The 53,811-nt window shown below is 36.3% G+C and overlaps 1 pseudogene; it reads right to left on the bottom strand.

Annotated features, from left to right (window-relative positions):
- Positions 1 to 5,450: 5,450 nt before the first annotated feature.
- Positions 5,451 to 43,944, bottom strand: LOC113079677 (contactin-3-like; annotated as a pseudogene).
- Between the last annotated feature and the right edge of the window lie 9,867 nt (positions 43,945 to 53,811).

Genomic DNA, 53,811 nt, shown 5'->3' with positions numbered 1-53,811 from the left:
CACTGAAATCTATTAGTCTCGTAACAGGCCTAAACAGCCCATGCATTATTTCGAACTGGTTTAAACAGTGTAATGATAGGGCAAAGGACAAATTTGCAGAAAGGCAGCTGTGGTGCAAGGCCCGAGTTATCATAATTCAGCATTTGTGACAGGTATTTCAATATTAAGCACAGTTAAATAGCTTGTGTAAAACGATTGCATAAAACAAATTATTGAAAGCATATGTTATTTTGACATTTGCAATGTAATTTAGGGTGAAACCCTGCAAATCGGACACTATAGATGAGCTAATGAGGTTACAGTTTTTCTGTGGCTTTTCTGCGGGCCTTTGGACCAAGGTATTTATTTTGATTTTGAAGGCAGTATGATCACATTAGGCACTGGGCAACTTGGTAAAGCTTTATGTGGAGCAAACATACTTGTAGTGGTTCCCTTTATAAGGGTGCAGTGATATAAAAAAGTATATGTATAAAAAATAAAACAATAATAGATGTAAGTAATAATAAATGTAAGTGCTGGGTTCATCATGAAATTATGCTGTTGAAAGTAGTATATTATATATATATATATATATATATATATACATATATATACACACTAGAACAAAAGGACTTGGCACAATGACATTATGGAGGTAAATCTCCAATAAGTTGTTTTATTAAATTTCCTTTACAAAATGTACACACATTAAACAATCAACATGCACTTCTTTACTATACACAGTTCAGTTCTTTTCAATATGAAAACAGTATTTATCGCGGGTATGTCATCTCACAGAGATGTTTTCAATAAACAATGTATTAATATAGAAATATCAAAACGTTAGGTCAAGTGTTGTTACACATATTCATATAGAAGGTGGATCTATTTGAATCTAACACACGGAAACTCAAGTTAATCTTGATCTCGTCGACATTTCAACCAAAGAGGACCAAAATCTTGCATTTCACTACATAATCTTTCCACGAATCAGTCTGTGACAGCCATAATCAATTTACTTTACTTTTAAAGGACAACACTTGACCTTTAACAAAAAGCCATTACAAGTTTGATGTCATAAAACTGAAACAACATAACAATACTTACAAAATACAAAACACTTTTTTTTTTTTTACCCTTTTCAGAAGCAATCACATAAAACAATGATTTTTTTTTTTTTGTTTTTGTTTTTTTCTCATTTATAAAAAGCACTTAAGGATCTCAGATGAAGTACTCTGAAGCAACTCCGGAGTAAATCTGAATAATATTCACAAAATGGGCTGACAATCCAGAACTAAATACACAAGTCCCAACAGGCACCTAAATGTCAGCAGCCATTATCAAAGGTTAAATCAAAATCATGCAGCAGCCTTCATCCCGGACACAAAAACATTCAAGAGCTTTGACGTGACATCTATATCGTACGGCAAGTCTGTAGGGACAATGCGACTTTTCATTTACTCTCGCTTCGGACTGCTTCCTATTTGACCTTACGAAACGAAGGCTGAGTGTGCGGGCGGCCTCGAACAACACCCTGGAGTCTCCTCAAATGTGCAGATGTGAGAGTCACACAGAGGCCCTTTGAGTGCGGTCATCCTGCAATGACACAGAAAGGTGGCCACGTCCCTTTCGTGAGGAGAAACAAAAGAACGTAAAGTACAGCTGCTCCAGTCTGGACAGTCCTGATACAGCTCATCATGCTGCTCATCTCACATCCATCTTGTCTTCGGCTCTCCTAATAATCATTATTCCCTTGTAGATTTGGTCAAAAGCCCCTGCAGAGTGCACTGTAATTTATTAGCGTGGTTTAATGGCTTCTACATTACGGTAAGGATCAGTCAAATCATGTGCTTTCAGATCATCACTCTCAATTTCTCATCGTTCTTGTGTTTATATCTTTCAGCAGCAACGTTTTAGGCCACGTGTGTTTTGGTATGAGCATGATAATTAAAGGAATTATTTTATTTGCTGAAAATGTACTCACCATCAGGTCACCCTTGTTTCTTCATCAAATTTAGTATTACACCAGTGAAACGGGTGCCGTCAGAATAAAAGAGTTCAAGCATCTGAGGAAAACATCATAATAATCTACAAGTAATAAGAATTATGGATTGGTATTTTGGCCAAGTTAAAATGCCTTATTGATGGATTCATTTCTTGCATGCATCTTTTCCCTCCACAATACATTAACTGATGTACTGGAGAGTGGATTATTGTGATGTTTCATTAGCTTTTTGGACTCTCATTCTGCCGGCACCCATTCACCGCAGAGGATCAATTGATGAACAACTGATTTGATGCTGTTTTCTCTGAATCTGTTCTGATGAAGAAACAAACTCATCTACGTCTTAGATGGCCTGAGGGTGAGTAAATTTCACCAACAGCTATTTTTTTTTATTTTGGGTTAACTATTCCTTTAATCACCAGGACTGAAAGAGTCCAAAGCAATTTGAGCGCTACTGTGTAAGCAAGTTTTCCCCCCAAACTTTCCAAAATACATCTGATTCAGCTGATAAAGGCCCTGAGGAGCATCTGGTGAGTGGCCTAGAATCTGCACCGCAGTCCAGCACAGTGAGAAAGTGACAAATAAAACACTAACTATTTATCTGAGGTCTGCTAAACAAGCTTAGAATACATAAAGTACCAGAACTTTTAGCAGTCACACAAGAACAAGTCACAATCTACAGTATATGGCCAGAAGAATAGCAACCATTCAACATATCTGGTTTAAGATGCAACAGATGTGTGAAGTATCTAGTGCTGCCACACTTTCAAAATGAAATAATAACTATGGATGAGCTGATATCTGTACTATCTGTACTAAAAGCAATGGCTGTTTGCGTACTCTGCTGTGTGAAGACACAACGGCAGCAGACTGAATATGCTATAAGATATAACAGTGTGCAGATAAGCCGAGGGCAAAGAAAGTAGCAAAAGCTGATTCTAATTTGTTGTTATATATAAAAACAACTTAAATCTTGAGTGTATGCTGTAGTGCTTAATAGATTGTTAATACATTAAACCTGTCCTATCAGCCTCACTCATTTTCACTTGTTTTCCAAAACAGAAATCTCAAAATATATTAAAAGAAAAAATTGACAAGATAAAAAAGTATAATACTTGAGCTATCCCTTGTGTAAAAGAGGTACACTTAAGTATCCTTTTAAAAAGGTGACTTGCCATGGAAATAATATACTTTAATGTAAATTTTATAATCACTTGTATTGTCTTATAAAATATGGTTGAAGTGTATTGATGAATGTACTGATATGTATTCATGGTAAACACGAAAATGCTATAATGTCAGTTTTACTGTAAGGTGTTTGTTGTGTATTTAATTGTATGCAATTACACATTTGGCAATGCTGCAATCGCTATAAATCTATTAACTTTAAATGTACTTTACATGTGCATATATGTCAACCCATCAAGATAAGTGTACTTCTTTAAAGAATGACAAAATATTATTAAAACAATGATTCAAAATGTAATTTATAGTTAACCCTCTGGAGTCTAAGGGTATTTTTGGGGCCTGGAGAAGTTTTGTCATGCCCTGATATTTGTGCTTTTTTTCAGTTTCTTATACACATCTAAATGGCTTAAAGTCTAATCTCACTGTAATCAGCACAAACTGGGCTATAATAATATGTGAGCAGCATGTATGTACATGATTGTGTTTTTGAGAAAAATAAAATATTATGCGTGGTTAGTGAAAAACTAAAAATATGAATTTGGCATTATTACAGACTGTGAAGTCATAAGAGACAGTCATGAAAATGAAAATTTAATTTTACAAATACACTAAAGTGGCCTTTTTCATTAATATATTATCTGCAAGTACTTTTTAAAAAATACACTTTTAAGTGGCACTACACTACAAATAAATACAAATAAATAGTGCACATGTAATCCAACTACGCACATTTCTTTTTCACAAGGGATAATAAAGGGATATTTATAAAAAAAAAAGGGTAATTAAAAATTTGGCTTTAGCGCTCCAGAATTTTGTTAGTGAGGAAAGAAAATCTAAAACATATTGCAATACTGTAATAAGTGGTTGCTCATCTCAAAATTACATTTTCACCCACCTATCACTATTTTTGATCGCCAAAAATGACACTTCTTTTTTAAACCAAATTATTATGACTGCATTAAAGGTCTTAAATGCAAATTTTGAGCTAAGAACATCTCTAGCATATCCATAAAAGTCTAAAGAGCTCCCTTATGTTACTATCATATGATATCATTACTTTATCGTTGTAACTGTAGACAAATTTACCCATAACCTCACCTAGTCTCGTTGTCTCAAAACCTGTGAATGTAGCACTTCGACAATCATGAATACTAGATGAATGTAGCTGCAACATGGTGCATGGAGCAAACAAATGCAAGCCTTGCGTGTGCTAAAACATAGATAAGGCACAGAGACAACTCTTGAACCAATAACTGAACTAATAAGCAAAGGCTAAATGTTAATTAATGATGGGATCTCAAAACAATCACAAGTATAGCAAAAAGCAGCTTAAAGGGATCATTCACACTCAAAATTGCTTTCTTTCTTTCATTATTTACTCCCCCTCATGTTGTTCCAAATGCCTCTCTTTTTTCCCTGGAACAAATAAATGTTAAGTTTTGAAGAATACGAATCATCCACAACTCAGTTTGGACTCAGTTCAGTCACAGTTCCACGGAGGAGAAGATTATTAGTGAATAACTTAAAATTCAGCTTGCTTCTCACACAAAATTCTCAGATGAATTTGTAAGAGTTGACATAGAATACAAGTTGTATGCACCACTTTTATGACATTTTTATGGTGCTTTCATGGCCTCAATAAAGCTTAAAGGAATAGTAAAAATGTCATTTGCTGAACATGTACTCACCGTCAGGCCATCCAAGATGTGGACGATTTTGTTTCTTCGTCCGAACAGATTTAGATAAATTTAGCAGTACATCACTTGCTCACCAATGGATCCTCTGCAGTAAATGGGTGCCGTCAGAGGTAATCCACACTACTCCAGTCCATCAATGTCATGTGAATAGAAAATATGAGTATTTGTAACAAACAAATCCATCTGCAAGATTTTATTTTTACTTTAATGCTTCCAGGTCCTCTAATATTATTTACTGCAGTGAGAATGTATTCTAGTCTGAATCAGGAGAGAAATATGCACCATTTAAAAGCTAAAAACAGTTCTAAATAAATATTTTAGTGGAGTTTGATGTTAGAGGACAACAGGGGATGGACTTTTTCACTGTAGGAAACAGTTTTATGGATTATAGACTCATATTTTGGCCAGAAGCCATACTGAAAAAGTTAAAATGCTTTAATGATGGATTTGTTTCTTACAAACAAGTGTTTTTTCACTTTTCAAGATGGAGTGGATTACTTGTGGATTATTGTGATGTTTTTATCAGCTGTTTGGACTCTCATTCTGACGGCACCCATTCACTGCAGATCATCCACTGATGAGTAAGGGATGTAAATGTTACATTTCTCCAAATCTGTTCTGATGAAGAAACAAACTCATCTGTATCCTATGACCTGAGGATAAGTACATTTTCACTAAATTTTTTGATTGAACTATTACTTTTACTATTACCTCTGTCTCCATTCACTGTAATTGCATGGGAACATTCTTTAAAATTGCTTCTTTGTGTCCCACAGAAAAATGAAAGTCACATGACAACTACATGAGGGTGTGTAAATGATTTTTGGGTGAACTTATCCTTCAATTAATGATGTGATAATTACAAAACAATCACAAGTTTGACAAACAGTAGCTTAGAAGCCAATGATGTTAAACTACTTTGGCATTTACATGGAAGTAAGGCATTTGTTCTGAGGGATGAATGAGAAGATGAAATCTTAGTGCAGCAACATGACTCATCCCTCCTCGTACACTGGTACGCTTCAAAAACCCTCGGTTGAAACCTTGTTAGGGTCTCGGATCACTGGCAAGGACACAATGATACACAGTACATAACACATGGACACAAAATCCAACCATTGTGATGCTGACGTTTTCCCGTTATGCTTCGAGAGATAGGTCGAAAATCTCTCTTCAAAAGTGTTTCAGTGCATATCTCCAGCGATTCCACAGCGAGGAAGACTGTGGGCAATCAAACCGTTCAGAGGACGTTCGATCCTTCAGACTGTTAACACAAAGCCAGTCGCAGTGTGGATAACGCAATGATAGAAAGCAAGGAGACGGAGATGGGGTTGGGTCGCCAGGCTCTGGACCCTCGTACACTCATACCTGAAACATGGAAAACGGGACTTAAAGGTACTGAAGATTATTAACTTGTAATTGATGAATATAGACTAAGGTTGATGATACATGGTGCAACTTTTTAAGCAACTTTGCCTGACAACTTTGAGCAATGTTGTTTGGGGCGCTTTCCCATTGAGGATGAGTAACACATTTCTATCTGGATACTTTAGATCAGTTGTGTGCCCTGTGTCTCACCTGATTGCCTGTTGATAGCAACATTGCCTAAAATTGCCCTGTGTATCATCAGCCTGAGATTACATCTCTATCTTACCAGTGGATCCTCTGCAGTGAATGGGTGCCGTCAGAATGAGAGTCCAAACAACTGATAAAACATCACAATAATCCAGACTCCAGTCCACCCATTAACATCTTGTGAAAAGAAAAATTGTGTTTATAATAAACAAATCTATCATCAATTAGTATTTCAATTTCGAACCTTTGTTTCCCGCTAAAATGTGATTCCTTTATCCATTTTCCTGCTTTCTCCAGTAAGAAAAAGGAGTCTGAATCAGGAGTGAAATATGCACATATCAAACACTTTTTACAAGCAAAAACAGTCCAAGACTGTTAGTTGTGGCTTACTTGGGAATTATTATGTTGTTTTAATCAGCTGTTTGGACACTCATTCTGACGGCACCCATTCATTGCAAAGGATCCATTAGTGAACAAGTAATATAATGCAAACTTTTCTCCAAATCTGTTGCAATAAGAAACAAACTCATCTACATCTTGGATGTCCTGAGTGTCAGTACAATTTCAGCAAATTTTCATTTTGGGGCGAACTATAGTAACAGAATGGAACTGAAACATTAATGTACACAGTTGTTCAAAAGCTTAATTTACATTTCCATCATTTTTGAAATTAGATTAAAAACAGTTGCATTTTCACTGAGGTCCAGCAGATGCACACTGAGCAGACTTTCCCAGTTTAAATGACTAATTCATATTAAAGCAGGTTGGAAAACCTATTGGCACAGTTAATAATTTCCAACATTAACAGAGTCAGGGCTTTTTCTTGAAAACCAGACATTGTGGGCCATTAGATGAAAAATGTGAACAGTAAGCCACAGAGAACAGTTGTCCCGTGCAGTTGCATCAGCCTGTGACGTTGAATGCATGGGGGAGAGAAGACCAACAGGCAGAGATAGATGGCGAGAGCTTGGGCTAGTTAATAAAGATCAGACTGCTTAGCCCAGTGGAGAATAAAAGGTGTACGAGGAGGACACATGAAATCACTGAGAACTCATTTAGAGAGGCACATTAAACTCTGTGCTGCAAACTGCATCTGCGCTCTTCACTCGAGGGAACAGGAGTAGAACATTATGAGGTCAACTGTGCATTGTTTATTTTATAGAGGCCTGTGTGTTTAATATCCCTTTGACATTGAATATTTATCTTTTACATCATGGGCACTGAAAGAGGAGGGCAGTGGATGTGCTTTGCACACGCCTGCAGGTTTAACTCACATACGGAAATTTAATATTGTGTAAGGATGCAGACATTAAATAAATGAGCCGAATATAAACAACTGATAAAATCGAATTCATAAATCACTAATTTTTCTAAAGTAACACTGTCCAGCAGGGACACCGGGATGGTAGCATTTATTTTTTGGCCTCCCTTGAGCTTGTTGTATTTTCATAAAAGTCCTAAAGGGTAATCAGCAAATATAAGCAGTGACTTCACAGCAGTGTGATTGGCTCATACGCTTTTTCAGAGTCATTTTTCACAACTGGTCCACAAGAAGAGATGGATGGAATAAACATTGAGTAAACTATTCAGCAACAAAGTGATATCACCACTCTGATTTGGAAAGATCTGTGTCAGGTGAGGTGAGATTTTAGTTTTCTTACACTTTTAGGATATTTGATTAGAAAAATGTGGGGCAGGACTTAATTTGATTCAACAGGAACTGAGTGGATGGTGAAAAGAAGATGTTACATTGCAAATATTATTCAATAGCCACACAACATGAGTGACGTCAGCAGAAAGGGAAAGCTGTTGGAGCACATTGTAACATTTCCCCTATTGTTACAACTAGATTTAAGTAAGCGTTAAATGACTACAAAAGTTCTCTTAAAAAAAAAAACACCTTTTGGTAAATGTAATCTTTAGCCAATCTCAAAATGAACACCCATTTTTTTTCGTACTGTACATTTTAACGTTGTGTTGCCTTAATTCATTTTTAGCATTTTTAGAATTAGCAATCATTTTTATTTTGAAATTCTGACTTCGATCTTTTTTCAGGATTTTTTGATGAGTAAAGTTCAAACGAACAGTATTTACTTGAAATAGAATTTTAAAAATGCTATTCCTTATTCCTAAATTTAAGTATACATTATTATTATTCACCCCAAACGTTTGAAAAAAACAAACAAACAAAAAAAAACTTATTTCAGAAAGCCAATACACCCAAATTCATCAAATTAAAAAAATAGTTCTTACTAAGTTTATGTATGTTGATGGGTTCAGTTGGCATCCCTTCTCCTCCGTCACTCAGCGCTCGTATCTGAATGATGTAATCGTCATCTCCAGGTAGCGTGAGCTCCACTGAGGTCAGATTTGTTGTTATTGTGTTCATTTCTTCGTGCCGGTTCCTTCTGTAAGACACCTGGAGAGAACCAATGACAGAGGCGCTAACAACCACTTAGATTTATTCACCACAAGCTATTTTAGTCGATAAAGGAAGTCAAATCAAATTATCATATACTGTAGGGAACTGTAGTGTTTATTAGCACACCTGGTGCTTTCGCTATACTGTACAGCACATATTTTGAAGATCTGCGGTATAAATTTGTTTTATGTTTATTTTCCGTTACCACTAAGGTGGGTAACCATCAAATAAAAGAAATATACAGTATACACTGTAATGCAGTTGTTTCCTAAATGCTCACTGGAATAGAACAAGCTAATATGATTAAATGAAAATAAAGCCCTACAGTTTGGCTTTGAGGTTTACATTGCTGGGAAGCACTTACCTGATAACCAGTAACATCTGACTCCATCTCCAGAGAAATGACAGGCTCCCAATGAACAGTGAGCCTAGAGCCAATCAGATTCCACTCCACGTTCAAAGGTGGCTGCCCGGGTGCTGAGAGGAAACACCAGCATCAGTTACTGTACATGTGACCACATAATCCATTATGACATATCAACAAACAGACAGCCAGGCCAGGCACCTCTCCTGTCAATGTCATTATGTATTATACTATACTATAATATAGCGTAGAGTACTAGAACTATGAATGACTATTCTGGCATTTCAAACATGTATGACTTAATGCTGTCTTGGCAAAAAGCCAAAAAGCCCCCCCCCATAAACAACAGCAACAAATACAAATAGTCACCAAGTATAATCACCCTCAAGAAAGGACAACAAACACATAAATAAAAACAGTGCATATGATTTGTATATTATATTCCAAGTCTTTTTTGTATGCAAGTTAAGGACTACTTAGGTACTTTTGCTGGTCATTGTATTCTTTCGCTGCATCAGAAAGAGCAGCATGAACATTCATTTAAATATCTAATTTTGTTTCCCACTGACAAAACAGAAAGACATAAAGGTTTGGAACGATGACAGCTATTAAATGCTGACTTAACCTTATAACCAATAATCCTTCAAATCTTTATTTGTCTTTACATTTATTCAGCATGGACAAACTAGAAAAAAGTCACAGTAAATACATTTATAATGTTACAGTAATGTTAAAGTAGAAAAGAGTTATATTTTTGCTATGTTTTTGATAAAATAAATGAACACTTAATAATAAAAAAATGTAATAATTACAGTAAAGTATATCAAATGACAGGTTTCTTTATCCTGTTTAAACAATAAAAAGGATTTTTTTTTTTTTTTTTTTACAAAGTGCAAATATTGAAATTAGACAAAAAAGTTAATGACATGACATAACATAATATATAACTGCAGAGGCGATAAACTGTAAATAAACTGATACATTTTAAGAAGCATATACTTACGGGACTTCTTTGTGGTCACATTGATGGTGGGAGACAGAGGGCCAGTTCCCGCCGTGTTAAAAGCGCTCACTGTCAGGAAATACTGAGTGTACTCTCTCAGTCCGCTGATGTTAACCTTGTTCTGATTGGCAGACACTCTGACTTTGCCCATGGTCTCTGGTTTTGTGTCATCCTCCCAGTACACCACCTGATTTCAAGAGCAATGGAGAGAAAGCACAGACTGTGGGATCTAAAGCATCACGGATATAATGCTACAGTGCCATTATGTTCAGTGCAGGAGAATTATTATACAGTTTTTCCACTTTTTTCCACAAAGTGGGTTTGGGGTGGCATGGATAAAGAGTTTCACAGAGTAATGTGTAATGTGTTCCCTGTGCCCTCAAAAAAGATGAAGAAAAGCCATTTCGTCCATGCTGCAGAGAGGGCCTCCTATGCATACGGTAAGAACAGGGAACCCTATTCTTATTTTCAAATAGAGCGTTTCCATGGGTACAGAGGGAACTTTGAGGTGCAGCGTGGGAGATGACAGGCTCTGACAGAACCCACGGTGCATTTCAAAACCGGACAGAGAGTTATTTCCATTTAGAAGAAGGGACGCACCTCATAGCCCAACACTCTTTCTGGGGAAGCGCTGAGAATGTGCCAGCTCACTTCAATTTCAGTGGCAGAAATGCTTCTGGCCCACATGCCATCTGGAATGCCACTGGGCTCTGAGAGGGAAGAGGAAAAGAGAAAGAGATGAATGCATAAAGACAAGAAGAAAAGAGAGAAGGGAATATGAGAAAAGAAGAGCAATAAGACAATACTAGGATAGAAAAAGGGAAGAAACTGAAATGAGACAAGATTAGAAGAGAAGACACAAGATGAGACAAAAAGCATGTCAGTGCACAAATCAGAGGATGATGAAAAATGACTTATAAATGACTGATGCAAAACCCTTTGTCTCTAAAATAGTAAATTACTAGCCTTTATTTTAACAGGATAGATGAGTGGCATGAAGGAACATTATCTGTACAGGAAATCAATTAATGCAGTAGCTTCCTGACACACCACTGTCTCCTCATCACTCCACGCTGTTATAGCTCATCTCAAACTGATCCTAACTAGCTGAAAGATTCCCACACTGCTGCTTCAAATGCTGAGCATGAGTTTCCAGAGCTCCAACCACCTGACATTTACAACACAACATCACATACAGCCAGTATAGTACATGCTTTACCTTGTACTTACTATAAAAAGAAGATTGCATTATGGATTCTTGGACATTTAGCAAAACATCAAATACATTTCCAGTTAAGAAAGTGTAAAGTACTGCTAAAACTGCCAGCAACAGCGTTGGAGTGACCCATAAAATGATATAGAATTACATAATCTAGATCTATAGCCTTTTCCTCGCTTTTCCTTGACCATTTGTTATAAAATGAGCCATGTTCTTTCAGCGCTGCACGTAATAAGTGCTGGTGGTACAGGAATCAATCCTGGCCTGTTCTCTCAATTTTTTATGCACCTTTCAATGGATGAATAAATATATGGTGAAAAGAAAAATCCATTGAAAACACTGTAAATGAGTGAAACGGTAAGCTTTTGTGCGCTGCTCATAATGCGATTGACAGTCTCACCATTCTCAGCCGAGAACACAATGGTAACAGGGCTGAACGGTCCCTGGCCTTTGGTGTTGTAGGCTCCCACTTTGACGCCAAATGGAGAAAAGGGCGGGATGCTCTCGTTCCGGTACACGTAACGGGACTGGGATGGTATGGAGGTGACGGCGTGCGTCCAGTTGACCTCCCCAACGGCCGGAAAGCGATGATGTAGCCGAAACCATCTCCGTTTTGCAGGTCTTCAGGCACAGGCTGGGAGGGAAACAAGAAACTATAGTGATATTAAAACATACAGACCAGATCCAGCCTCAGGTTCACACCCAGTGCTTTTCCAAACCCCGCACAGTTTTCACAAAGTAATGCAACCTCTTGAGAGTGCAAATGAACTGCTTTCTAATATACAACCAAGTTTGAATTGAATGCTATTACGGGAGTAAAGGGCCCAGATGGAAAACAGGCTTGGCTTTGACTGAGGTAATAAACACCCTCATTCAATTCCATTTAATTAGCCAAAACTATTACCTCGCACAGAGGGAGTGATAATATAGACAGATGACTTACCTCCCATGTTATTACTAGCTCTGACTTGGAGCCACCCCCACCTCCGACATCGGAGGGGGCCGTGTCAGGAACTGCGAACAGAAAAACAAAGAAAAAACAGCTTGTTTTCAGTACAGCGGATATATACAGCCCCTACCTTCCTTATTATTTCTATTCCTTTTCTTTTACTTTTAAGCCTTACTTAATCAAGTATCTAATGCAACAAAGCTCCGGTCCCTTAGCAACTGCTTTAAAAAAAAATTCTGTGGGCAGCGTCTGAGCTAACTGCCTTTGTTTCTAGTGAATTTCACCATTTGCCAAGAGTCTCTCAACAATAACGCTCGAAGATTTCGTTCTATAACATACAAAGAGGCAATTGAGCATTGAATGCACCGAAATTGTATCGCTTCATCAAGGGACATTTGAACAATATAGACACTTGAACATTAGTGGATTTTCAACCTCAGACAGCACACCCACAGGATGCCTTCAGTCGCTTACTGACCATCTGATACCTACTGCACACAAAACTGGATTGCACTTTCTCGATCTGGCAAGCTCTGTTCTGATTGGCTGACTAATTAGATAGGCAATTTGTGTTCGGATGGTAGCTTCTGAGGATGATATTATCCCTGGATTTGACCAAGTTTGAAATGTTGTATTAAATCGGATCAGAAGTAATTATGTCTGTGAAATAGTCTGTACTTAATACTTTAGTGAAGGGTAGAAATTCTGATCTTGGAGTAATTTTGCTTCTGATAACTTCTTTGTTAACCGGGTCAAAGAAAATTGCTAATGGAATTGACAGTTATGTATAAACACCATTCAATAGTTTAGGGTCAGTAATAAATTAATACTTCAATTCAGGAAGGATCAATTAAATTGATCATAAAGGACAGTAAAGGTATTTATAATTCATATTAGAAAGATTTCTGAAAATTCAAATTGCCATTACTGGAATAAATTATATCATATACTAGTTATATCTAGTAATAAAATGTTCGTATATTGCTGATTTTACTGTATTTTTGATCAAATAAATGCAACCTTGGTAAGCATGAGAAACTTCTTTCAAAAACATTTAAAAAAAAATCTCACTGAATCACTGAAATAATATAGTTTGAATGCACACATTATCAATAGCTAGTGATTAATAGTTGATCACATGGTGTAATATTGAGGATTTTTTTTTCTGTAACAATGCACTAAAATAAGGGCAACGAATAACTAAACCATAAAAAATTCACAACATTGTAATTCCTACACTAAAATTATATTATATCAAAAATAAAATTGCCTAAAAGGAATTAATATTACATGGCAAAACTATTTAAATGAGATATTTTCTGATTTGACTTTCCGTTAAAAATGTGTGTATAAATCAAGAGCGCTGGTGACTCACCTGCATCTTCAGTTCTTGTTTTAAGAGAAGCGGGACTCGGTTCCCCCACGCCGACGCTGTTTCTCGCCAGCACTCTGAACTCAAACTCCACCCATGCGTTCAGATCCACCACCGTTGCCGTCAAGGTGTTCCCATCAATCACCTCCGGGACTGAGAGCAAACAGAAAAGCCACGGTTTAACTGAAAATACCTGGATTACAAGGTGCCACCATGAAAGTCAACAACAGGAGCACAACTTTGAGCCTATGTTTACAGTAAGCCAGAAGTGTCATAAAGCATTAAAACAAATGTTCTATTTCACATCTCTGTCTGGGTGGGATGTTGTTCGAATGAATTCAAATTCAAGCGGCAAGGCAGGAGAAAAGATTACGTCGTTTTGCCTTAGTACTTAGAGGGTACTTATATGTACTCAAAGCGAGCATAAGCTTCTTTCTTAAAAGCACATGAGACGTGCTATGGTGATTTCAGTCTCTCACTGAATTGATGCTCCGCTTGACTAGCTTTAGCTAATCCTGTATTGTTACCCGTGTTCACCGCTTGCCAGCCCACTGTGAAAGCTGTCTTGGCCTGAATGATATAGCTTGTGATGGGGCTGCCGTTATCCTGGCCGGGTCTCCAAGAAAGCTGAGCCGTGCTGTCTGTGATCTCCTCCACTGTTACACCATCTGGAGCTCCTGGGGGACCTGATTCAATCAGACAATTAGCAGTAAATTAGCAATTAGAAATGAAGTTACCTTCACTGACATCTAAACTTGCTCACCCCCTGCCAGGAAGCTCTCCGCTTATCGCCCTCAAAAACTGTGACATAAGGCCAGTCTCTAAAAGGCGTTATTTCATTTTAAGCTGTTGCTTTTGTGGGGACACTAGATCTCTTTGAGAATCACAGGAAAGCTTTTGAGAGGCTTGAGCTGTTTTCTTAACGGCTACAGCACGTCTTCCAATTAAAATGTGCAGAGAGTTGTCTTCCTTTGTCAAATTCACACTCTTTTGGGGGAATATATAACGAAATGGAGCATAATGTTTTGTGGTTTTGTCAGCGCAGGTGACTTGTAGCATCAATAGTAAGACCAGACAATGATTGCTTCTCACCAAAAAGGCACTCAAAGACAAATCATCAAGACAAACTGTAAAAAAAAAAAAAAAAAAAAAAAAACTTCATATTTGGTTTTGGTGTGAGGAGTTTACATGCAGTTTTGGTCTGACTAATATTTACATAATTCATTTTAAACCATGGCCCCCCATTGTGCATAATATTCAAAGGATAGACACTCCTAGTTTCTGTGAATTAAACTGCCGGAGGTTTTAGGAGCTGAATGTCCTTCAGGGGTCCCTCTCTTTTTACATTTCTGTTCCAGTTTCTTAATCTTAATAATCTTAATAATACTTTTTACTTACAATTTCTACCTGATACAACATTTTAGAGTTCAAAAGAACTAGTAAAATGAATATATATATATATATATATATATATATACAGTATTGTTCAAAATAATAGCAGTACAATGTGACTAACCAGAATAATCAAGGTTTTTCGTATATTTTTTTATTGCTACGTGGCAAACAAGTTACCAGTAGGTTCAGTAGATTCTCAGAAAACAAATGAGACCCAGCATTCATGATATGCACGCTCTTAAGGCTGTGCAATTGGGCAATTAGTTGAATTAGTTGAAAGGGGTGTGTTCAAAAAAATAGCAGTGTGGCATTCAATCACTGAGGTCATCAATTTTGTGAAGAAACAGGTGTGAATCAGGTGGCCCCTATTTAAGGATGAAGCCAACACTTGTTGAACATGCATTTGAAAGCTGAGGAAAATGGGTCGTTCAAGACATTGTTCAGAAGAACAGCGTACTTTGATTAAAAAGTTGATTAGAGAGGGGAAAACCTATAAAGAGGTGCAAAAAATGATAGGCTGTTCAGCTAAAATGATCTCCAATGCCTTAAAATGGAGAGCAAAACCAGAGAGACGTGGAAGAAAACGGAAGACAACCATCAAAATGGATAGAAGAATAACCAGAATGGCAAAGGCTCAGCCAATGATCACCTCCAGGATGATCAAAGACAGTCTGGAGTTACCTGTAAGTACTGTGACAGTTAGAAGACGTCTGTGTGAAGCTAATCTATTTTCAAGAATCCCCCGCAAAGTCCCTCTGTTAAAAAAAAGGCATGTGCAGAAGAGGTTACAATTTGCCAAAGAACACATCAACTGGCCTAAAGAGAAATGGAGGAACATTTTGTGGACTGATGAGAGTAAAATTGTTCTTTTTGGGTCCAAGGGCCACAGGCAGTTTGTGAGACGACCCCCAAACTCTGAATTCAAGCCACAGTACACAGTGAAGACAGTGAAGCATGGAGGTGCAAGCATCATGATATGGGCATGTTTCTCCTACTATGGTGTTGGGCCTATTTATCGCATACCAGGGATCATGGATCAGTTTGCATATGTTAAAATACTTGAAGAGGTCATGTTGCCCTATGCTGAAGAGGACATGCCCTTGAAATGGTTGTTTCAACAAGACAATGACCCAAAACACACTAGTAAACGGGCAAAGTCTTGGTTCCAAACCAACAAAATTAATGTTATGGAGTGGCCAGCCCAATCTCCAGACCTTAATCCAATTGAGAACTTGTGGGGTGATATCAAAAATGCTGTTTCTGAAGCAAAACCAAGAAATGTGAATGAATTGTGGAATGTTGTTAAAGAATCATGGAGTGGAATAACAGCTGAGAGGTGCCACAAGTTGGTTGACTCCATGCCACACAGATGTCAAGCAGTTTTAAAAAACTGTGGTCATACAACTAAATATTAGTTTAGTGATTCACAGGATTGCTAAATCCCAGAAAAAAAAATGTTTGTACAAAATAGTTTTGAGTTTGTACAGTCAAAGGTAGACACTGCTATTTTTTGAACACACCCCTTTCAACTAATTGCCCAATTGCACAGCCTTAAGAGCGTGCATATCATGAATGCTGGGTCTCATTTGTTTTCTGAGAATCTACTGAACCTACTGGTAACTTGTTTGCCACGTAGCAATAAAAAATATACTAAAAACCTTGATTATTCTGGTTAGTCACATTGTACTGCTATTATTTTGAACAATACTGTATATATATATAGAAAAATGCCTATTGAGTTTTGTGATTGTATTCATTTAAATGAGAGTGGGTGTAGAAAAGAATAAACACAATTTAAAATAATCACACTTTGCAGCCTGAAATAAAGAGGGAGAAAGTTTTTGTTTTATCTAGCTGTATTTACTCAGTGCAATTTATAACATCAAAGTGAAAGATATAACACCAACATGTCAGAAAAAAAAAAAAAAATCAGAATCAGTGAGTTAGAAAAAAGATCATCCCCACTCCTTAAAATGACTTGTAAACTCAATTAGGTGTAGTTAATCACCTTCTCAGTGGCACACAAAGCCATTTGACTTGTAACTGTGATTAGTTCAGCATGAAAAGAGCTTTTGTACAACAGGGAGAGTACAACACAGACCCTCCCTGATCGGGACGTCACTCCAAACTGGATGAAAGAGCCGGAGAAAACTGGTCAGAGAGGTGACCAAGAGGCCCATAGCAAACCTGAAGCAGTAACAGGAGTTTATGACAAAGAGTGATCATTGTGTGCCTGTGACAACAATATCACAAATTCTCCACAAATGTGGCTTGTTCAGTAGAGTTGACATGCATCACGACTGAGCTTTGCTAAAACACCTTGAAGATTCTGAAGCAGATGAGACTAAAATTGAATTATTTGGCCTCAACACCAAACTGTCTGGCAGAAATCGAATCCAGCTCACCATCCAAATAACATCATTCCTCCAGTAAAGCATGTACTGTTATGGGGTGTTTCTCTGCAGGAGGGAAAAATGGATGGGGCAAAATACCATCAAATTTTTGAGGAAAATCTGTTGCCCTCTGCCAGAAAGTTGTCAATAGAAGAAGGTTTACGTTCCAACATGACAGTGACTTAAAGCACACAACAAAACTGAGCACACAGTGGTTGAAGGAGAAAAAGGTGAATGTCCTAGCATGACCTAGTCAGAGCCCAGACTTAAACCCCACTGAAATCTTTGGAATGACTTTGCAGTCCACAAACGGTCACCACCATTTAAACTGAACTTGAGCAGTTCTGCAAAGAAGAGGGAGCAAATATTGCAAAGTCAAGAAAGTTATTAGAGACTAAAGACTGTAATGAAAGCAAAAGGTGGTTCAACAAAATACTGATACAAGGGAGTGTTCCTTTTTCTAACTCAGTGATTCTGTTTTTATTTTATTTTTTCTGACAAGTTGTGTGTGTGTGTTATATCTTTCACTTGGATGTTATAAGCTGCACTGAGTAAATACAGCTGAATAAAACAAAAACTGTGTCTGTCTTCACTTCATGCTGCAAAGCAACCAAATTTTATTAAGGGGTGTGATACTTTTTCTATATCCACTGGACATTTCTAGGATCTAGAAAACAGACATTTATCATTTAACTCGCCATCTTAAGAGCGCAGTAGCTGTGACGTCAAACCAAGAAGACAAATTCACCATGGGTTCCCTTAAGATCTTCCTATGGGATTTTATAATGGTGTTTTTCAGTTCATAAGTAAAATAAGGTCAGTGGTAAATATAACATGACACTACTTTTTTTGTTGTACAATGTAAACTTCAAACACTTACACTCCAGATGCTTTAAGTAGTTACAAACCTAACCCCCCCACAAAAAAAAACAAAAAAGCATTTGTTTTAAATTTATGCTATAAAATGTGTGTTTTCAGTATGGGTGATTGTAGATTGAAACATACAAGTATAATCAATTTATGTTTGACGCAGACATTGTTTTACTCGTAAATTGAAAAACCCTATTTTAAAAACCCATAAAAAAATATTGTTGGAGCCAACAAAATAATTTTAAGTCATCTTGAGGCCCCCTTGAAAGTTTGCTGAGGTCCCGGTCCCGGCCCCCTGTTTGAGACAGAGAAATGGCCCCACATTTAAAGAGCCTTATATAAGCCCCGCTGGTTTTATTTGCTTGCTACTGCCAGTTTGTACTTGTATTTTGTACTTGCTGAGTACATTTCGGCAAAGCAAAGAAAGCTTTTTTTTATCTTTCAATCAGGTTTTCCTTCCAAATCCAAACCCTGAATCTGAAGCTCCCCCGGTTGCCTGGCCGTCGCTCTCTTACCTTTCACGATTAAAATAGCCACAGCTGATAAACTCTCGACATCCGTGTCGACCACACAGACATATTTTCCGGCGTGTTTCAGCTGTATATTCCGTATCATCAAATCTCCAGATGTACTCTAGAGATATAAACACACACATACACATTACTATCTGCTACCAACTGGGCTTTAAAGCAACAGGAAGATGTGTGAGTTGTTTGCTATATTTGCCGACAAGTGCTTTCAGTAAGTGTAGACACCCTGCTGGGTTTGGGAATGAAAATGTGGCCCAACTCCACAGCTAACGGATGACTTTTGGCAAAGGCTGTTCACTGCCATGTTTGAAACGTCCGTCATGGAGAAACATTTCCTCTGGCCAAGCCTTAGGCTTCTTCAACACTGCACAGAATCCAGCTACCAAACTCACTTGCTAATTGGCTAATTAGAGCTTAATCACATTTAAGAGGTAGTGTGATTGGATTCAGTGTGCTGAAACCCTGTGATATGAAACCATACAAGTGATGAATACTAAATCCACACACGACAATTAAATGCCTTTGTTAATCTAATAAAGATGAAGAAAGTTGTTCATAAGAGTGGAGGTGAACTTCAAAAGCGCTCTGTCAAGGGAATAGATGAAGTACTGTGAAAACAGGTAAAGTAATAAAGATATTTCCTATTATATTCATGATGATACATGTAATTAAGAAGTAAAAAGAGCATGAGAATCCTCATACAGTATATTATAAAGTTATAATCATAATGAAGAACTTATGTACCGAAAAGTTCTTTCTGCTAAACTAACTTTTATTCTTAACATTTGAATCATATTAATTGATATACTGATTAACTGCATGCATTAACATATGCAGAGAATAGAATACAGTTTAATTCAAAGACTGAAAGCACTGAATAGAACATTTTAAAAGAACAGACAACTTTGTAAAACTAAACACTCCAGCATTTTGTTTCACTCCATTGCTTTCAATTTAAATGGTTTTTTAACAGAAGCATTTATGTATGCATTAAATTAGCATTCTATAAAGCCTTAACCCTTAAAAAATGGTACAGAGTTGTTATTGATATATCGCATTATGGGAATTAAAAGGGTAGGCCTTAAGGGAGCCAATGATGTGCTGTTTTTAAGTCACATGACAACTGAACGTCCCTCCAAAACTCCTTTTCCCACTGTCACCCTGACACAGAAGACACCTGTTGAAGTGCTCCAGAAATTGCTCGATTAAGTTAATTTGTAAACACATTTTCTCAAGGGGAATTTTTTTTGGAACATCTTTGGTAAGTAAATTAGATATTTTCATTCACAAATCAATTTCGTCTAACATAGTTTTACTGTAAATTAAGAAAATAGCAAGGTTGCCATATGGCAACTCTGTACCACAGTGGAACTGCAGTAATGTATTTCCACATTGGGATTTTTTTATAGATCGTAGCATCAATAAAATTATCTAGTTAATTATTGATTTGAAATGATAATTGTAGTAAAGTAGTATTTAAGTATAAATAACAGAATTATGTCTTCTTATCAGAAAATGAATACAGCAATATTTTATGGAAAAGGCAATAGTAAGAGAGTAGAGTTGGCCTGTCATGGGGAAGAAAGGGAAGTGCAAATACCCTGGCTGCAGGGGGATCGTCTGCATGAAGTACAGCAAATGTGACTTGCACCTTTGAATCACAAAAAGGAACTGCTTTTCACAGGATGTCATGAAATGTGACATGAGCTGGATTGAGACATGTTCACATGGATGGACTGGGAAAACACATTTTTCTTCAGGGAGCTGCCTATCGTAATACCTGTAGTTGATGTTTTCATGTTCTACATGGTATTAAGGCATGTTCCAAGCTAGCATATATTTACTTGTATAAAATACTTTCAAAAAGACTTGTTTTTGTTGTTGGAAACTTTGTGGATGTTAAAATATAAAATAAAAAATTGTCCATTTGCAAGCATTAATATAATACTTTTAAGTACAATTTTGAAGGTTAAAGGGTTAGTTCAGCCAAAAATGAGATCCGAGTATTAAAATCTATCAATATCTAAAACTAATGTCCATTTAAGTAGAAAAGAAAATCATAATCTAATAGAAAAACTACTACTTTGGCCATTTTCCATTGTGGTACACTGTTGCAATGTTACAATGTTTTCAAATTATTTTTTTTTGATTTGTATAACTGAAGCTATTTCATGTAATAACAACTTATTTTAAAAAATATTTAATGGTTGGAACATAATGTGTACCATAGAGGGTTAAAAAAAAAAAAATATATATATATATATACAAAATATATATATAATAAAATGCATCACGATTTCTTTATTTATGCAAATAAATAGTGCTATCAGTGTGTACATTTACTTCTTACTCGATTCACCAATCTGTCAAAAATCTTCAGTTCATTAAAACGGATACGTTATTGCTATTGTTTATAGACACTTACTCGCTTGGATGTTGATATTGTCTATGCAGCACTGAAGTCTTTGGCACAGACAACTTCACTAATTTAATAAAAAGCGCTTAGATTTCAAATCAATTAAATTACATGAGATAAGATGTATGCTCTTATCTGAGGGGAAGATTGTGGTTGGCAAACAAGAGGTAAATCTGCAATTTCAGCAGTAAGGGCATTAGGCTAAAAATTTTGTTTCATTATGGAAATGAATTCATCCAAGCTGTGAACTTCGTTGATAATCCTACAAGACGGGTGGCATCTGAGAATTTATAATAAGAACTGGAATATAATTACTGATAAGAATCACTCGCTTGAAGATGAGTGCGTATGTGTTCCAAATGCTCAGAGTTATCACCAAATTAACAGAATTATATAAAAGTCAAAAATAATTTTATTTTACTGTTGCTTTCCACATAAAAAATAACTCATTTAATTCTCTGAAATATGCAACCTTATTTGAAAAAGAAATCATCTTTTTGATGGCTTTGGGGGTGGTGATTAATGAATCTGTTTAAGGGGTGCTCAGTTGAATCATGCACATCCAATATTGACCAGTCAGTCCTCATTAGGGCATTCTCTCAGTCTTTAAAATCATTACTATTTCTAGAAAGGCATCATTACATCCCAGAGAAAAGCAGTCTGAGATCTGACCATTCAAAAGCCATATGAGGATATTACACTTGAGATCACTGAAGGCTAAACTTTAATGGATTGATTTCTATTATGTGAAGAGGAGGGAAAATAGCTCAAAGTGAACATATTGGGCTGCTAAGCAGTGGAAGGAACAGCTAAAAACCTCAAAAAGAGAGTGATGAATAGATCTCTGCCAAGTCTCCCACACTTTAACAGTAGGTCTGGCTCAGAGGACAATAGCATTGTACAGTAAACTACTGGATCAGCTCCCTCAGAATCTGACATTTGTTGAGTATAATGAGTATAATAAATTAATTTCATTGTAAAGCTGTATAGCATGGTACACAGTATAGTACAGAGACATTAAATTAACACCTAGGGCCTATTTTAATGATCTAAATGCAAAGTGTAAAGCACATGGCGCAGGTGCACTGAGGGCGTGTCCAAAAATAAATTAATAAATAATGGCCGTAACGTTCAATAAACCAATCAGAGTGTCATCTCCCATTCCCTTTAAGAGCGGGATGAGCTCGCGCCATGGGGCATCACTATTTACATGGCGGAATTTGTTGGCGGAAAAGCTGAACGCTTCTCAAGCAAAGAAACCGATCTGCTCGTGTGCCTGAGCAGATCATCTACAGGACAATCAGGAATCCACCAAGGCATCCACAGGTGAAGAAGGCGTGGGATGAAGTAGAATTTCATTCATCATTATAAGTAGTAATGGGCTGAATTGCTAATATGTAGCCTAATTCTAATACATGCAATGACTATCCTATTTATAAAATTTTTATATTTATGTGGCCTACACAATAATATTCTTTTACACTGTTATCCTTTTGTTTTTAATATTTGGCATGTTTGTGTGATGCGCATCCCTGTGTGTAATAAGCAAAGTCAATGCGCACTGTGGACCCGCCCAGACCCGCATTTTCTACCAACACGCTCTTTAAATAACACAAAAAATTGCGTCATTGACTTTAGACTAGGTTTGAGTTGGTCTATGGCGCAGTCTATTTTAAGCAATGCACCAGCAATGTGCCGGAACACACCTCTTTTTTAGACCAGCACGCCAATGGGCGCACAAATGGCCACACATGCATTTGCGCCGGGTGTATGATAGGGCCCTCAGTATTTTTCTACATTAGAAAGGCTTTACACAAAGAAATGAATAGTAATATTTATACATTTGTTTAAAATCATTTGCATTCACATATATTCTGATGCAGACTCCAGTCATATGATCAGCCAAATAAAAGTTATTAAATTAAATTAGTCCACAACAGCTGTCATATTTGCAATTTGAGTGCAGATTTAACCCTAACGTTGTGTTCTATTCATTTTGACATAGAGAGGATTTTCTTTGCACCAAAAATGCTAATTAATTATATCACATAGGAGTAAAACTTACTAACTTTTCTCCCACAGGGAATAACAACTCCCACCCTCATTCTGAAACTGCCCGATTGCCGACCTCGATTTGAACTTATGAACCTCAGTTTTTGACACTAACACAAATCGATGAAGCCTACAATCAATCAGTTACAAAAAGGAATACAAAACATGCTAACGGAAAGAAAACAGCAAAAAGAATGAATGCAAGATTGGTGATAATATTGCATTATGATAGGTTTACAAACAATTTTCAGAAGACCTGGTCATTTTTGACTGGGAAAACCAAATTAGGTAAAGGATAATCAGCACAGCACAAGTGTGAATAAACTTGAAGTGTGAAATGCTAGATTTTTTATGAACATCTTAACAAACGTCTATGACACATTAAACAGTATAAAGCATTATACAGACAGAAAGAATATATATATAAAAAATACGACTTACCCCACCCACATGCTCATAATGTTGGTCCAGTTTATTGAGGAGCTGCCCATTGAAGGCCCAGGAGAATGAAACATCCAGAGCGGGGTCACAGGAGATCTGGCAGGGGAGTACGATGCTCTCCCCAACAATGATCTCCATGTCTACTGGACCCTGGGTGATCTGTGTGGGATCTGCTCAAAAGCACACATAAGGTTGATTAATTTAAATGAATAATAAATGTAAATATATACGCACACTGTACAGTATATACAAATTCTAAACCATAGAATTAAATCGCAGTGTTTTTAAACAGATGACTCTTAAGATTTACAGCAAAAAAAAAAAAATGAAGTATTAGAAAATATTAATTATAATTGAGTTTATTTAAAGAAAGTGTAATTTTTTCAGTAAACCAATTTTTGTAAAAAAGGGTTTCCCCCCATACCGAAACTGTGTCATCAAATCTAAGGTATGTACACACACACACACACACACACAAAAGAGAATAAATAGGGTCAATTTGGGTTCAATTTCAGAATAATTTGTTTTAGTTTTTTAATAATTTGTTACAATAAATTATATATTTTTTTCAATTCTGAAAATTAAATAGAAGAAAAAAAGTCAATTTCAAATGATCAAGGGAAATTCGTTTTCTGTTCAACTGACATGACCCCTTTAATAACATCAATGTTTTTACAAGTGCCCAGTAGCTAAATGCAGAGGTTACTTCCATTAAGATTCATGTTCAAATCTGTTGGCGTGGAATCTGCTGTAAAAGACTAATCTCAGCAAAACCCAGAGTGCAAATGCCGCATTCTATATTTTTCTCTCTAAATTGTGTAAGCACAACCTATAACCTACACCCTCACACACTCCATTAGTGTAATCCAGGGTAATTGCAATGCCATAAGCAGAGCGTGGAAATGGGTAATTACAACAGCACACAAAAAGCCTCTGTATCCCATCCCTGTTGAGTTCAACAAAGACAAAAAAAAAAAGGAAAGAAAACAAACCTTTGTCACATTTATAACATGAAACCTCATTGGTTCTTGGATTTCATGTGACTGAACATGTCATAACAGAAATTTCATCACACAAAAAGCAGTGATGTTTGATGTTATACATGCCTTTCCATGCATAATTTAGATTGTCTTTGGAAGTAAATACCCACTTACATATTGCTCAGTTTATCGTATATGCTACCTTATGTCCTTTTTGGAGCTTGAAACTGTTGGACTCCATTGACTTCCATTGTATGGACAAAATCAGTTGAGACATTCATCAAAATATCTTTGTTAGTGTTACACAAACGAAAGAAACAAATGAAGGAAACATCATGAAGGAATTGACTTTTTATTTTTGGATGAACTATCTCTTTCAGAAACTGTCATGATTTTGATTAATTGTGCAGCTGTATCAAGAACCCAATTGCCTGAAACCTTAAAGCCCCAGAGTTTGTAAAGATATCACCACTTCCCACATAACATTTCCGCAGCTGAACGAAAATCTAAAATAACTTCTATCTGCAGAAAAAGCAAAGAGGAAGCCCAGACTGTAATACTGTTACAGTAATCCATACCTGTGACTAATAGTCTTCCTGTAGTGCTGGCCACACCAAACTGGTTTCTAGCCAAGCAAGCGTAGTTTCCCCCGTCCATCTTGGTCACATTTGTTATTCTAAGTGTTCCATCAGGGAGTAAAGTTATCCTAAAGGAGAGAAGCACAATCCCCTCAAATCAAATTTAAACTTGGTTAACTCATAATGGAGCTAGATTCCGAGTACAAATGTGTTTTACATTTCGGGAACAGTAGAAAATGTAGTAAGAAGAACATAATGTGTTTCTTTAGAATGGCACATTAATCTCTGTACATTGGACACTATCCATGACAGCCAACGAAGCTGAAGAGTGTGCATTCACACGAACAATCATTTAAACGTAAACGTGCATCGCTCAATCTACTGCCCCATCATTTGAATTAGACTTCCTTCCAAACCTTCATGACTTTTTATACAATTTTAACATACTCTTAATATACATGCTCTTAAGAAATACAACCCTTATTTTCTCATGTACATGTTAAGTGCCTAGAATCTTAAGCGATTTCAGTTTCATTTACAGTAATTGCTATTTACGTGTAACTGCAATCCATGACTTGAACCCTTTACAACTCTGTATAACAAGCCTCTCACACTGTTGCTGGTGTTTTGTCTTGGCTGTATGGATGGGGGCAATTTTAGTTCTGCAATATGTAGTTACACTAGTAATTCAAAAATTGCACGACTGGGTTAGAGGAAAAGTTTTTGGTTTATCAGCTGATTAATTTATTTTAAAAGAATGGGTTGTGACTTCTTTGATATAATTACAGTATATGTAGGTTCCAATTTGACATTTAGATATCCACTAATATTTCAAATTTTGTATTGTATTGTATTTTATGTTTTTGGGTATCACAAAACGGAATATAATACTAAAAAGTAGGTACTATCTTGCAGCGGTCTCCTTTCCCCGACAATGCATTGCATCACGTCACGTTGGGGAGAGAATTTACCAAAGCCGCCTTGAGAGCATTGAGAGTGACTAGAAAGAGACGAGTAGTAGACGAGAGTATTCAGATTATAGATAAATAGATAAATACATATATATATATATTAGTATAGTATTAGTATTTTTTGTACACAGTGCCGCGAACTGTCAATCACTTCTGTACGCGTGCATCACTGTCCTCCTCAGCTGCAGCAACTTGCGCTCTCTCTCTTCATCAAGCTTTAAAACAAAAAGGGGACAAAAAGATCATATTGTCTTTGTGCATAGGCTATAGATTAATTAGATAAATGAATATCTAAATTTGTGCCTTGCCGTCTACGGTATTTTTTTAGAACTTAGAAAAAAGATGCTGCAAGCAATGAGCAGCCAGCGGGGGCTGCAGGACGACTCAACCTCCGCAGACAGTTTTTAATGTTTATCAGACAATAAATACTCAAGATTTTGCTTTAGTATAACTCACAACGAGTTTCACACACCTTCTCCGGCCACGTTGAGTTGTTGACACTTAACAGTGGGAAAAGCGACACATGCGCTATTCACTTGTATAACTTAAGGGTGAATGGGTAATGTTTCTGCTCTGGGTGGGATGAATTAGGAAGCTTGCATTGTGAAGGGCGCTCTGAAAATCGGCAGTGCAGGTAAAAGATTAAAACCTCTATTAAAACAGATGTCCAAATGAGCGTACCGGTACGCTACAAGCACGTTCTGGGCGCACGGAGAGGTGGCGGTACGCTCAAGAGCTATATTTGGAAGTGGCGGTACTGAGTACCAGTGCATACCGGCCCACTTAAAGCACTGGCAATGACTATACTTTGGAATTTTTTTGCAGTCCACTTAGAATTCAACATGGAAATCATTTTTGTTTTTTATTGGCATTGATTGTTTTGAAATTCAAATGGTACTTACATGCCTGTGTTTTTATTTCTGTAATAAATATGGCTTTCAAGCCAACAGTTAATTTGGAGGATATTGATGGTTTATTGCAGGTATGTTGTTTACATGAGAAAATCTGTGTTACAAGTTAAACAAAAATTCCAATAAACAATCATATTTTGAATTTAAATAGTTTATTTGTCTTGAGTTTACATTAATTATTTACATTTTACATTTACATATCCAAAAAGTTTCAGTCTTTTAATTGCGATTAATCGCGATTAATCGCGATTAATTTTAAAAAATTGTGCGATTAATTAGTTAATTTTTTTTAATCGATTGACAGCACTAATATATATATATATATATATATATATATATATATATATATATATATATATATATATAGATAGATAGATAGACTACATATATAGATAGATAGACAGACAGATAGATGGAGAGATATCGACCAACAGCGACCCAAACGCACTCACTTCCCTACAGCACAAGCTTTCCAACGCAGTTTACATGGGACAGCACCCACACAAGCTCCTGTCAAACACAGCGACAGACACACGGCTACGTTTGCAACAACATTTTCACCGGAGGAAGAGATAAACGCTTAGAAACGTCCATATAGCTAGCATGATGCCTTCTATTTCTAGAAGACAAAGACAAAATTTATCAGTACTACGACACTATGACAAAGGTTACTGATACTTATCTGAACTAACGTCATGATCACTGCCACTAGATATAAAGAAAACAATGATTTGTTTTTCAATCGGTGCTACTCAATGACAGTACAAAAAAAAAAAATATATATATATATATATATATATATATATATATATATATGTGTGTGTGTGTGTGTGTGTGTGTGTGTTTGTGTGTGTCGGTACTGTGCACTGCTGCTCGTAAACTAGCTCCAGTGCTCATTGCTGCAATGCTAAATGATAGCAACTCACCGGCAGGACACTTCACCAACTCCACTCATTCTCAATTCCTCATTTGCCCTCTCACGGCTGGCTCGATCGAAAATACACTGCTGTGGGTCATCATACATGTTGGCTCTTGCCACCTCTTCCTCATCCCAGTGAGTTGCTATAGTTCTGATGCTGCGCGCGTTCCAGGCAGGTTTTTGAGCTCGTAATCACTATTTCATATCACTACTAACGACTTTGTACCGTTCCAGGCAAGTTACGCCAAACTTTCTGAGTGCAAGGAATTGTAACTAGATTATTTATTTTATTGCAACGTTGCATTGACCTAAAATAGTTTTTTCAACGTGTACCACTTGCATAAACACTGCATCAGCAGGCAGTATTATTCGTAGGGGCTGTCATCGTTGTTTCGCATGCTGTGTGACCTCGGAACTCGGAGTACATTGATCTAGTACGAGACACGAGTTCACGGGTGGGAAGTCACGGGTTTGATTGCCGTTCCAGTGCACTTTCACGGGCTTAAGCTTGTAAAAACACGGGATACGGGTTGCCTGGAAAGCGGCATCATACTAGATGGAGGCTACCTTTCCTCGACCTCTCCCCAACATGACGTTATCACAGAGTTGCGTAAAAAAACCGTTTACACCAAAAACTTAAAAAAATAGGTATTTAAGCCCATTTTTGAGACATTTTAAAAATGATATACATATCTTGAGTGATATATGTACCCATTAATCGAAAGTAGTGGTTAACCTGCAACATGGCCTTTAAGGCTGCATTTATTTGATCAAAAATACAGTAAAATAATATTGTAAAATAGAACTACAATTTAAACGAAGTGTTTTCTATTGGAATATATTCCAAAATGTAAATATGACGTAAAGCCGACTTTTCAGTCTTCAGTCTCACATGATCCTTCAAAAATCATTCTAATATGATTTAAGCCTCAGGAAACAATTCTTATTATTATCAATGTTGAAACGGTTGTGCTACTTTATATTTCGTGGAAACTGATTTTTTAAGTAAGTTCAAAAGAACAGCAATTATTTGTTGTAGAATGTTTTCCATAACAACGTAAAAGACTTTACTGTCACTTTTCAACAATTTATTGCTCAAGAAAATTAATTTCTTTATAAAAATTCTTACTGACCCCAAATTTTTCAACAGTAGTGTATATACTTATTGAGATCTAAACTAAAAAGATTTATATACATCCAAAACTACTTAGTAACGTTAATATTCTAAGGCAATTATATTATTTTTATAAAATATTTTGATATTTTTCTCTAGATTTCTAGCATATTTATTGTGTAACAACCATTCCTGTAATTGTAAGTTCTTGTATCTTGGGTTAAATTCAAAATTATTTTCAAGGCTTTCTCATTTTTAAAAGGTAATGGTAATATTTGTGATGGCATATAGATGTACAGCAGTGTTTGATTTATGGAAAAATATATATAATTGCCCCTGGGCCTCCTTATGTATCACCAGCTATTCACATGATATTATCCAGAGCAGCTGACAGCAAATGCTGGAAACCCAGTTCTGGAATGTTAATGTTGTAATGCACAATTCCCCAGCAATGCGCTTACAGTTAAATTGGACTTTGGCCGTCTCAACGAATGCTCTCAAAACAAACAACTGTGGCTTAATGCAAATCTATTGTTTTCCTACAGTAGTTCTGCACCCTTGACAGGATTCTCCTCATACTATTTAATCCAACTGCATTATAAAAAGAGCCAGGCTTGCGATCCGCTGTGCTTCCTCAAGCGGCCTCCTACCAGGAATCATTTCATACTTGACAGACTTAACCCAAAATGCCGAGCGACCTCCTGCTGGCCCGGCCTAATGGCCTGCTTCATAATTCATGAGTGTTATGGTCAGTGAGCTACCACAATTGGCAATGCGGCTTCCTTTTGATAACTGTTCAGTTGCAGGCTGTGCACAGATAGTGTGAACATAGCAGGGCTGCTGGGGTGAAGCCTTGAACGAATAGATGGTCAGAATGAATGAAAAAGAGGAATTAAGGACAAGAATACAAAGAAAAGAGAGAGAAAAAGATTGTATCCGTACCTGTCTGTGCTCTGCACTGGTTCATTTCCTTTCCTCCACGTGCTGATGGCTGTGGGAAAGGCCTGCGGCCTGCACTCCATGGTGACTGTGCTGCCCGTCTTGGCTTTAAGCAGAGCTCTGAGAGGGCTTCTGGAAAAGTCTGGGGGCGAGGCTATGGAAAAACACATGGCCAAGAGAGTCAAACTGCCGCCTCAGACTCGGATGCCCTGCATGTATTACTGTAAACGGACAGCAGCGCCGAAAGCAGCATTGTGTGTGTGTGTTTGTGTGCACTGCTGATGTAGGACCACTTTAGCATTTTCTCTTAAAGGAACAGTTCAAGGCAAATTCTGGAGGCACTTCACTTGCACACTGCCTGTTGTTTTAGCGCTTCACTAAAGGAATTATGCAAATCAGGTAAGAAAATTAGTGATGAATGCAATTTGCAGTTCCTGTGCAGTTCCCCATCATGTGGGTGGTTTTGAGCCTTGTGATTATGTGCGGGATGTAGTCTACTACCACAATCTTACCAAATCTTTATTTGGACTATCTGAGGGGAGAAAAAAAGGCAAAAATAATACTTTTGGGACATTATTTTCCATCATTTGATCCCTTTTAGGATAAAATCAAAAACCTAGTTTTGAATGAATGTGTCTTTATGAAGTGGAATTCTCCATCCATCCATCCATCTAAATGTTAACTGAAATAAAAAATATTAATAGGATTATTTCGGCTAGTTTCCAAAGCAAGATTTCTCTTTTTCGTTTAATTTACCTTAATGTTCTAAAATACAATGTTCTAATAACTTCCATAAAATGTAAATGTTCTAATAACTCAAATAAAATGAATAATATATAATAATCTAATAATCTATATAGACATATTTAAATACAACAAAAACTAATAAAAATTACAAAAACTTTAACTAAAATTAACATGAAAGCATGAAAACATAAAAATAAAAATAAAATTCAAAATGTTAACAAAAAATATAATAGTATCTCAAAGACTCTAAAATAGCACTGGTTTGATCAAATGTATGCATCCTTGGTAAATTATAAGGGATTTATAAATAAAAAAACAAAACAAAAAAAAAACATAAAAACAAAACAAAAACAAAAAAAATCTTACTGACACTAAACTTTTATAATAAAAAAATTAAATAAACAACACACTAGTGTACAGCAACCTGAACATTAAAAAATAAAAACAGAACTTTTTTTTTTTTGAGTGAACTATTCCTTAAAAAAATGTAGTGGTGTGTAAAACCCCAAACCCCAAACATCAATCCACGCTGATTTTACACAGTCAGTTGTCCAGTTTTTATAATAGCCCTTATATGAAAGACATTTTCCGATAGCGATGATGCAGTGCAACCAGCACTAATTGGGTCTAATGTATCTCCTCTGCCGAGAAGCAGCGTTTATCAATGCTACAAATCGGAAAGCTGCTTATGCACTGTCATAGCAAACACACTGTGGCCTAAAGTATTGTTAAATAGCATCTCTATTACCTAATTACCCCATGGAGGGTTGCTGGCTCCTACACAAACATCATTACAGGAGACCACTGAAGGAATTGGCTGTAGTCAGATAGCAGAGGTGTCCTTAATGACCTCTACCCTCTTTCGGCTATCTCTCTCTCACTCTTCATCTCTGTATGAGCTGATGACAAAGATCTTTCTCTGGTCTTTGTCACTGTGAACCTCTCAGTTGTGGTTTGTCATGTTGTCAACAGAGCGGCCACAGTTCCTCATCTTCCACCAGCCAATCAATAGTGGATTAACATTACTGAAAGTCACAGTGCCGTACCACCCCACTCTAAATGTTCTGATGGGAAATGTTGAAAAGAGGGCAGCTCTTTCGTTTGTGAGCCCATTTCAAGAGTTTATTTGCCTGTAAAAACCACAGAGCGCACCAGAGGATGAGAGCCGTGTCCTCATATTCATAATCAGTCATAATCAGTATTTGAACCGGTTTTATTTATTTATTTTTTTTATATTTTTTAAAGGTGCTCTAGTCTTAGTTTACTCTTAGATAGTTAACTGACACCTAAATGCTATTATAACAGTTCTCAATGTTATTTGTTAAAATCTTGCAAAGTTTTGCTTCAGCAGTGTTTACATTTATTTTTCCCACAAAAAAAAAAAAAAAAAAAAAAAAATTATACAGCTATTCAAGCAATCTCAATAACAACAGTACAATAGTGTATATATATATATATATATATATATATATATATATATATATATATATATATATTTTTTTAATAACAATTTATTTTAGGGAATTGTAAAATAAAATACATATTTTGTTATTTCAACATTTTTTTCAAAATGTTAATATTTGTAATATTTCTTCAACGGCTTTACCTACATTAAAATAACAATATTCATACAACATCACATCTGCCAGTCTTAATTCACTTACACAAGTTTTAATTAGGTACCCGACAACTAAATGCTATCATAATGTTATTTATTTATTGTAAATGAGAAATTCATAATGTGTAATAAATGTAACATAATGCTTATACAGTCATTCAAACAGTCTCTTTCATTGTTGAAACAATAGTATATATATATATATATATATATATATATATATATATATATATATATATATATATATATATATATATATATATATATAGCAGAGTCTTAAAATGTTTGGTGACTCAAGCTATATTCTCCATATGGAGTTTGAGTTGATGCCCTTGGGGAACTTGTAAGTTAAAAAGGTACAACCTTTCTCTGATTCCATTATAGATTCCATTATTGAACATTAAGTAATGAATTGTGTGTGTGCGAGGCTAAGGTTATGGGTAATGTGTAATATTTATTGTTGTGTAATGAGTGATGCATGTTGTATGATTTATCGATTGATTGACAAATTTCTCCTGAGGGAGATAATATACTGGAATACTACAAAAATATTTTCGTTTATCTACATTCATTTGTGGTTTTAGGTTCTAGAAAGATTTTAAAATGTTACAAAAGCAAAACTGCAACCAAAAAGCAATTGAATGGAATGTTGTAGAGGTGTTTTGTGTTTGCTGGGATGGTGCTTCTTAGTGAACAAAGACACAAGATGATTGGAAATGAGAAAGGTACAAGAGATTCTCTTACCTAAAACCACCAATTCGGCACCGAAATAAATGATTCCGTGTTTGTTCTCAGCAACACACTGATACATGCCAGCATCTGAAAGGTTTACGGAGCCGATTGTCAGAGCTCCATTCTCTATCTGGATCCTGTCCTGTGAAACAGATGAACAGCAATCAAAACGAATTCAAAATAGGCGTGCATTCAACTCAAACAACAACAACTAAGATTTAGGCATTATATAATCAATACAACTTTGTTTTATACATTTAACAGAGCTCCCCTGCTGAGGTTTGACCCAATGATCTTTGCACTGCCAATCCAGATCTTTTCACCACTACACCATAACTCCATGCACTGCTGGTATTTTACCTCGGCTGCCAGTAGTTCTCCATTCTTCAGCCAGCTGTATGAAGGCTTGGGCTTTCCATTGGCCTTACACTCCCAAAACAACCTCTCTTCAATTGACAAGCGCTGTCTCGCATCGTCTGAACCCACTGAGGCTTCGCTGAAGAGACAAAAGTCAATCGTTTTTATGAATTAATTTATCAGTCATTTTTGATACACAATGTTTTTTATGAATGACAAAGACATTTCTCTGGTCTTTCTTGAGATCTTTTTACGGTCTTTGTCACTGTCTACTAGAAGATTTTTCCCTCAGTCATGGTCATGTTGTCAACAGAGCAGCCACAGTTTCTCATCTCAGTATTTTTCATGTTTTATGCTTCCCAAGGCTGCATTTAATTGATCATAAATACAGTTATACAGTAATACTGTAAAATACAATTACTAGAAAATCCAAATGTTTGGCTTTGCTGGAACATGGACACTCTTTTACCCAATTAATTGGAAGCACAAAATGTCAATGAGGACTTGATCTATCCGTCTTCCTGCTGATTGAAAAGGTAACAGATTTCCATTCAGTGTACTTGACTCTGTCTAGATTAATGATTGAACCGTCAAACACAGTTCTATAATGTGACGCTCTCTTCATGTTCTGCGTTGTTGATTCCCACCAATCACTCAAGATCCATGTAAGCATGCCTATAGATGAATCATCAATCAACATTCCCGCTAACAGCGCTTGCAGGTTTTGTGGCAACTAAGCACTAAACTGACCGATGGGAGTCACGCACTGATTGACTCGTCAAGAAAACTGGTCAGCTCTGGTTTCCCAAGAACTAATTAAACCCAAACGTCTATGAAACGCATAAGCTGACCAACCTTGCAACTGTTATCGGTTTCTTCTTTTCTATGCTTTGGCCTTTTTCAAAGAGTTCGGCATACTGCATTATACAAGGACGCCTGCTCTCTGACAAGAACTGGGATGAAAAGCTTTCATGTTTTTGCATCGTTTGTGAAGGCCGGGTCTTTTCAGAAGAAGGTCAGAGTAGCAACTGCCCTTCTAACCTTCTCAGTAACCTTGAGAAAAAGCAGGACTCACATTCACAAAAAAAGCGTTTCATCTGGGAACTTAGAAGTGGTGTGTACTCAGATGTGAGTGGAAAGAAAACCTTTTAATTCGTGCTGTTACAATTTGCACTTTAGTTTTGTTTATATTGTATTTCACTAATGGGTTCCTTTTAGCAGGTATTTTTCTTTTTTGTATATTTATCCATTTATCTAAATCAATAACACCACATGTGAAAGGTTGCCATACCTAAGAGATATTGAGTAGCTGTTCGGCTAACAATTATCTTTGGAAACATTTGCTATTTTCATCTTGATATTCAATCATTTTTCAGCACACTATGGCCAGTAATTCTGTGTGTAGCTGGTGATCTCCACATCATTAGGTTGAGGCATGTTCTTCTTGTTATTGTGTCAATGGAAAATGACAGACCCAAGGAGGTAATTATTCTCACATGCTGGCTTCTAGTGCCTAATAATCCTTTGAGTCATGGCTCGCCTCCAAAGATGGGCTCAAATGTGCTTAAATTCCAGTTAGACCTGCAATTTGTCCGATATTTAACCGATATCGCTTTGGGCAAGACGTTGGTGTAAGATTTGGAACAGAAGCTTTATCTTATAAAACTAAGGTAAAATATTGACTAAAATTGGAGAGCCAAGATAATAAGATAATAAGAGCTGACCTAATTGCAGTGTCTGAATATTTAATAACGAGTAGCGTTATTAACTAAAATATAATGATAATGAAAAATACACAATGAGGTGAAATAATGAGTTCTTCTTGCACTACATATATATTTAAAGTGAAGAAAATATCAGAGCTCTCATACATACATGTACCTGAATATCTATCCTAATGAAGATAAATGTTATCCATCTATTTGTCTTTATGTCTGTCTATCTGTCTGTCAGTCTGCTGTTAGCAAAAAAACAAACCAAAAAAAAAAAAAAAAAAAAGGCTTTATAAAACAAACTTTTTGCCATTTGACACCTTTCTGGATGAACGAAAGTGTCTCAAATTAGCATTTAGCACTGCTGAGTCTTGGCACACTGCAGCATCACGATGCCAAATCCATTATGTGATCTCCGTTTATTTTGGTCTTTACTATGCAGTTATAGAAACTATAAAAAAAAAGTCAGACAGGGCAGAAAGTAATCAAAAAGCTATTCACTGCAATTGTGAAATGACCGAACTGGCAGGGCTCCTCTTGGAAAACGCTGGCAAGAATTTGAATGGTTATGACAACAATAATATCCATTAAGTGTGTTTTAAATTATTAGAAAGCTTTAATTTAAATTACAGAGAAAAAGATATGGCAAAGTCGACGGGCTTCTACAAGTCCTACTAATAGCCAGCCAATGTGTTCACAAAATAAAATCGTATAATGGATTAAACAATTATATCATGTGTATCTTCTGTAGTACAATAACACAGAGGACACAAGTTTATTTACAGTATGTTCCTGGCAACTCATTGCCATACTTTCACAGCATTTTTACGGTAATATTTGTACAATATCAAATTTAGATGAAACAATTTATATGATTATACAACAATGGAGTGGTACTGTATATTATTGCAAGCAATTAGTGTGAAATGTTGAAAAAAATTTTTTATGGCAACAATGAAGCATACCATGTAAATACTAAACATAAAATGGGTGAAATAATCATACCATGGAAAGAGAGTCGTCCTTGCACCATGTTCTTTCCCATCTTGTTCTCTGCTACACATTCATAGCCTCCGGCGTCCTCCTGCTGGAAACTGGGAATCTCCAGAACTACGTTTGAGTTCTTCATCTTCACCTTGCTGGGAAACGGCACTCCATTGGCTCTCCTCCACGTTATCTCCGGAACTGGGCTGAATATATGAAACAACTATGGTGAGTGATCTTGCGAAAGCAAAAGAGAAAAATGCAAAGCTACATAGAGAGAAAGAATGAAAGAAGGAAAGAACACAGAGTGAGAGAGAGACAGAAAAGATAAAGAATGAGAATCTTGTATAGTATCATTATACTGTAGATTACAGTATAATGTCGTTCCTCCTCATATCTCAGCTCTAACATACTAAATGAGTTACATCTCCTCATAAGAAGCCATCTCATTTATTTTTGCTAGGAATATGTATATGGCTCATCCACTAATGGAATCAATTGAGACAAGGCAAATCCCCCCCCCCCCCCCCAAAAAAAAAAACTAAGACTGTCATACGGTATTTCATGTTTAAACGGTGGCGAGAAGAGGGGGCCAAGTTGAAAAACACATTAAACTCAGTGACAGAGTTCTATTAAAAGTCAGGATAGCTGTAAAGCAAGTAATCGGCATTAGTAACTACAAAAGGGTGATGAATGACACTTACTTCCCCAAAGCAAAACACTCCAGTGTCACAACTGATCCCTTTGCGGCTGGAACCATGTCAGAGAAATGAACCTCTATTTTTGGCTCATATTCACCCATTACGCCTATAAAGGAAAAAAAAAAAGTGTTATTTTTCAATTCATAATTAATTCACTGATCTATAAAACTTGAAAATACATTATACAATAGATATGAAACAGTGTTAGTAGTTGAACAGGTTTTTGTTTTTTTGTTTTTTTCAGAGAACAGGCAGCTAAAACAAAAGCAACCAATAATTTATAACATCATCTGGAGTCTGACACAACGTGTCGAGGTGTGTGGTTTGCTCAAGTTTTACAGTGTCGGTAAATATTTTATCCAGCCATTGTTTATGTTTACTTCGTATAAGGCAAAGTATATTTATGACTGTGAAAGCATCTCTTCGAGAGTAAGCAGGGTTGTCTATGAAGCTTTGACTTAAAAAAACGAAACTAATTTACACTATTTTAAAAGAAGTGTTTGCATAGTTAACAGGCTGTCAAGTCGACACCAGAGAAAGTGTTTTCAGTGTTTCAGTGTTCAATTTCTAAGCAAAATAAATTAGTGTCATATTTGAATTCCAGATACAAAGACAGAGATATATCAACTATACATCTGCATCATTCAATACATTTCATAAACATTTAATCAGAACCAAGTGCCAAAACACCAATAATATGTAAAATATTACTATCAGCCCATAAATGCTTGAATGACTGATATTTAGTTTAGTTTAGTTATGTTTTTCAAATCATATCATATGTTAATGGAGTTGAGCCTGCAGGTTTACGGCTGTACGCACTGTGCGTACCATGAGTGTTTTGACTGACCTGAGAAACATTACCTGAATATTTCAGCAGTTATTATTTGTGTCCCGTGTTTCTGTCGACTGAATCAGTGAAGCCAGTTATTCATGATTTTATCGGAAGAGAAGACAATGAAGAATAAAGTCGGAGTTTTTGCTATTTTCATACCAAAATGTATTTTAAATGCTTAAAAAAAATCTAACGGACCCTCTGATGTCACATGGACTACTTTGATGATGTTTTTCTTACCTTTCTGGACATGGACAGTATACCGTACACACAGCTTCAATGGAGGGACTGAGAGCTCTCGGACTAAATCTAAAATATCTTAAACTGTGTTCTGAAGATAAATGCAAGTGCTCTTGTCACAGTTCAAACAAACCTGATGCTTAACTACATCAACAGGTCATCAACAAACCCTTTAGTGCTGATGTTATGATTAAGCTTGTGCCTACTAAATTGCCCACTGGAAAAAAATGTTGATACTTACCATCGGTTCGTAGTACCAGAGGGGTCGGGGAGCTGAGGACTTTGCCTTTAGTGATGCGGTTTACCACCACGCACGTGTAGTTACCCACATCTGAGGGCTCGACTTTGGCGATGTAAAGGTTTCCCGTCTCCTGAGAGACAAAGCGACGATTGTCTTGCTGAACAAAGTAAGGGTACTCATTAAAGACCCATGCAAATGAGAGATCTGGAAAGAAGATGGGGCACAGAACATATATAATTCAAAATAAATGAACTAGGCTAGCCAAACACTCTTGGGAACTTAAATGAGAAATTCTTTGTTCTTTTTGGTATAATCATTAGGACACCGATAACACTATTCTTTCCCAATAGCACTACTGAAATCTGACCCAGGTATATCCAAAATTATCTTGGGGAAATTAGAAGCCTAAGCTGTGTTAAACACATCTTTATAAAACACTATGAAAAATGTCAAGGAAAACAATAGGTGCATAGACTCAAAGATCAAATGAAATGAACCTGCACACTTAAAAGCCATTAAGTCCTTAAATTTTTACACAGTTTTAGAGGCCACAAGGTGCACAAAACAACTTATTGTGTTGAAATGTTTGAATCCAATGGTCTCTAAAAATGATTTTCTTTAGTCAAAGCGTGCAAGCTCAAAACAGATAGTAAATGGTGCACACTGATAAGTCAGAGCTCTGTATTTCACACATGTAAAGCATATTTATATCAAAGTAGACTATAAAAAAGTAACACTATAAAAGCCTTACCTCCTGCATATGATGGTGTACCACAAAGTAAAACTACCCCCTGGCCTTCTCGCACGGAGACAGCACTTCTCGTTTGAGTTTTTAAATTTAAGTCTGTAGAACACACACACACACACACACACACACACACTCAGTCAGAAGTGACATGAAAATGAAATGAAAATACCTCCGAGATTATTTCTTTTATCATGTAAACATTTCTGTATTTTATTCAATATATAAATCCCACACAAGAAAACAAATCTAGTGATTGCATGTAGTCTACACTATACATTTTTATTTTTTAAAGCAAAATTTTTTTCCAATTACAATTAATAACTTACTCCTAGTTTATAGTAACGTTCTTGAACAATTTCATTACATGTCAGTCAGTGTTAGACTTCTTACATACATATTTTTTGACAATGGTGGTGGAGAGTGCTGTCTATCACATTTGTCCAAAATCCATTTTGGTCAACTGGTTCAAATAGGGGTTAAAATGGGTTGAGATATGGTGAACATTGGTGTATCCAAACATTCAACGGCCTCTCATGTCCTATGGTTGTGGCCGCTGTCAACTTGGAAGAGTCTGTTCCCATCAGGATATAAATTGTTCATCATTGGATAAAGGTGAACCCTGAACAGATTTTTTGACTTGCAGTGATTCTTCCCTCTGAGGAGACAAACTGAACCCAAACCATGACGGCACAATGGCTCCCATAACATAACAGAGCCATTGGATTTTCCTTGATTTTGTCACTCATCTGCCTGGCCCATTCGTAGGTGTCTCCTACATGTGGCTGGTGGGTTATTATCAGTATACAAAGGATAAAATGCAAGCTCCAAGGGGTCATCCGATGCAAACAAAGTGAAGGACCATACTGTACATCTGAATTCCAGGCCAACAATGGGACCAATGGATTATGTTAAAACACCAGGTCTCAGTGGATACTGAAAAAGCTGATTAAGATTTTCTTGACACCACATTACATATGTATAAGTCATGGATATAACATTGTGGAAAGTGTATGTGTCTTGTCAACCGGCAATGCTCACCAACAAACTCTAGATTAATCACATTTTCATCCACAATCCATTCAAGTTTACCAAAAGCGACACAAAATTTGGTTGAAAAGGCGACAACCAAAAAAAAGCAGAAGGCCCCATGAAAAGGGTCACCATAATGCATAATGCACCAAAACATTGACTTTTGAAAACGAAGGCATGGCCGCCCACATTTGCTCTGCTTATACTCGACAACCGTGTATACAATAACATCATGCTCATTGTTGTACCTGCATGAATGGTCATGTAACATGTTCTGAGAACATTTCTGAAATGCAGTGAAAACAAAATTGTAGTCGCCGTTTTAAGAAGAAAACACACAAGTGTAAAAAGGGCCCAATACCTCCAAAGTCATTCTGAAGCCAAAACATGGGTATATATATAATTCTCTGTGAACAGCTCGGTTTCAGCTTTTATGTAAACAAGATCTTATCCACATTGATGTTCTCTTTTTTTCTAGTGGCTTCAACTGGATAGGCTAACATAAACCTTATAATGCAATGACACTTACATCGTCATCGTCATCTCGTGTGCCACTGATAAAGGTCAAGCATACTTCGGCCTTCCGCACACCATCCGAAATATGTAATTTTCGCCATCCACGTGCAGGCAATTTATTTGAATATAATAAGGATTTTGATAATATTTCAGTACAAAATTCGAATTTAGTTTTTGAGTAATTTTGAGAGCCCTCCTGTGTTCCACCTCATTGCCCCACTGCGGGTATAACTGTGGTTCAGCTGGTCCCACTTGTATGGTTTCTGGGCGCCTGGTCAGCGCTGCCCAGCCCATATCGATGGCTTCTGCGGATCATCAGCCTCGGGTATGTGATTCAGTTTGCCCAGTGTCCCTCCACCAGGCAAGAATCAACTAAGCAGAATCCACTTCACTATGCATTCATATGTCAGTTCTTCTGCGCCATGGACCATTTCTGTGGTTCGCATTCAAGGGGTGTGCATATCAGTAAAAAGTCCTGCCCTTCAGGTTGTCCCTTTCTTCCTGTGTCTTCATGAAGGTCGCAGAGGGGGCTCTAGCTCCCCTCAGAGAGTTAGGTGTTCACATCTTCAACAATCTTGACGATAGGCTTATTCAAGCACAGTCTCGAGACCAGTTGTTATGCAAATGTGCTTTTTCTATTACTTTCAAATAGACAAAACATTTTTGTTGTTGTTGTAACCACTACTCTATTTTTATAGCAGGATACTGTATAGGTACATGGGAGACTACATGTAATCTGTTCACTGGTCTGAAAATACATTAAACAGCACTTGCATCTGTCAAAGCACTCGACAGAGCAAACCATATTAAAATATATGCTAACAGAGTTTGTCTAAAGCACTTAATGTAACAATAAACATGATGCATCCTCATGTTTTGGGTGGTTTGTATTGTGCATATTCCTGCACTGCTTACCCTCTGACCTCTGCTATTTTTCAGATGTGTTTTATCCATTAAAATGCATTATTCACTGCTGTGAAAGGATGTGACTAATAGAGGCTGTCCATGAACAGAATGCAGACCAGATTAATTAATGAATTGAAAAGTCATTGTTGAATATTTTCATTAATGATTATTAGCGGTGTGCTATCTGATGTCAAGAAACATCATTAGTTTTGTGGCTACATTCAGTAACATCATTAGCACAGAAATCACAGTTTTTGCACACAGTGATACACAATTATGCACAGGACATGGACAAGAAATTTCTAACAGTCTGTATAATCAGCTTGATTTCAAACATACTTTTTTGGATAAATGCTGAAATATATATGGACATATACATATGGATATACTGTTTGGGCAGTGAAAGTACTTCAATGTAAAAGTATTTATGCATGCACTTTAGAAACACACATACACACACACACACACACACAAAAAACCTTAAATAAAATTAAATAAATTCAATGCACAGACTAAAGTATTTTTTGGTTCTTTTAATTTTGGTGATTTTGGCTCACATTTAACAAAACCCACAAATTCAATCAAATCTCAACAAATTTAAATACTTCACAAGAACTATATATATATACATTTTTAGTGTATTGTTGGTCTTCTGGAAAGTATGTTCATTTACTGTACATCTATTCAATACTTAGTAGTATAGTAATACTTAGGTAGAAGCTCCTTTCACTTTAATTACTGCCTCAATTCAGCGTGGCATGGATGTGATCGGTTTGTGGCACTGTTGAGGTGATCTGGAAGCCCAAGTTTCTTTGACAGTGGCCTTCAGCTCATTTGCATTTTTTGGCTCTTGTTTCTCATTTTTCTCTTGACAATACCCTATAGATTCTCTACGGGGTTCAGGTCTGGAGAGTTTGCTGGCCAGTCAAGCACACCAACACCATGGACATGGACATAACCAACTTTTGGTGCTTTTGGAAGTGTGGGCAGGTGCTCAGTCCATTCCTTGTGAAGTTCACTTAAATTCTTGAATCCAGTTTGCTTGACAATCCTCATTCTCTCGGTTGGTTGTGCATCTTTTTCTTCCACAGTTTTTCCTTCCACTCAACTTTCTGTTAACATGCTTGGATACAGCACTCTGTGAACAGCAAGCTTCTTTGGCAATGAATGTTTGTGGCTTACCCTCCTTGTGAAGGGTGTCAATGATTGTCAGATCAGCAGTCTTCCCCATGATTGTGTAGCCTAGTGAACCAGACTGAGACACCATTTTGAAGGCTCAGGAAACCTTTGCAGGTGTTTTGAGTTGATTACCTGATTGGCATTCTAATTTGATGAGACAGTGACTTGGTGGGTTTTTGTTGAGTCAAAATCATCACAATTAAAAGAACCAAAGACTTAACCTTAAACTGTCACTCACATTTTTTAACATAGACTTGAAAGTGCATGATCCAAACCTAAATGTTTATAATTCATGACTGAAAACATTTTGTAACATGATTTTGATGTACAATTTTCATGATAATGCAATGTTTGAATTTAAAATTGGTTTCAAAGGATGAATTTTGAGATTTTAAGTTTTCAAGTGATATATAATTTCTGATGATTTCTAAAGTGTGATAGAGAAAAAGGCAACAAAAAAGACTTTTTTTGACAAAAGTCAAAACTTCTGTTATGATATATGTTTTTTGACGTGCAGTATTGCCATAAATTAATCTATTACTTTTCCTACATAATTTTTAACAAAAAAGATTGGTAAAATATGTATTTAGGAGTCTTTCCAACAATATATAGTTTGTCATGATTAGATTAGGATTTAATTGTAATATAGTAAAGTAAACGTCCCACCGAAGTAGGCGTCCCACCGAGGGTCTTCCATCTGTGTGCACTGAATTTATTTAATACACGAGTATCACAATTTGAGTTGAATTACTGAAATAAATGAACTTTTCCACAACATTATAATTTATTGAGATGCACCTATAGTTGCATTAAGGTGTTTATAACTAATTCTCTCTCTTCTTTAAGATAAGTCCAATATTGGCAGCATCAACTCTAACACCTGTCACCCTGCATTGAGCGATTGAGGTACTACTATAGCAGGCTAACTTACAATCAAGGACTCACATGCAAACTGGAGGCTCGCTCTTCTGCTAAGAATTGCTCCCGGTGGGTTGAATGCAGTACACTGGTATATTCCTCCATCCTGGGCGCGGTCCAGACTCCTAATGACCAAATTTCCTCCCGATAGCCACCGACGGGAATCGCTACTGAGATTAATCAATGTGCCATTCAGAGACCACCTACAGACACACAAACAGACAGATGATAGTGCACATAGCTCAATGCTGATTTTGAATGATTTTTCGAGATAACCTTTGAAATTTATTTTGTTTTGGGTGTACAAATGTCATGTGGAATATCAATGAATCATTACAAAGCAGATTCAGATTGGTATTACACGCCATCCCTGATTCATTTCAATAACAAAAGAAACATTTCAAAATGTGAAAAGTCTGATTGCCTATGAAAATGTTGTCTCATTGAAAAAAAAAAAAATCTCATTGAACATCCTGTTTCACTTGGAAATGCATCATATTACAAGGGTAAAATTATTTGCAAATTGCAAGTCATGTCAGCTTTTTATGTTGAAAGATTTCCTGCAGCTCTTTTGCTGTCCTTTTCATTGTGCAATGATTAGCGCCGGAGAGTATCATCAATTTCTCTTTTTCATGCCTCATCTACACCTATCGTCAAGACCTAAGACCCAAGCCCACCTGAGGCCCTTACCACTAGAATTCAATTCAGAGGCCAACCCGCTAATGTGGACAGATTTTCAAAGGGCACAAGATCATTTAAGGATCCTGGGGCCTCACTAGTCATTCACTCTGACAGGGTGTCAGCTGGGCTGAACTCCCATAGTTCAACTGTGTGTCTGCCTACCCCAGGAACAGATGCTGTGTGCTAATTTACGAGCATGAGCATGCAGTGAATGCAAATAAGCGAACAGAGGTGTAAATACAAAAACTTAGAGTTGTGATCAAGGCCCCCGATTGTCCACAACAATATTCAATGGCTCCATGACTTTCCAGGTCTTGATTTGTAGTTGCTTTAGTTTAGTTAATGTTAGTTTATTTTCATGTTAAAAGTAATCTTGAGGCCTCTCCAAAGTTTCACTGGTTGAGAACACCGTTATAGATTAATCCCACAAGACTGGTAACATTAACCGTTTGTGGTATTTTTAGTAAGTTATGCATACTTGTGATCAAAAATTATTCACACTAGCACAAGACTCTCTTTAACTTTTATTCTGGCAAACAAACCTATATATATATATATATATATATATATATATATATATATATATATATATATTATATATATATATACATATATATACGAAAGATTGGGATCAGTAAGACTTGTTTTTTAAAGAAGTATCTTAAGCTCATCAAGGCTACATTTATTCTCGTACATTTTTCACAAGGTGGCTTATTCGTACGAATTCGTACGACCACACTCGTATTTTACGAGTTGCACAATTCGTATGAATTTGTACGAATGACCTACACCTAACCCTGCCCCTAAACCTAACCGTCACTGGGGTTTAGACAAATCGTATAAAATCGTACGAGTGAGGTCGTACAAATTCGTACGAATAAGCCACCTCATAAAATAGGTACGAACTGGCCGTGAGATAGCGTTGGATCAGTTAGACTTGTTTTTTAAAGAAGTATCTTATGCTCATCAAGGCTACATTTATTCAATCAAAAATACAGAAAAAAATTGTAATCTTGCTAAATGTTTTTACAATATCAAATAATGGTTTCCATTTGAATATACTTTAAAATGTAATTCATTTCTGTGATGTACAGCTACATTTCCATTATCCTTTACTCCACTCTAAACTGTCAAATGATCCTCCAGAAATCATTCTAATATGCTGATTTATTATTGGAATTAATAATGTTGGCAATAGTTGTGCTGCCAAATATTTTTTGGAAACTGCGATACTTTTTTCAGGATTCTTTGATGAATAGAAAGTAATAGAGAACAGCATTCATTCAAAAGGCATTTTTGTTATTGGTGTTAACTGTGGAGACATCGCGGGAGAAGCTGATATTTTACACTCACTTTTTAAAAGAACTCCCCCGGATTACTGTGAACGATGTAAATCACATTGTGAGGCAGTCATCTGTCACTCCTAACAGCAAGATGGAGAGGTTTTGAGTTACAGTGTCACTTTGAGGGTGAGTTTTCTCATGCCATAGTGACAGTTGCCTGTAATTAGGGCTCAAGCCTGGAGGGCGAGAGCCCTATTGTTTTCCTTAGGATTATTTTTTTTTTTTTTTTTTTTTTTCTTTATTCTTCTAATTTTTTTCCAAGGTTTCGGGGGCTTTTGGGGTCCTTAACATACTCAAAAACTCTTGAAAATTGGCACACACCTTGGAACCTGCGGCCATTAGGGCCGGGCAGAGTATGATACACGGGCGTGGCACAGGGGCTCTACAGCGCCCCCTGTAGTACTGAGGGCCATATATCATGCATACTTGCACGTATACATATGAAACTTGGTACATATATATAACTCATCAAACCAAACAACTTTCACACTGCATGTCATAAGCTCCGCCCAACAGGAAGTTGGCTATTTAGGGTTTCATGAAAAACACATGCTCTGGAATTTGATATACTCCTCTGAGGAACTCCACCCGTTCACCACAAAACTCGGTGAACACGATCTCAAGACATTGGGGATGCTAAATTGCGAAGAGATTTTTGATATCTCGAACGGTTTGCCCGTGGCGAGGCGTTGAAATTATGGCGAGAAATGAGAAACAGGAAATGTCTAATAACATTCACATACATTTCCTGAATTTGATCAAACTTAATTTGTTTGTTCGTTGTATGATACCGATCGTATATATGTGACTATTAGGAGTCAAAGTTATAGCGCCACCAACTGGCAGCAGGAAGTGAATCATTTTCAAAACGCTTTGAATTCAGCATCTTATTTTTACTTGATTTGCTTCAAACTTCATCAGAATAATGACAAAACACGGCCGAAGAAAATCTGTTGTGGGGATATTGATATCTAATATAGTGTTGCCATGGCAACGTGTCAAACTTGAATGTTCTGTTCTGGTGATTTTTAGGCAGACAACAAGCTCAGATTTACATGAAACTCGAAACAGATATCAGTATTAAAGATAGCTAAACCATGGCAAAAGCTTTGAAAAGGGCGTGGAAGAGGCACTCTATAGCGCCACCTTTTGTCAAAAGTGGGGGGGTTCGTTTTAGCTACAGACACCAAACTTGGTACATAAATTGTTCTTATCAAGACGGACAACTTTCTAATTCACAGTCATAAGCTACGATCAACAGGAAGTCGGCTATTTTGATTTGAATGTGTATTTTTGAGATTTTACAGTTGTAAAATTAATGAATACTCCTCACAGGGGAAGTACACTATACACACAAAACTTTGTCTACATGAAGAAAAAACATCGAGGAACTTAAATTGCAAACAGATTTTGGTTAGCTTGAACGGTTTTGTCGTGGTGATTTTTTGAAATGACAGTAAAAAGTGAAACATTAATCGTCTTCTATTTTTAAATTGCAGCTTCCAAACCTTTAAAAAACATTTTTCATTTAGAAAACCAGTGATTCTGAGGAAATATGCATAGTTTCATGACTTTACAGCACTGTATGATTAAAAGAAAATTAAAAAACTGTCAGACATCTGATCTCACTCTGTCACTCTGTGTGCTGACTCTGTGTGTGTGTGTGAGTGTGAGTGGGGGAGGGGTGTGAGCTGAGTGGCAGACAGACAGAGAGAGAGAGAGAGACTTAAACATCTCTTTAATCACCAGAAAAAAAACTGTATTTTAAATAGTTATTTTTTGTTGTTGTTGCTAATTGTGCTGTTATCATTACATCTTAAGAAATATCTTAGGCCTTATCCTTTTCTGACAGTTGCAGGGATTAAAAAAAATCCTAAAAAACCTTATTTGTGCTGCAAATAATAATTTCAAACTCATTTGATACTGACCTCTGTCACCCTGTGACATGACATTTATTTGAATTTACATAATCTCAAGGATGTAACAGTAAAACTGTTCAGCTCACAGATGAAGACTAAGCTTTAATGCAAGCAGAACTATTTCACAAATGCTTATAGGTTAATGAAATCATAACAAAACACTTTTAAATTATTTAAGGATTTGGTAACACTTTAAAATAATGTCTCAATTGTTAACATTAGTAAATGCATTGGTAACACTTCATAATAGCTGCAATTCTTAGCTAAGCATTAGTAAATAGTCAGTTCATGCTTTATATAGCCTTCTCCCAAAATTAATATTTTAGTAAGCATTTTATAAATACAGCTATAATTAAATTGTTCATGGTTTATATGCACATTTATTTTGAGGAGATTAAAGGCTGTAATCTCCCTAAAAAAATGTAAAATAAAATAAATAAAATAAACAAACACAGAACTCATAAATATTTATTTCAAGATGCAATAAAAGAAAACTGTACACTTGAATTTATATATATATATATATATATATATATATATATATATATATATATATATATATATATATATATATATATATACACACACACACAATTGCATAAGTTTATATTTAAAAATGTTTAGCAAGTGTACAGCTAATAATAATAATAATGCATTTTATTTAGTTTTAGCTACAGACACCAAACTCGGTACTTAAATTGTTCTTATCAAGACGGACAACTTTCTAATTCACAGTCATAAGCTACGATCAACAGGAAGTCAGCTATTTTGATTTGAATGTGTATTTTTGAGATTTTACAGTTGTGAATTAATGCATACTCCTCACATGGGAAGTACACTATACACACCAAACTTTGACTACATGAAGAAACAACATCGAGGAACTTAAATTGCGAACGGATTTTGGTTAGCTTGAACGGTTTTGACGTGGTGATTTTTTGAAATGACAGTAAGAAGGGAAACATTAATTGTATTGTATGTCTAAATTGCAGCTTCCAAACACTTCAAGGCATGTTTTCAGAGATCAAATCATTATGAGGAAATATGCATAGTTTCATGACTTTACAACACTGTATGGATAAAAGAAAAGAAAAAACTGTCAGACTTCTCAACTGACATGATCTCACTCTGGCCACTCCGTCTGTGTGAGGAAAGGGAGGGGGAGAGGGAGGGAGAGTGTGAGTGTGAGGGGGTTGGTGACTGTGAATCTTTGGTGACTGACAGTGTGTGTGGATTGTAGGGAGGGGCTGTCTGGCAGAGAGAGAGAGAGAGAGAGAGAGAGAGAGAGAGAGACCTAATCATTCCTTTAATAATCAGGAAAAAAAATCTATATTTTAAATTGTTATTGTTTTTGTTGTTGCTAATGGTGGTGTTTTTTTTCCTTTCATTACAGGTTAAGAAATCTCTTAGGCCTTATCCTTTTCTGACAGTTTTAGGGATTTAAAAACATCCTAAGAATCCTTATTTGTGCTGCAAATAATAATTTCAAACTCATTTGATACTGACCTATGACAACCTGTGACATGACATTTATTAATCTCATGGATGTAACAGTAAAACTCTTCAACTGACAGATTAAGCTGCAATGCAAGCAAAACTATTTCACAAATGCTTATAGGTCATTAAAATCATTACAAAACACTAATAAATTATTAAAGGGTTTGGTAACACTGTATAATAATGTCTAATTTGTTAACATTAGTAAATGCATTGGTTACACTTTATAATAACTGCACTCATTAGCTAAGCATTAGTAAATAGTTCATGATTATAAAGCCTTTTCCCTTAATAATAGTCATTATTAAGCAGGAATACATCTCTAATTACATTGTTCTTGGTTTAAAAGCACATATATTACAAAGGAGATTAAAGTTTCAGTTGTCTTATAAAATAAATCAATAAACACAACCCAGTTTGATTCAGAATTCAGAAATATTTATTTCAAGATGCAATAAAAGGAAACTGTACACTTGAAAAGGTTTTGAGCGATTCTTGAAGGACTAGCATCACCTTCACTTGTACGATGGTTTGAGGAATATATCTTCCAGATAGTACCGCCACTCCCTATATGCAGAGTATGCAGTCTTCGTAGAGCACCAACTCCCAGAGGGGGCACCAGTTGCTCAAAAAAAAAAAAAACAAATATGCGCCATTCTCCCATCCGCGTTCGCGACCACTCAATAGCATTTGAGAAGAAAGACTTGTAGTCACAAAACAATTGTAATGTGTTCATATAGGTGTCAGCTACAATGCACACCTTATACATTTTTTATACATTTTAAAATAAAGTGTTACTAAAGTTATATATATTGTTCTGTGTATGTGATTTCAAAGTCTAGATTGGTCGGATTAACCCTTTAACTGCCACATCCCTTAAAACTTGATTGTCAGAGGGTTACTGTAAATGCTTATGCCCGCTGGGCACAGTTTTCCCGATGCCACCAGGGTGGCGTTGCACTGATGGCTTGAGCCCGACATCGCTGCTTGCAGCTATATTTATTAGGGCTCAAGCCTGGAGGGCGAGAGCCCTATTGTTTTCCTTAGGATTATTTTTTATTATTATTATTATTATTATTATTTTTTTCTAACGTTACGGGGGCTTTTGGGGTCCTTAACATGCTCGAAAACTCTTGAAAATTGGCACACAGATTGGAACCTGCGGCCATTAGGGTCGGGCAGAGACTGATACACGGGCGTGGCACAGGGGCTCTACAGCGCCCCCTGGAATACTGAGGGCCATATATCATACATACTTGCACGTAGACACATGAAACTCGGTACACATGTAGATCTCATTAAACCAAACAACTTTCGTACTGCATGTCATAGGCTCCGCCCAACAGGAAGTTGGCTATTTAGGGTTTATTATTCATATTTTTGGTCAAAGTTGTGGGGGCTTTTGGGGTCCCTAACATACTCAAAAACTCTTGAAAATTTGCGCACACTTTGGAATCTGTGCCCTTTAGGAGCCTGCAGAGGTTGGGACCCGGGCGTGGCACAGGGGCTCTATGGCGCCCCCTGGAACACAGTCATAAATGTTGATGTATAGCTCACACATACTTGCACATATTCATATGAAACTCAGTACACATATAGATCTCATCGTGCCGAACAATTTTCGTATTGCATGTCATTGGGCTCCGCCCAACAGGAAGTCAGCTATTTAGAGTTATGTAAAAAGCGCATGCTCTGGAATTTGATATACTTGTCATAGGTTTTTTACTCGTTTACCACCAAACTCGGTCAACATGATCTCAAGACATTGGGGATGAAAAATTGCCAGGGGATTTTTGATATCTCGAACGGTTTGCTCGTGGCGAGGCGTTGAAATTATGGCGAGAATTGAGAAACAGGAAGTGTCTAATACCATCCACATACATTTCCTGATTTCAATCAAACTTCATCAGATTATTCATTGTATGATGTCGATCACATATATGTGACTATTAGGAGTCAAAGTTATAGCGCCACCAACTGGCAGCAGGAAGTGTGTCATTTTCAAAATGCTTTGAATTCAGCATCTTATTTTTACTCGATTTGCTTCAAACTTCATCAGAATAATGTTAAAACACAGCCGATATGAATCTGCTGGGGGAAATTGGATAGCTAAAAATATTGTTGCCGTGGCAACATGTGAAACTGGAATACTTCTCAGGTGATTTTGAGGCATATAACATGCTTAGAATTTCATCAAACTCAGAACACATATCAGTATTTATGATAACTAGACACTGGCAAAAGTTCATAAGAGGGCGTGGAAGAGGCACTCTATAGCGCCACCTTTTGTCAAAAGTGGGGGGGTTAGTTTTAGCTACAGACACCAAACTCGGTAAAAAATTGTTCTTATCAAGACGGACAACTTTCTAATTCACAGTCATCAGCTACGATCAACAGGAAGTCAGCTATTTTGATTTGAATGTGGATTTTTTTTACATTTAGTTGTGAATTAATGCATACTGCTCAGAGGAGAGTAACACTATACACACCAAACTTTGTCTACATGATGCCAAAACATTTTAAACAACTTAAATTGCCAATGGATTTTGGATAGCTTGAACGGTTTTGTCGTGGTGATTTTTTTAATGACAGTAAAACTGGAATTATTAATTTTCCTGCATTTTTAAATTCCAAACACTTCAAAACCTTTTTTCATACAGACAAAAAGTCATTCTGAGTAAATATGGATAGTTTCACGACTTTAACAACACTGTATGGATAATAGAAAATTAAAAAACTGTCAGACATCTCATATCACTCTGTCCCTCTGTTTGAGTATATGTGCTTCAGACTTCCATTGTCTGAGAGAAATTGCGCCCCTACAGGTGCAATTACCGGAGATTTAGTTTCTCTTTTAAATCGGTTAAAATTACAAATAAATACTTGGATTTAATTCACACTGACAAGCTAAACCAACATATATGATTATTATCAGGTCAGGGCTCATTAATAATGGATGTGTGGTCAGTGATACGTGAGAAACACGAGAGATGAATCACCGCTCTGAGCATGAGCATCTGGAATGATGAGCTCAGAAAAAACGAGTTTATTCTTGTTTTATAGCTATTAAAAATAAAGTATTGCAGCGATATCACACTATTCACCAATTAGAACACACCAAGAGCTAAATTAAGATGTTTTTGAACTGTTTGTGTGAAAATGAAATATTTGAGGCTGCCTATATGAAATCACGCCTCCGATCATCGCGTACAGTGTCGAGCTCAAAACAAACGAATTTATTCTTGTTAAGAGCTTTTTAAATAAAATATTACCACAAATGCACACAATAAACCCATTGTAACACTACAAGAGCTAAATGCAGGTGTTTGTGACCCGTTTAAGTGTGCAAGACTATTTGAAAGCGCGACTGGCAGAAGAACATATATCTCTCGAGCTGCAGGATTCTGGCTTTCGTCGTACAAACGAAACACATCACGGACAAGATTATTTCAAAATACATAACAGCTTGGCGAATATAAACGAAAACAGCCACGTGAACGTAAACCGTGAGAAATATATCTGAAGTGGATTCTACTGGATTTGAATATTAAGTGACCGCGTATACCAGCTGCTTCTGTCTTCAATTTTAATCTATATAAAAAATGTAATTAATTAATCTTGGCTGCGTTTTTAATGTGTGTACGTATTTATTTATTTATTATTTTGCTCTAACAAGAATTAATCTATATTTAATTAAATCAATTACATTTTATTTTACATTTGATTGTCCATTTCTGCATCTAAACGCATAAAAACATAAAACATGCTCTATTATACTATTGTTAGCAATTTCTTTATCGTCCAATTTATCTGGTGTACACACTTTTATTTTCATAATAAACTTGTTTGTTAGATTATACACAGTTACAGTGGTCTATAATAAATATTAACAGGTTTATTCAAGCTGTTTAGAATGATTGCAGTAGGCTAAAAAACATTGAAAACAATAACTGTTGTACTTTTTTATATATTTTGTATAATTTCATAGTTTATGCATTATAGTTATAAAAACAAATAAATTTAGCCACTCACATAGAAATCTTAGGCCTTATCCTTTTCTTACAGTTTTAGGAATTTAAAAAATCGTAAAAACCTTATTTGTGCTGCAAATAATAATTTCAAACTCAAAAGTAAATAGTCCAGTTCATGCTTTATAAAGCCTTGTCCAATAATAATAGTCAGTAGTAGCAGTTTATAAATACAGCTATAAATAGCTTGTCCTTGGTTTATAAGCACATTTATTAAAAAAGGAGAGTAAAGGATCAGTTATCTTCCTATGAAAAATAAAAAAATAAAAATAAACAAACAACAACACAGATTGATACAGAACTCAGAAATTCTATTGTGGATTTATGATAAATCAGCCTGTAAATGAATTCATACTCCTCAAGAAGACACAAGTAGTTCACACCAACTTTTTTTTTAACATGAATCCAATATACTGAGATGTTAATTGCGAATGGGTTTAGGACACCTTAAATGGTGTGGCCATAGCAATTTATTAAAGTAACATAAAAAATACAATAGTTTTTTACTATATCTTAATTTTTTTCATTCCAACTCTTCATAATTTTTTATATCGTAGAAGTCATCATTTGAAGGAACCACAGTAAGTTTCAAAAGCTT

Source organism: Carassius auratus, unplaced genomic scaffold (genome assembly GCF_003368295.1).
Source record: "Carassius auratus strain Wakin unplaced genomic scaffold, ASM336829v1 scaf_tig00028967, whole genome shotgun sequence".
NCBI classification, from domain to species: domain Eukaryota; kingdom Metazoa; phylum Chordata; class Actinopteri; order Cypriniformes; family Cyprinidae; genus Carassius; species Carassius auratus.
The sequence above is the reverse complement of the archived record's forward strand: the minus strand, read 5'-3'. Positions and strand labels throughout refer to the sequence as shown.